At 40.2% G+C, this 54,880-nt stretch overlaps 1 protein-coding gene across 1 annotated transcript; it reads left to right on the top strand.

The window, feature by feature from the left end:
• Nucleotides 1–19,846: 19,846 nt before the first annotated feature.
• hdac11 (histone deacetylase 11) lies at nucleotides 19,847–46,563 on the top strand. Its single transcript, XM_084543055.1, has 11 exons — nucleotides 19,847–20,322; nucleotides 20,715–20,774; nucleotides 20,882–21,030; nucleotides 22,429–22,529; nucleotides 22,936–23,052; nucleotides 27,684–27,726; nucleotides 31,929–32,005; nucleotides 33,431–33,493; nucleotides 39,414–39,510; nucleotides 40,574–40,752; nucleotides 42,859–46,563. The coding sequence occupies exons 2-11, from the start codon at nucleotides 20,740–20,742 to the stop codon at nucleotides 43,096–43,098; spliced, it is 1,101 nt and encodes a 366-aa protein (XP_084399181.1). The 5' UTR covers nucleotides 19,847–20,322; nucleotides 20,715–20,739; the 3' UTR covers nucleotides 43,099–46,563.
• The last annotated feature ends 8,317 nt before the right edge of the window (nucleotides 46,564–54,880 follow it).

Genomic DNA, 54,880 nt, shown 5'->3' with positions numbered 1-54,880 from the left:
TGGTTGGAAAATGATTTATTTATATCTTTTTTAATATGTGTTTTGTGCCATTTGTCGCTTTTTATATTTAACATAAAGTAATATATCTCAGAGGCTGATGTGAAAATTGAGGACATGGAATTCCCTATACTGTCATCCTCTGTACTTTAGGATCAGGATAATTACAACCCAAAACCCTCAGCTCATATTTCACTCAGCCTAAAGACCACCACAGGCTGCTGCACAGTGCAACATTACATTAAGTGAGCAGCAAGACTGATTGGCCAAATCTTACATTTTCACTAGAACACTTTAATGATTGCTGGCTGTGCAAAGCAACAGGACAAACATTTAAAAGCATGCCAGTTGAGTTAAGAAGTTTCATCTTCCCTGTCTGATTTAATAGCAAGATATCAGAGAGGATAAATTGTCATCCAGGTTCACACTAAAGCTAATCATTTAATGCTTATCTGTTGTTATGCGCCATAGGCAACCTGGGACTATATTTTCATATTCACCCAATTTAACCCCTCTATAAATTATTGAGAGATATAGATTTTCAGCTGAGGGATATGCTAATCGTCATTTTTACTTATCATCCACCCCTTCCATTGATAGGTGACGCTCACCTGTATACAGCCAGCTCTTTAGAAGGAGTGTACTCTTGTGTAGAAGTCCTAACATCTTCAGTTCATCTTTTCCTGTTGGTTGCAAGCAATGTTGAGATCATGTTTTTGCAAGTGCAGTTTACAGAATTATTATTTTTTTTTATTGGCTCTAACGTCCAGTTGACACTGAAAGAATTGCCTCTGAGAGCATAACAATAAACGTCTCTTACATGTGGAAATAATACATCCAGTACACATATTCATTTAATGGAATATATGATTATAGTCCGTCATAGTTATGGTCAGACACAGTGGTGTGCAGTCAGGTGAGGCAGGGTAGGCAGTGCCTCACCTAGGCTAATGAGGAAAAAGAAAAAGAAATAAAAAATAATATATTTTTTTTTAAATATTTTTATAATTTTGTTTTGATTGTTGATTTATTGTTTTAAAATTAAAAAATAAAAACGTGAAATGTGTTGTTTTAACGGTATAAGGAATGCCACTACTCAGGAGAGCTTGTTTCAAAGCTGGCGTATGTGAATACAGGAGGCTGAGGCAGACTCAACCTCTGCCTCTCTGCCGTGTGTGAAATGAGCGCAAACAGTTTAGGAGGTTCGTGCATGCGTAGTCTGTTCTCACGCTGTCTTCAATGGGCTTCATTGAGGCACAACGCTTCTCTGCCTCCACAGTCCGAGTCGGGACATGTCGGGAATCTCAGCGGGAATCCCGACATGTCCCGAACCCCCCCAAGGTCTCGCGATGCTGTTGTCACCGCTGTGCAGTGTTTTCGGCTAGCGAAGATGGAGATTTCTGAGCTAAGAAAAATTTCAACCTTGACTTTTGAGGGGGGAAAAAAAACGTAATTTTAGCTGGGAAACCAACCCCTGAACTAAAGGATTTAATCCAAAAGGAAGGGACAAAAAATTTTGAGGACTTTCCAAACAGACTGGTATAAAAAGAAAGACTGGTTGAGCGAGCAGTGTTTATAATGTTGGTCTTATAGATGCGCCGGAGCTGTAAATCCTGTGTTGTTGAGATACAGGTGATTTCTTGTTGTGCTCTTGTCTTTGGGTGCTCCTGTGTTCAGCTGTAAATCCTGTAGAAATGCAGGTGAATATACGTCCCTGAAAATTAATTGGCAGTAATTGTGTGTATAATCCGCTGATGTCAGTAATTAGCTAAATTTCTGACAGCGGCATTTGACTGACTTTGCAGTGGTTTTAATATTCAGTTCTACATAATATATATTTTTGTATGCGATTTAAGCTCTGGCTGATCCTGCCTACCCAGCCATTGACCTCACTGCACGTTACTGGTCAGACATATATTACATAGCCATTAAGTGTGAGTGCCCCCTGGTGATATCATTCCCGATGTCCCCCTTGCATGTGTCAGCTGCAGCTGTGTTGCCTTTAGTCAGGATTATGTGTATTAGCATCAATTTTGGTTTGCTTTAGTCTAATAGTAAAGTTTCCTCTTTGTGAAATATGCTGCTCTGCTCCCAGTAAACTTATTTGTGTTTGTCATAGGCTGCCATCGACTCACGGCCACATTTGGAAAACCTTGACTTGCAGAGTTCATAACCACTTCACATGCACATATCTGAGCTTTGTGTTCCACGTATGGCATGATAGTAGTTTTAGCTCAGTATACAGACGGTCCACTTTTTGATATTATGTGAAAGAGATATGGAGACGGTAGTTTGAAGTGCTGCAATGAATGGATGCAAGATTATGGATTCCCAAAAGGTTTTCTTTGAATCAGTTGAAAAGTTAGAGGACCACTTGAAGAAAAATGAAGTGAATGTAGGGAAACAAAGCTACTGCAGAAATACTACTGCATGTGATAAGACTCAAGGACGAATGTTACAGAAGCATGGTTTTACAGACAATGTGAAATTTGCGGCACCATACTCTTAGCCTTTTTCTCAGTATTCTCAGGCAGAACCAGCTCTGATGGCACTGAAACTTGATCCTGATCTCCACCGCTGTCCACCCACGATAAAGTACAGCTGAAACTTAGACACCACGCACAGGACACTGTGTTAATGAAGAAACAGACCAAAGATGAAAAGATCCAGAAAGACCTTCATATGGCAGCTGTGACAATGTTCCAGCACATTCCTAGTGTCAGAAGGAGTGACAGAGGGCGGGGTAAAGGACACAATAGAAGAATGCCTAGAGGGTCCCTGTCCTGATGATGCATGTCACCTCTGTGGTCAACAAGGACATTGGGTTTGTTATTGCTTTAATGACAGATGCAAGATTTGCAATCCGACTGGACATTGGGCTCGCGATTGCTCACAAAAGAAGCAAACATCAGATTGAGGGCAACAGCGGGAGGGTGATGGACTGGTGAGGCCTGATGAGTTGACATTTGAACCTGAGGTTACGTATGATACACAAAAACATACCACTCTTCGCAATGAAGATCTGCTTGCTTGCAATGAAAAACAGCTTACAAGGATACACATACACCATAACACCATGAATCAAGAAATCCTCACGTTGTGATTTCTACGTATGCTAGCTATGTAGATGTCTCCCACTAAACACTTCCCTCAGTATACGCTTTTAGTAAAGGGACAAATAACACACTCTGTCTGAGGTACACAAAGTTGTCTCACCACGTGCTACTGATTTTATGAAACTTGATGGTTTATGTATCTCGCATATTTCTTTGGGTGCGAATTATGAAAAAATGCTTTCATGCTTTTCATCATGCTGATGTTCCACCACAGACTCTGCTGTTGTTTTTTCTCCTTCTCTCCAGTGCTAGAAGAAACAGTTTTCTTTTGTGTTTGCTGTTTGTACTGTGTAGCTTACACCGGTTACACGTCATTCAACAGCTCATTACATTTCAGTAACAGAAGCATTAAACACTGTGAACTTGTTGTTATTACTTCTGACCCTGATCATAGACCTTGCCGACAACAATATTCACTGCAACAAGAAGCCATTGATAGTATTACTCCTGCCTTGAAGTCACTGAAAGTAATGGAAGTAATTATCCCATGTGACAATTCTCCTGTGGGCAGTCCTATTTTTCCTGTTGAGAACATAAGAGAAAATGAGCAACCTACAGAATTCAGATTTAAACAAAACCTGCAGGCAGTAAATAGTGGTGTACAGCCAAGAGCTCCAAATGTGCCAAATCCATACACTATTTTATCTCAGGTGCCTCCAAATGCGTAATATTTTTCAGTTATTGATTTGCTGAATGTTTTCTTTTGTGTTCCTGTTCAGCCAGATTTGCCTTTAACTTCAAATGGAAAGATTACAAGGCTACTGCAAGAGAAGAAGAAGAAGGAGTAGAAAATCTGTTACCATTGAACTCGCAATATACCTTTAGTGTTGACACACCGTTTGGACCATGTGTCACAAAGGGGGGGGGTGGGGGGGGGGGGGGTTTAAGGGCTGTCATGGATACAGGTATTGCCTGTGGTACTGATGTGCATGAGAATGAAGAAAAGGTTCAAAGTAGATCTCAGCTCATTTGAGATACTGTTTGGACATCCACCAGCCTAGGGAGTGGTTCCCGTAACTAGTCCTCTCCCCTCTACTGACCTGTGTGAGAATGACATGTAGCATTACTGCAATCCAATCCAATCCAATCCACTTTATTTGTATAGCACATTTTTAAAACAACGAGGTTACCAAAGTGCTGCACAACAGATACACAACAGTAAAATAAAGAAAGTAAAAGTTAATACAATAAATTAAAACATATGAAAACAATAAGAAAACCATAAGATCTAAATAAAACACTGAAAAACACAAAAATTACAGTAAAAAGACAGACAGAGGCCGCACAATTCTCATGCTATATTAAAAGCCAGGGAATAAAAATGAGTTTTTAGGTGAGATTTAAAAGTATCCAGGGTGGGGGCCATTTTGACATGGGTGGGTAGCTCATTCCATAACTTAGGAGCTACCACTGAAAAAGCACGGTCCCCCCTGGCCTTTTGCCTACTTTTTGGCACAACAAGACGCAGTTTATCAGCAGATCTCAATGCTCTCGGTGGGGTATAGACATGTATAAGGTCGGCGATAAACTGAGGTGCCAAACCATTTAGTGACTTAAAAACAAATAATAAAATTTTAAAATTTATTCTAAAATACTTTATACTGCAAGAACTTTTCTGCTGCTGTCTTCTCAGATTTCTCAACAGGTAAAAACGGCACTCCCGTCTCCTGCTGCAGCAACCCTCTACTCTTTGAATCCAGGTGATAAAGGAGTTCCGAAAGAAACACTAGAAATGTAGGCGGTGTCAAGGACCCTCACAAGTTCTTCTAACCACCTACACAGTGGTCAAAGTGGCAGAAAGGGCATCTTGGATTTATGCCAGCCACTGTAAAAAGGTGCCAGAACCAATCAGCCGCATCCCACCAGAAGTGCATCAACTTGATCAACAAGAGTAGACGGTGGAGTTAAAAGAGAATGAGGTAGAATCACGCATGGAGACAAAGCTTCTGCAGTGAGGGAGGACGGCTGATTGTGCATGCTTGCCCTTCAAGGTCCAGCTGCTGCCCAGCACTAGGGTGGTCTGAGTGTTTTGGTCTTTCTAGCTGATGTGCAACAGCATTGTTGATCCACTGATTAGGAGGAGACCACGATGCTGTTCTATGCGGAAGGACAGACATTTCTCCGTCATGAACTGACTGAAAATTCTGGTATTAACACTTCTCTTACAGGATGGTTTGTTTCTATGTTTGGATGTTGGAAGACTGTGATTTTGCTTGTCTTAACAGGGCTCATTTTTGCCGTAGCTATTCTTGCATTATGTGGTTGCAGTTTCATACATTGTGTTAGAGGACTTATTGTTACAACGATAGATAGATCTATTTCACATCAAATGACAACTGTCTGAAATGCAGCTGATTTGTTACCTCTGATGGGAATATTAATACCAGTTGACTTACCAACTACCTCATTTGACTACAGAGTCTGACTGTTGATGATGATGATATGTAACTCCACTTTTTCTTATCTGTTGTCCATCTTACAAAACCCGACATTAGCCATATCTATGCTATTCTATTATGACCTGTTTTGAGTCCAAGTGAATTGAGTGAGTTGCACGATCAATATATAATCAAAAGGGGGGAAATGTAATATAAATGTAATGTAATTACAAAATGTAAATATAGCCTTTGTATTTTCTATTTTAGATTATAGTTCTGTGGGAACATACAGAGAAGGGTACGCTTGGAATGTGTGATTCCATGCACGCTGCATAACTGTCAAGATAGACGAGATAGGAGGACTTGATTAACACCTAGTAACCATCTCTAGTGAAAAACAACTCCATACAGTATACAGCACTGTTGAACCTTGCTCTTCCTCTGTTTAAATGAACCTATTTACTAAGGCCACGTCCACACGATCTTTTCCCTCTCCGTTTTCCCTGGCATCGTTTCAAGAATATCCGCGTCTACACGGATCCGTCTCAAAACGCTTTCATATTCCAGGCCTATAGGTGGCGCTGTTTCAGTTTCAGAAATTCACCAAAAACGGAGAGGAAGAGGCGGAGCGTGCGCATAAAGCTTGAGCGCTGTTTACAAATCGGCTTTAGAAGAAACCAAACTCAAGGAGAAATGATATTTTGCCCTGGTAACCCTAATAGGCTCAATATCTTCTCCAGCAGGAACACGAGCATGTAGTCCGCCATTGTTGATGTTGTTATGAGACGTCTCGCGGAATAGAAGAGGTGGAAGGCTGCTCGAGGGGTGTGGCGATGGTGGCGATGACATCATCGTATGCGTTTCTCTCCGTTTTTCGTTGTCCACACAAAAACGCAAGAGGTGCGTTTTCGAATTTTTCCACCCTGGGACCCGGTTTCAAAAAAGTGCGTTTTAGGGCTATGCGTTTACAGGATTCGTGTGGACGAAAGGCCAAAACGATGCAAAACATCTGCGTTTACACCAAAAAGCGTTTCTGTGTGGACGGCCCCTTAGTATTGCTAATTCTCTGTAGAAGTCAAAGACACAGCAGGCTCTGAGTCTCTCCCCAATCTCTCACCTTCTCTCTTCCTGGAATAAAACCGTAAAAGATACTGAATGCATCCAGTCTCTGTGTTTCTCACCAGAATCTATCTCTGTACTGAAGGAGGCTGAAGACTTAAACTTCTACAACAGAAGGCAGATCTTGAAAAGACATCCTGGGTATGCTGAGCTCTTGGCACAGTACAGGTCCTTAGTTCTGAGACAAAAATATTATCGATGGGTGTTTTGAGTCTCTTTGTAGTTGGTTTGTATTGATCTGTAATAATTTTGTGTCTCTTTGAAATGATGACTTCGCTTGTCTTTGTGGCAGGGTTGAGTCTCTCTTTAGTCTTGTTTGTGCTGGTTTTGGATATCTTTGTGGTCATTCTGTGTCAGTTTAAGACATTTACATTGAAGGCATACACCGAGATGATATTTAAAATCGTTTTATGCAGTCATAGTGTGTCTATTTGTGGTGGGTTTACAATTTTCGTCTTCCCAACCAACATTCATTTCAGTCACTTGCAGCAGACAGAAGCTACTTGTGTGATGATCTGTTTGTTTTTGTTTTTTTTTGTTTTTTTATTGTTTATCATCTTGCATCTTGCTTCACTTCCTGTCTGTGTTTTCCCTCCTCAGTTATTATGTAATAGGTTTCTCCTTATGTGTGCTCATCCTTCAGTAGTCTTACCTGTCCAATATCTCCCTTTATCAGTTTGTCTGTCGTGCTTACCTGATGTATGTGTATCTGGGTGTCCCCTCCCACCTGTTGCCCTTGTGTCTTCATTGTGCCTTGTTCGTGGGATTTTTGGCTTTCAATTTTTAATTTATCTTTTGTTGAATTGAATTACCTTTGCCTTATAATTGCGGCAAATTTTGTTACAAACCCTTGAGTTTCATTAAACAGATTTTTTTATGATTTCATTCTGCCTCATTCCTTCTGAGTCTTGCATTTGGCTCCTCCCTTTCCCTGCTACATTCTGGCGCCCTGACCTCTTGGCCTGGTCGGCGCCGGCACTGATCGATTCTTGATTGTACCTGCCAGCTGTTTACACGAAATATCGATGGTGAGCATATTCAGTGTAGCAGTCCCAACTGAAAATATCTCTGTGCGCTTGATTGTGACTTCTTACTTCCTGTGGACAGGGTAGTGAAACCAGATTCAATTGTGTGAATTGGATAAAAGTGAAGTCTTTATATTAAATGAGCAGGAGTGCCTTTTTTCCCTTTTTGTGCTTTAGGCTGATCTGGCTGATTCTGGCTTTATGCAGCTCCATCTGCACAGCTCATTCTGCGTGCAGCACGCATTGAGTAAACACAACATTTGTCCACAGAATGGTGCACACGCATCTCACTTCATCAGTCACACAGTGGGAGCAAAACATAAACACAATCAATCACGGCGCGGCCCCGCTGCAAAATGGTCAGTGAGAGATGAATGAAGGAGTGGCTGTGAGCAGGGAGCTGAGCCACGTTATGGATTATTTTGAGCAACATGAACACCTCATAGTAGACTTTGGCCATGTTGATTATTGTTTCTGATTGATTTTCATTGTGGAACGTCCTTCAATTTTATGTCACACTGAAAGCGCAGTCGATTCTCAGTACATAAGTCTATACGGACATCCTCTCTGACCCTGTCCAGATTACACACACACACACACACACACCACGTCAAACACACAATGTACCTTTTCATTAACACCTCCCCGCTGCTGTAACATCAGGCATGGCAGCATGACTCACGGGTCCCAGACTGATCACTTGCCACAGTTTTTATCTCAAATGTACTTTGAAAGGATTAGAGAGGATTCAGCTTTGCTATATTTAGCTTTATGATCAGCCCTTTGGCACTTGTTGTTCTGAAGTAACATTGAAAGAACATATAAGTGAATGTTTATATTGTAAACCACGGGAGTGTTAGAATGCTGATCTAAGAAATTATTTGAGAATGAATTATTTGCATTATATTAACTACATTTTAAATATCTGAATCTTCTAGTGCCTATAATTGAATGACCAAATATTAATTTCACAGATGTCATGCTTAATTCTTATCCATTTTAAAACATGGGGTAAAATTCATAAACATACTCTAGACATCATATGATTTCCACATTTACCTGCTAAGGTAAATGGAGTGTTTTGGACTTTTTGAGATCTTGAGTCATATCATACCGTGGATCTTAATTAACATTCATTTAAAAAGCATATCTTATACGTGTTTCTTCAGTTTATGATATTTTTTGTTACTGTTACTGTGGCTTCTTCTTCTGGCTCCTCCAGAAGAACTGCATTTGCTTCATGTTGAATCAGAAACATTGAACTGCAACAGTTATGATTATGTTATGACTAATTCATTCATTATGACTTGTGCAGTAATTACTTTACATGCCTTTATCTGAGCTTTCTATTCAATGTATTTAGTTGTGATTGGTCTTTGCAACAATGCAGAACACTAGGACTTAAAAATACCTGCTCCATGATGTGTTCAGAACCCTGTGGCTCACATTTATTTATATACATTTATACATTTTATATATACTGTGCTGAAAAAATGAACTGCTGAGCAAAATTTACCGCTTTAGTCATACTAGTACCAGGCTGCCTCTGTGCCACGCTTGACATCCTTTTACAAATGACAACTGGTTGTGTTATAATAACTGGCATTTCATAATCACTCAGTCCATAACTTCTCCAATCTACTACTTTAACAAACCATTTAAGCTGTTTTATGCACTACTTTAGATGTTCAGAATGTTTATGTAATAATTTCCACCAGTTATACAACACATGTAACCTACGGTTGGGAGGATTTTGTGTTATGCCATCACCTATACCTTATATCTGACTCAGTACAGACTTTTTAAATCAATCTTGGCCCTTGTTTTTCTTCTTTCTTTTCTTTCATATTTACTTAAAAGTCATCTACTGGTTGGAAACCATTGGTTTAACTGACTCTAATACAGGTTAGAGGTTTTGACCAAGAAACCAAGAGAAATTACATTCACCATTTCTAAAATGTATCAATAATTCACATCAGTCATCGTGAAAAACACTTCCCGAACCCCTTTCTCGAGAAAAGGATACAGAGAGGTGTCTTTCCACTTTCAAATACTATGTTGACGCTATGAGTGTTGTGGTGGTGAGGTGGGAATGTCTGTGAAATGTATGGATAGATAAGAGAATATGGGGTGCAAGCTGTGATCAATCATTGTCCTGCTCATCGATGTCCATGCTGTGGGCCTTACCACTCCTTCACGGGTCTCCACAGCATAGTCTATGGCAGGGCCATGGTGCTGTGACTGGCACTGTTCCCACAGGAAGCACAGGAGCATGCTGGGCACACAATTTAAACCCCAGGATTTTAACAGTGTGCCATACTGAACAGCATGTGAGACTATAGATCAGTTTTACATTTACATTGACATTCAGTCTCAGTTTTTTTCTTACAGTTGTACAAGCATATTAGAACATGGGTAAGACCAAAGTGTGACACGTGCCTTGAGCTCATTCATGTTTGAGTAAGGCACTCAATAACAGTTTAAAGGTTTGTACAGCTTCTTGTTGTGGAGAGATGTAGCTAAAGTCTAACTCACTAAACAGCACCGTGAAATGATATTTGAAGTGTCAGGTTTACTATTCTGTGGAAAGAGGGTTTTTGTTTTGCAGCATCAAATACAAAACTCTATTAGATGTACAACATCAAATCTGGGGGTGTTTAACATACTCATAGCTATACTGAATCTATTCTGTCCTCATAGGGAGAAGTAGGACTTCATTCTTCAGTGACGTTCTCCATCATCTGGTTTGAACCTTTGTAGTGAAGGATTCACACTGCAGCAGAATAATGCCAAAACACACCTCAAAGCTCTTGAGAACTGCTTGAAGATCAAAGACCAAGGAGTGCTAACTGTCATCATGCCTGTTTCCACAGCAGGAATTTGTAGACTACATGTTTGAATGTGTTCCAACCATAGGAACCAGCCTTGTACTACCTCTGCTGAGGTGACTACGTAGGCGCTTCTTTCTCTATCAAAACCAGCACTAACTAGAGAATGACAACAGTCTTCAAGATGGCCAAACTGGAACTGTGAGGACACCGAGTGGACAGGAGCATATCTGCCACCACTACCAACAATAGCTCAGATTTTGGTAGAGACCAAGAATGGATTGTTCTTGTCCCAGCTGGTAGGAAGGAACATGAATTGTTCATGTCAGTGTAAATACATGAACTCCTCCAGTGCCGGGTGGCTGAAAGGTATGTATTCCATAATAACTTGTATATTCTTGATTAAAGAAAGGCTGAATAACCTGAGATATCCACAATGAACGAGTCTCTGCAAATTGTGACTACTGACACTATATAAACCTTTCAACGAGTTGCACAGAACATATCAATACAATCAACCAGAATCCACATTAAATCTACTGTTTCTATATTTAGTCTTATAATTCAGTTCAATTTTATTTATATAGCCTCAATTACAGTTTAAATTGTCTCAAGCTGCTTTTTTGCAGAACACGGAGCCTGAAACCCCTGCACTAAGAAAAGAAAAACTGCCTTTCAACAGGAGCCCAGCTCTTGGGGGGGGGGGGACACATGCATACATCTGACTAAAGCGTACATGTAGAATCTAATCACAATGCCAGCAAGAGTACAAGATAGAGCTACTGCAGGTTACATGAGAGATTGATACTGGACAAAAAAAAATGGATAGAGTTGGCACTCCAAATATTAGGTGGAAAAAGTGGTGCTGATAGAGTTATAATGAGTCTACAAATTACCTGATTTACACTGCTTGAGATTTGGTTTGGCAAATAAAAGAACCACAAAAGAGGGCTGTCAGGAGGGAGTGTTTCATGAGATCACTGCCTGGCTCTGGAAATCACATGATGTTTACATCTGTCCAAATGGATAGGAAACTGAGAGTCATTGTGTGAGGGGAAATAAATTGCATTCTGTCTCTCCAGAATCCTTCAGCCAGCAGCCCAAAAATCCACAAGGCAGCACTGCTTAATTGTCAGTCAAAACAACACTAAGTTTATTTGACTGACAATAAGTGTAAGCCTATTATCTCCTTTATAATTTAACATGTGAGTGAGATATAGTCTGCTGCTGTTACATTTGCAACAGATGAAGGAAGCACACCAAAGAGAAAAAGAAAGAAACAGTACACACAAAAACCCAGTGTTATATCTGACAATCATCATCATCCTCCTGTGAAATATTAATGTGAAATACATTAAAACCCAGTTAATTAACACATGCAGTAGTGTTAGGTACAAAACAAATGATGCTGAATGATAGGGTGCTCATAAATGGTTCTGACTGCATGATGATGGCTGAGGCAACTGGTTGATTTGTCTCTTGTGGTAGTGCATACTAATTATATGCAAGTGTGGTGACCCCATTAGCATGATAAGTAACAATCTGTCAGACCTATAACTGAAACAGTAAGAGTTTCAAGCAAGCTTTTATTTCTATTTTGAGAAAACCAGGCTTAAGTGGGGTAGACATCCAAACTGGTTTTATAATTGATTCTAAGGTTGGTTATCGTTTGACCTTCAGCCTCAAGGGAGTTGTGATGCTTGATGCTATTGTGTGGTTCTCAGGTAATCAGTTGTATTTTGAGCAGCTTCAACATCCAATTTCCCCCAAGGCTGCTGTCAACAGTTCCATTCTAAACTGCTTGAAATAAATTCAAATACTGCTGTTTTTAGTCATATTACGAATGTGGACGTCTAGTTCGCTCAACATTTAGTCCTGACTGTCTTCCGTGCAGAATGTTGCTTATACTGCTGCTAGTCTTTGTTGCATGTTCAGTTCAGTACAAAACCAGCGGATACAAGAATATACATTTAACAAGGAAGTCAAGTTCTAGGGATCACAGTTAGGCTGGGAATGGTGCTCCTGGTGTAGCTGCAGGGAGAAAGGTGGAATAGATTAGTTCAGAGCTCAGTGCCAGGGAAGGCTATTTGGCACAGCTGTTGTGCATGCTCTGACTAGCTTCTCTCTGTTTTATGCAGTAGCGATCCTGGATCCACGGACTCAGTCAGACAGCTCTCTACACCTGGGGGACACTTACATACCAGCCGAGCTGCATTTTAGGGAAAATAGAGCCTTTTGTATTATGTTAGTGAATGTGCCCTCCTTGGCACCGACTTTCAAACACAAAGGTATCTCTGCTAAGAAGAGCTCTCGGGTATTACACAACTTGCTTTTAAAAATGAATTGATAGAGATTTGTCCTTTTATATACTTAAATTTCCATTCTACATCTTATTTTTGGAATTGTCACTGGGCAAAAATTGAGTAGGTGCCATGCTAAAGTTCAGTTCAATTCAGTTTTATTTATGTAGCATCAGTCTACATACAATCTACATTGTCTCAAGATGCTTCACAGAACCCAGAGCAGGCACTAAGGTTCCAGTGGCAAATTAAAACTCCCATTTAATAGGAAGAAACCTTAAGCACATCTGCTTGTGGCCACCCTAGACTCAGGGCAAGCTACCTACATCAGGGCCGGTCATTTAATCCATGTAGCATGCCAAAATTCTGGCCTCTCAGAAAAGCTGATTATACTGTGTTGTGTGCATTAATGCAACGTGCAAATTTACTAAAAGTCACCTCAGCTTTTACACTGTCAGTGAGCAATAGCTTTGCCAGCCAGAATAAAAACTTGTTAGAGGATCGACCAAATGCATTGGACTAATACTGGCCAAGTCTAAATGACTTGTCCACTGTAGCAAAAAGCGGACAGCAGACAAGACGTAACCATTGTGCACACTTCCATAGCAGGGGAACAACAGAACATCACAAGCGTCTTATCAGAAAAACCCACTATGGCCACTCTGCCACAGTCTTGGCATGTTGTGATTTTTCCATGTAATAAACAGCTAAAGGTTAATGGCATTTGGAAATACAATATGACCATAAAAACCTAGAAACCATGGATGTAAGCAGAACATCTACAGTATAAAAGAAAGCTAAACTAATTCTAAGCACGTTTTGAAGTAAATAAAACTATAATGTCTTGCTGCATTCCTAAAAACAGTATCTTCTCTAATAATGTAGAATGTGCAAAGCCTGAAGTATTTGCCAGCGCACTTGATTGCTTAAACAATTGCATCAGTCTTGGTGAGAAATTATCCCATGAATCAGTGTTAAGGAAATATTCATTCCCTGTGTGAGATAATTGTTCCTTCTGGCTTTCGCTGTGCAGATGGAAAACAGTTTGTTTGGATCTCTGAATACCTCCCTGAAGACTCTTGAGAGGCTGCTTTCTCATCCAGCTAGAAAACAGCCCTGAGTGATTGGTTTGCCCATATGGACTCATCAAAACCACGCCACATAAATCATGTCATAGATGATGGTGTGACTTTAGTGGTTTCACCTAAAGTCTATTCATACCATCGGCCTCCCCTGTCACATCGGCAAGAATGGGTGGTTGTCATATCTACTTTGACAGTCACCATGGCAACAGATGCTCAGTATTGTTGTCAAGGTGTTTATTGCCCAAAGCAGACTATCTAATTCATGTCAGATCTGGACTTCACAGTGTCAATCACGTCTACTGAAGTAGAAAAACAAAGGCACAACGGGCAGGTCTAGAGAATATTTATGCAGCTGAAAACAGGAAATCAGTCATTTAAAAGTAGAACACAGTGTGTTTCATTTGTAGTAATACGATGGGGATGTCTCAACCACACTATACATATACTGTATATTCTAACATCACATTGATACAGTCCCTTAATTGAACAGTTGTTTTTAAAACTACACTTTCTTTTGTCATTACGTTCTGCACTATATAAAGCCCAGTTTAAATCGCACAACTAATATTGCACTTCCCATATTTACTAGGATGCCCTTGTGAATGTGAATTTCAAACCTGGTGTGCTGTTGAACTCTGTGTAGCAACATTAAAGAAGTCCTACATAACATTATATACATTATAAACTCAGAAAAACCTGCAAACCCTCTAGCGGCTAGCCGCTAGAGTCTAGCCTATACGGTTAATGTTGGCAGTTGTTAAAACTGGCAATTAGTTCTTGCTGTTGACTGTGTCTCCCCAACTACCCCTATCAGCCACAACATTAAAACCAGTTCACAGGAAAAAATAATCAACATTGACCATCTTGTGACAATCCAATGTTCTGCTGGGAAACTTTTGGACTTGCCATTCATGGGTATGTTACTTACACTTGTAGCACCCACCTAGACCAGACCAGACCAGACCCCCCCACCCCATAGCAATGGCACTCCTTGATGGCAGCAGCCATCCCCAGCAGGATGCAGCCTGACACGGACACACACACACAAAAACAATTTGGGAAAAACTCAAAAAACATGAAGAACAGCACAAGGTGTTGACCTGGCCTCCAAATTCACTAGATCCCAAACTGATCACCTGACCTCCCCTCAACCCATAGGACCCAAAGGCCCCCACTAACAACATTCTGTTGCCAGACACCACAGGACACCCTCAGAAGGCCCATATCCATTCTCTGATGAGTCACAATTGTTCTGGAGGCACAAGGGATAATAATGTTATAATGTTTTGCCTGATCAGAGTAGTTTTTTTTTTTTTATTAGGTTTCCTTATTTTTCCTCTCCTGCTTTTGGTTTGATAATAATAACAATATATACTGTATTGATACCCCATGGCGAAATTCTTTCTCTTCATTTAACCTATCCATTTGTTCACATAGCACTGTGTACCCTTGGAGCAATGGGCTGCTGGGAGTTAGGAGCTTGCTGAGGCACCTCGGCCATGGACATGAGGGGATGCGAAGCTGTGACCCTACAGTCCCAGAGCTGCTTCTCTAACCATGCGAATTTTCCTAGATCACGTGCCCCCTGTGTAACTGTATTAAGTACAATGAACTTCACAATTAATCCAATCCAATCCAATCCAAAGTAGGCCTATATCCTTGATAGTTGAATAGGTCTGGAATTAATTGAGAAAGAAAATACCTGCCTCCAAACTACTGCATAAAGATTTTCACTTTATATAATAATTTTATACATAACAATAAAATAAGTGAATTGGTTCTATCATAAAACACAAAACAACAGCAATAAAACTCAGAAAAAAAAACACTTAGATCAAATACTAACTTACAATTTTGCCTAGATCAGCATGATAAAACTACACAACAGAAATGTCTTCTCAGCACTGTAAAGTACTACCACGCAACAGGAATGTTTAGTCACATTCTGTGGTTCTGTGTGGTTCTACTTTGTGTGGGCTTCACTGTGCTCTCAAACCAATCTAATCATTGTAAAAATGCCTTGGAACAACCCAGATACCCATCTCGTGACACTGACTGGGACATCACTTTGCCATATTTACAGGTTTAAATTCAGACATATTGTGTGTGTATATATATATATAGTATCAAGGACAATTTGGAGCGCCCCAAAGTCTAGGATTAACACTGTCCAGTGTCATCATCGGACATTGTTCTGAACAGCTTCCTGTGAACCACAGCCAATCTCAATATTCAGACTCACTGCTGCAAGATAATGAAGCAATGCAATAGAAATCATTAGTGAGAGCATAGAGACTTCTCATAGTCTAAATGTGAAGTGTATGAGGGCTCTTTCACAGATATTTTTGAGTACTCTATGTGCACTTTCCAAAAGTCTGTATTTATGCAGACTTTGCCTGAGGGAAGTGCCAACAATTCGTAGCGTTGTGACTCTAAACCTGCCTTTACCAGGGGTAGCATGGAAGTGTAACACAAACACAACCAGTAAACTTACAATCTCATACAATGAGAGGAACAAAGGCATATGCTAAATTACACAGCTAGTTTATCCATCAAAAAAAAACTAAATAAATAAAATAAATTGGTTATTTGACAACCACCTATTGTCCTTGTCACGTCTGCCGATATAATTCGGACACAAGTCTCAAACACAAACCCTAAGCCAGTTGTAGTTGTGATAAAACCGGTTTATTGAGGAAACAAAAGCAGGCTGGTCAGAAGCAGGTTGTGAGGTTTTCCGGAGAGAACAGGGGAGGAGGTGCAGGGAATAAGGCTGGCAGACTGGTGGAGCTGGTGAGGATCCCAAGGAGACGACAAAAGAACTGATGCGTGGATTGGTCCGGGAGCTGAAGACAAAGAGACAAGAAATGAGTATACAACGCTAGACAGAATTATTAGAGCAAAAACCAAGCCACTGTACCACTATGGTAAGCAGACGATCTGGCAACGAGTGGAGGACTGAACCAGGATTATATTGACGACGTGAGTAGGTGGCTGATGAGGCTCCATTGCTTGCAGGTGTGTTAGCAGGTGGCTCCAGCTCCGCCCAGCTCCAGACCAACCTCCAGAGAGAGACAGGCAGAACAAATCCACACAGAAACATAGATCCTGACAGTCCTCTCTGTGAGACAAGAGCCTGGAAGACTCAATCAAGTCAAATACAAGGAAAATACACTTAGAAATGTGGACAAAAATAGGTTCAATCTTTCATGTTAAGTTAAATCTTATGTGCACAGATAATTAGAAATTATAATTAGAAAGTGTTGGTATGTATTAATAACTTGCTACTGCTTAGTTTTGTCCTCTAGTCTTGGTAAGGACATGTTCATAAAAACAGATAAAAACAACAGCACACTATATGCAGTATCTACTCAAGGGAATAAATATGAGCTAAAAATACCCCACAAGCCTCACTAAGGTCACTGTAATTCCACAATCACTGTCCACAGACTGCTGGCACAGAGGAGGCTTCTCCTCTCTTCAGGGGAGTTTTGATGGAGTGGCAGAAGAACACATATTCAAGGTTGGAACTGTATTTTGATCATGTGCAACATTCGTTTTTAGAATTAGATACATATGAGGGGAAGTATTGTATTTTTCACTACTTATTACATGTATGTGACCCTTGTATGCAGTATATACATAATATTATTTATATAATAAGTATTTTACAGAGCAGAACTACTTTTAATGGTCGTTCACAGCCATTGTCCATCCACACTATGTTACAAAACCTGCCTAACTGCTCTATTCCCTTTGCTGCTGCAGCTTTTCCATGCTTTCAGAATCACTTAATTCTCAATTTCAACATCACTACACTTGTCCAATGATCGGTTTGCCCCCATTCTCTGAAACAATAAGTTGCCCGTTTTTTTTAAGATCCAAATCCATCTGCAAATTCATAACAATCCCATCACTGTGACTTTCAGACTGTCTATTGCATAGTCCTCCTCTTCCTCCTCATCTTCACCTTACTCCAGTTATCCAGGGAGTCTCAACCAAAGTTTCCTTCAGTCCAGCTCTCCCACCAGCGTCAGCGACTCTAAGGATCTTACTTTCGCCAATGGATGAAATTAAGTTAATTGTGAAACCTATATTAATTATATCAGCATGAACAAGTGGACCGTACAACAATAACATTACATCATTGTAAATGATTTAACACTGATTCTTAAATAAGTCAAAAAATAGAAAAATAAAAATACAGATAGATAGATGCTTTATTAATCACAAACTGCGAAATTTCACAGTTGCAGCAGCAACATAAACAATAATAAAAAAATAGAAAAACAAAAAATCTATAAACACAATATTTAAAAGAATTATAAAATAAGTGAATATTAAAATAAGTAAAAAAATAAATAAATATATATATATATATATATATAAAAAACAGTTGAATTGCAATGGAATGAAATTAATTTAAAACCAATAACCAATCAGCAATGTGAAAATGTGCAAAAAACAATAGTCCAGAGTGTCATCTGTCACACACTGATGAGGAGTTGCACAGGCAGATGACTTGAGGCAGGAAAGATTTCCTGTAGCGTTCTTTGAGACAACGGAGTTGTCTGAGCCTTCTGGAGGAGGTGCTCCGTTGTCTGTCTATTGTGTGGTGGAGAGGGTGGTCAGGGTTATCTGTGATTGATTGCTGACAGTTTGTTTAGTGTCCTCCTCTCCACCACCACTTCAAAATTTTCCTGACTGCAGCCAATGACGACGCCAGCCTTTCTGATCAGTTTGTTCAGTTTGTTGGCATCACTGGCTTCAATGCTGCTCCCCCAGCAGACCACAGCGGAGAAAAAGGTGCTGGCTACAACAGACTGGTAAAAGATCTCCAGCATCTTGCTGAACACATTGAAGGACCTGCAGACCTGCAGACCTTCTTGTACACAGCTGTCCTGTGTCTTCCAGTTCAGTCTGTTATCGATGGTCACTCCCAGGTATCTGTAATCTTCCACCACCTCCACATCCCTACCAAATATGCTGAGGGGCAGAGGAGCTGTTCCCTTCCTCCTGAAGTCAATCACCATCTCCTTGGTCATGTCCACATTAAGCAGCAGGTGATTCCTTCCAGCCCACCCCACAAATGTGTCCACCAGCCCTTTATAGTCCCCCTTGTCCCGTCCACCACTTATACACCCTATAACTGCAGAGTCATCAGAAAATTTCTGTATGTGACATGACTCTGAGTTGTGCTGGAAGTCAGTGGTGTATAAGGTGAACAGGAACGGAGAAAGCACGGTGCCCTGTGGGGTTCCCACACCACTCACCACCACATCAGGCAGGACATGACCCAAACGCACGAACTGTGGCCTGTCTGTCAGGTAGTCAGTGATCCAGGAGACAGTGGACGCACCAGCACCCATTGACCGCAGCTTCCCACCCAGCAACAAAGGCTGGATGGTGTTGAAGGCACTGGAGAAATTAAAGAATGTGATTCTCACCAAGCCTCCACCACCATCCATGTGTGAGTGTGTGAGCTGCAGCAGATAGATGACAGCGTCATCCACCCCCAGACACCCCCATAACCCGAGATCACTACATAATCAACAAATAGGAAGATTAACTAAACATTTCACATAATTACAGAAATAATATCAAAAATATCATCAAGACACGAGGTAAATTAAAGGCCTATGTCTGATTTTGAAAGGAAATCTGAACGATAATAATAATCAGACTTGTACATATTTATTATCTGTTTCTTGCTGTTTGACTAGAATACGTAAGGTAGCCTGAGGAACATCTCAGTCTCAATGTTTTTTGTAATCTTTGTGCAGACTATTTTTTTTTTTTTTTTTCATTGAGAGAAAATGACTTACTTTGTCCCTTTATGATTTCAACAAAGCACCAGGCCTAGATGGCCAACATGAGGCAGAGAGGATTTAGGATTAGGATGTGAAATGGGGAAAAATAATAATAATGTATTTAAACAGGACATTTTAAGAAAAAATATAATAATTTGTGGAGTCTGATTTACATATGGAAGCTATAATCTTAAATTTAATGTGAACTGAAATAAAGTCTACGCTTTGCAGCATAAAAAAAAAAAAAAATGACCTTGTACTTCAGTGTTTTTAATGCTTCTAACTGAGCCATGTGTTCAGAGTCAGACACAGCCTATGTTGTAGAGTGAGTAGTGAGAGCAGTCTTGTTGAGGTCGAGCTGCAGATGGCTTCTTCTTCTTTAAATCTCAGTGTACGCTAACGGCGTAGCTGACGTACCTCGTGAGACTGCATCTCTCGCGCGTCCGGCGTACGTATTCTACGTACGAAACGTCGAAGAAGGACTGAATAAGCGACGCTTTGACTGTCAAAGAAACACAAGAAAACACCCTTTTGCTCATGTGAACTAGCTACTGACACACCGCCCATTTCAAACGCCGTTGTGAAGGACACAGACTGACAGCCAAGGCCAGTGACTGTTTAGCAGCTGTTCGTTGACCTGCGATATTCCACATAAGAGTAGCAGGTGAGTCACATCGGCTATTGCTAGTTTCTGCAGCACAGTTCAAGGCTGTTTCATGCGGCGACTGTTACTGTGTTCTGTCACTGTTAAAGAAAGACTGTGACGTTAATCGTGAAAAGCCTTTTGGCGGCTCCGTGTTTTCACTAGAACGTTTCCTTATGCTGTTGCGTCTTTGGAAATGTATACACGTGACTGCGCATGCGCGAGGAATCGGTCCCTTTTATTTATGTATCTTGTTATCCTCCATTCTTGCTTGTGTAATAACCTGGACAGTGCCATATTTATATACGCTAGGATTTTTAAAAATCACAATTTCTCGTCATATTTTCATCTCAATCATTTATCAGACTGTGTACTTCACCGTCAGCTCATAATTTCTCCTCTTTTTTCCCCAGACGAAAGAAGCAATGCCTGAAAAATATGTCTCAAAAAGAAGATAATGAAGGGAAGAGGAGGTAAGGCATGCACACAAACAGCATGACACTTCCAACAGTGCTCATGAAGCCACTGGGGAAATTACTTAATGCAAATGAAATGCACCTTTTTGACTTTCTTCTTTCAGCTCTCACTGCTCTGATTTGTACACCAACATTCCTCGAACATGCCTGCCCATTGTGTACCACCCTGACTACAACATCACCTTTATGGGCCTTGAAAAGCTCCATCCGTTTGATGCCGGAAAGTGGGGGAAAGTCATTCACTTTTTGAAAGGTATGAAAGTGCAGAGCAGAGTGACAGATAGGGAGGACATCCCCCCGAGCTGATGTGTACTTGGAATCGCTCAAAAGTGCATCGTGGAGGCAAAGAAATGTTGAGAACAAAGACGAGAGTGCAAAAGTGGACATGAAGTTGCTGGAGAGGTGACAGGCAGAGCAACAGAGCACAGATAATTAGAGAAAGCTCCCAGTGGATGCCTGTGCAGGTACAGTAGATGAGGGTCATGGGAAAACAGTCACCGGCTAACTGGCACAACTTCACACCACGCTGTTTTCAGATTGGACCGTGGCTCGTCTTTCCTGCACAAAGTGTCACGGACAGCTTAATGACTTCACAAAACATTCAGAACCTAAGATTACAAATAAAGAACTGAGACTCTGCTGACAGAGAAAAACCTTGGATATTTAAATTTATACACGCAATAATTGGAAAAAAAGTGGATTATATTGCAGATTCAGCCAGGATGTCTATAGAACCATACTCCAAAACCATGGTAAAGTGCTTAAATTATACTATTAGATTTAAAAGCATAAATACTCTTATGGACATAAAATTGTAGGACAGAAATTACCCAATTTCCTGAAAAAGAAATTGTGACCTGTGCTTATTTGATAATAATGAGTCACTCGCGTATCTTTGCAGAAATCAGTGAATAATGATGTGGATATGGATGTACTGCAAATGTTTAAACATAAGTGCACTGTGAGAAGTTCATTTATGGGGATTCAAATAGTAAAACCCTTTCTTTTAAAATTGTGCCCCAAAACAGAGCAAAATTTAGGCATGCTGTTGGTAGGAGCTGACATATGGTCCGAATCAATATGATAACTGCATTCAAAATAGCATGATGTCCAACGATTCTTGTGGTTCTGCTGGGTTGTATTCAAACAAAATACATTTTTACATTACTGTCTGAATACATTTATTCTCTATTATGAGAGTTTAGAGATATTCAACTCATTATCATTCTTTTAGACAAGGTATTTTAAACCACAATATCTCATTGTTTGCTGGACGGGTAGACAGTGCTTCAGTGGTCAGTGGTTGGTGCTAGAGCTCAACAAGTACTGCTGCTTTTACCAATTTGATCATTTGGCGTCCATATGTGAGGAAACAAAACAGTTGTAGATGGGTTTATGAGCAACTTCATCTCCAGGAGTAGGGGGCAGAGAGTAAAACTCACTGTGGAAGATCTAGGAGAGCATCTGTCATATGGGCTTAACAGTACAAGGCATTTCACTTGTACTGAAACCCTAAACTGTGTTCAGGAACATCAGTGTTTCCTGATTTATTTGTGACAGCCCACCACACAATTTCCTATTTGTTGTAGTATATATAATGGTTAAATGCAGACAACAAAGTGTGCGGTTTACCTATTTGAATGTGTCTCAGAGGAGCAGTTCATCACCGATGGGAATATTGTGGAAGCCCATGAAGCCACTGAGGAGGATCTGCTGGTGGTTCACACCAAACGCTACCTCAACAGATTGAAGGTAGCTTTGTTTGCCTTCACTACTGCCAATCAATTACAGCTCTCATTATGACAGCTTGGCATTGTCGCTTCAGTTCGTCATCTCTTCATCTCTTCATATCCCTTTCCTCTGTTTCTCATCTGTGTTTCACATGCACAAGAACTGAGAAGCTGAGGGATTATTCGGTATTTAAATCGATTTAACTTGTATTAAAGTAGAAAGTTACTGAATGTTCATGTTTGTTAATAGCATAATCCAAAACAAATTATTTAGGCTCAAGCCTAAGCCCACTGGTACCATTATTGCCCCCCATTACTTTGCTTTTCTGCACATTTAAACACATTTAAAATTGTTTTCGGTTTGTTTATCTTGTTATAAAGTCATATCACAGAAACACTACTGCTTCTAATTTTGTTTTTCAATGTAGTGGTCTCTGGTGGTGGCAACAATCACAGAAATCCCACCTCTCCTGTTTCTGCCTAATTTCCTGGTGCAGCGGAAGGTTTTGAGGCCTCTGCGGACCCAGACGGGAGGAACAATAATGGTAGGTATCTGACGGCCTCATTATCTCTTCGTGTGTTGGTAGCTCATAATACTCACACATCTTACTAACCACGCTCATTTGTAAGAGGAACAAGTAGTGATGATTTCCTTTGTACTATTATCAAATAATGACACCCACTATGGTCTCTGTTACTATTATTAAATAATACAATCTGTGCATTCAGATTAAGCTCATAGCCCCTTGCATCCAGCCAGCATAACAGATGGGATAATTCGATGAGCTCATCAGTATTTTAAAAGCGACGTACCTTAGTAGATATTAGACACATTTCTCTTGATATTTTGCTATAAAAACAGAAATAAATAGTATGACCTACATTCAACCCCCTAGATCTGTATTGTGTGGAGCAGTACTGTCTACAAATCTGCCTCAGTTCAACACATGGATCACTTTGCTGGTAATGAAGTGTTGAGCGCCACATAATTTACATTTGCTGGGCTGTTGCCCATGATACACTGCTTTATCTCTCATGAAAACTGTGCTTAGAGAGGCACTATTTATTATGTTGCCTGTGTTATATGTGGCATTTAATAGTAAACACAGTACCGGGGACTTTCACATTTTTAGATAACTTTTAGAAATTTTGCACTACATTCAGACTCTCTGTTTAAATTTGCAAGCATTAACAACAGGTTTTGAAGAATTTAATATCATTTGATTTAGCATGCAAATGCATCATCTAATCGTTTAGTCTTTGTGGTGGAGAAGCTCACCTCCATCTGAGAAAAATGGATTTCCATTTTGTCTCAAATTTTGAGCCCTGATGTTGATTTTTAATAACGTAGAGCTTGTTCTTGGTTTAAAGAGATGCCAAGGTCTGAACGGGGGCTGTGGACGAGATTTTAGTTAATATCCGACAGCTATGGCAGACGGTAACCTAATTAGGAACCACCAAGTATCTATAGAGATGCAGACATTTCTACTACTCCTGTTAGGAAAGAAGTGTAATTGCACAATTACTGGATTGTATCCTTTTAATTCCTTTCTGTCAAATGAAAACAATAATAACGTGCACAACACAGTGGCTTGAGTTTATTTTTATCTTTTGCGTTACAGGGTGTCTGCAGGTCTTGAAAGCTATAAGGGATCAGACAACGATTTAATGTGACAACATGGTCACTGTGTCAGATTAGGCAAATCTAGACTCACAGATACATGCATGACTCCTCACTGCGTTAGGTAGTAGTGTTCATTTTAATATGTTTCAGTTTCTGACTGCAGCTTGTCAGGGGACATTTTACATTAAGCTAGTGGGATTTCTATTGTGGTGGATTGTGCTGCAAGAGGTGTTTGGTTCTTTACTGTGGTGTATCAATCAGCACCATCTGGTTCTACATCACATTCATTTCATTTATAATACTTATTCTGTAATTATAAGTGATGTTGCTGGAAAGTGCCTACAAACATTATGCTTTCATATTTTGGCTTGTATGATTATGAAGCACTTATTAACTTGTAGCCATAATGTTTCACAAGGTAGCCTGAGGAACACCAAGATTTGCTGCTGCATCTCTGGCTCGGTTTTGGTGCATTCTTGCTTATTTTTTCATAATATTCGTGTAGACTATGTGTAGACTATCTACTAGAGAAAATTACTTACTTTTTCCCTTCATGATTTGAGTAGCAAGGTAGTAAAAAAAAGTAAATAATGAAAGAAAAAAATAGAATTATCAAACCTTTTGGACTTTCTTTTATTGTTCTTGTCACGCATGAACTGTAAGCTACACTACATGATATGAATTAGATGGTCCTGAGATGTTTGATCCAAAGAAGCAGTCCATAATTGTAGCTGTAAACTCTATAAGCTGTCTCTATTGTAATTGCAAATTATATCAGATCTAGCAGAAGAGATTCATTCTGGGTCTGGTCATGCAGATGTAATTAGAGGGCTGTAGTAAAATATGCCTGGTACTCTCTGTCCTTGTTTTCCCCTGACAGAGTGGAGTGTTAGGGACATGGCCAGAGTGTGTGCATACATTCTAATGTGTGTTATTACCCATCCATCAGAGAGCCATATTGACATTTACACACAATCTCCCCAGCTCACATCTCCTCTCCTCCACTTTCCACACTGGGCTCCATGAATACATTGCAGAGAAGCCCTCTTTGGCCCACAGTCCTTGAGACAATGTAGTGGTTTTGGGGTTGTGCTTCGCAAGAATGTGCCTCCCAGATCTGAACCAGGGCATCACTGAGCTCCTGGACAGTGTCATGTGCAAACTGTTGGTGTTGGATGGACCGAGACAGGGCCTGTTCAGATCTTGCATTAAGATCTGATCTGGACAATCCGATCTCAAGTGGCCAGCGTAAAAGACAGGTGTAAACACTCCCAAGACGCATTGAGATCACAATTGAGAGAGCCGATCGCTGACCACATTCGGAGGTGGGTCGCATGTGTCTGCATTTGTCCGCATTCTTTTGGTAGTGTGAACACAATGCATCCTGAGTCTACCTACTCAACAGTGGTGCTCCTGTGTCAAAAGAGTTTGAACACACTACTAATATTGGTCAAGGAGCCGTGTGTGGTTAAGTTGCGTATTTCCTCAATCACCAATGCTTTCATATAACTTTATTACCCGAGATCATGGTGCATATGGAAACTTCCAGGGTTGGAGTTATATTCTGTGTTTTATGCTGGTCTAACTAATGTCAGGGCAGAGATCAATAAATAATAACGTGTTCCAAAGTCACAGATGATGTTGGTGTTTATTTTCATACAGGGCAAAAAACAGAGATCAGATCTGGAGAGCTGGCTGGAGAGGCATTTGCAGACGCATGTTTATGCCAGGTCTGAACACACATACCTAAAGCTGATCACTTGCAGTCAGATTGACCGGATTGGATCTTAATGCAAGGTTTAAACAGGCCCATAATGTCCCAGAGGTGTTCTATTGGATTTAGATCAGGTCATCTGCAAATAACTGGCAGCATACCTGCCACATGAGGCTAGGCAATGTCGTACACCAGGAGGAACCCAGGACCCACTGCACCAGCGTAGGGTCTGACAGTCGGTCCATGGAGTTCATTCTGATACCTAATGACAGTCAGGGTGCCATTGTCTAGCCTGTAGAAATCTGTGTGTCCCTCTATGGATATGCTTCCACAGACCATCACTGACCCACCACCAAACCTGTCATGCTGAATGATGTTACAGGCAGCATAACGTTCTCCACAGCTTCTCCAAACCTGAGGGTGAACCTGCTCTTATCTGTCAAAAACACAGGGTCATTTTTAGGGCTCAGGTAGTGCTCACCCTGTTCCTTCTAGCACAAAGGAGCCAGTCCTGCTGATGGGTTGAGGAACCTACTGTGGCCCTGTCCAGTTTTCCTAGAGTAACTGCCTGTCTCCTGGAATCTCCTCCATGCTCTTGAGACTGTGCGGGGGGACACAGCAAAACTTCTGGCAATGGCACTTATTGATGTGCCGTCCTGGATGGTCCTCTGTAGGGTCCAGGTATCACCTCATGCTGCCAGTAGTGGCACTGACCCTAGACAAATGCAAAATTAGTGAAAAAATGTCAGAGAAGATAAGGAGGAGAAAATGTAAGTGGCCTCCACCTGTAAAGCTATTCCCGGTTTTTGGGTCATCTCATTGTAGCCCCTTTAGTTCACCTGTTGTTAATTTCATTAACACCAAAGCTGCTGAAACAGATTAACAACAAAGTTTAATTGACTTGATGCTATACTATATTTTTTTTTGAGCTTGAGTCTATTTAAAGGTGCAGTTTAGCATTTTGTGTCATACACTTGTTTGCTTCCTTTCCTCCTTGTGAAATGAGAAATGCCCTCTAGAATTACACTACGGGCAGCATTAGTGAATTTGAGCAAAGCATGAAGTGAATAGTGTATTTTTACATGAACCCTCTCTGCTTCTTGGTCAAACCATTACCCTTTAGAAAGGATTAGCCTAGGTATTTCCCTGTCCCTAGGGGTTTTGCTAAGCCATGATAGTCACATCTAGACTTCGGCTTTGTAGTTAATTTTAGTCTATGGAAGAAAGCCACTGTATTTCCTCAGACATTAAACATTTTCTTCAAGCATTTATATAACTTACACCTTGACCTATATCATCTACAAATAAATAATTGCTAAAAGATGGTGAGGTAGTGGTTCGTGCAAAATAAGGCAGTGCAAAAAAAAAAGCAGATTTATTTGTGCAAAAATGACTGTAAAAACCAAAGCGAAGCCAAGTCTAACATGTGGGTTATTGTTGACTCAGGCTGGTGTTGTACAGCCTGATGGCAGTCGGAATGAAAGACCTGCAGTTGGGGTTCCTTCTTGCAGTGTGGATGTAGCAGTCTGCTGCTGAAGGAGCTGCTTAGGTCCCCTACAGTCTGATGCAGTGGGTTAGAGAGGTTGTCCATGATTGATGTCAACTTCGCTAACATCCTCCTCTCACCCACCTCCTCAGTGAAGTCCAGAGAGCAGTCCAGGACAGAGCCGGCCCATCTGACCAGCTTGTTGAATCTTTTCCTTAAATGCATCACTTCGGTGTATTTTCTTGTTTTCTGTTCATGGAAATGACTAAAGCTTGTTGATGACTGTGATGAACACACTTTTTGTGTTTATTCAGATACTGGATGCTGAACTGGAATTTTGTGTCTTCCACAGGCAGGTAAACTGGCTGTGGACAGAGGATGGGCCATAAACGTAGGTATGTGAGTTTCCAGCATTTCCAGCATCTCAACCCATAAATAGACAATGATGTACAGTACATCTGCTCTTTGCTGGTACAGATTTTTATTTCAATACGGGCAAGTGGTTTACCTCATACAGTGAATGGAAGTCTGCAGGAGGATGATGGGTTGGATGATTTGGCACAAAATCATTGACATAACAATTCATTAACATCTGTCAGCCTTTTAGTTTATCAGTCCAATCCACAGACTCAGTATGGTCAGTTCTATATTGACATCATCCAATGATATATTAAATACAGTTTCTTGTAGCTATTACACACATGAAATGAGAGAAAAATAAAGCAGTGACATCCAGAATCCATTTACAACCTTATTTTATGTATTCAGGTGCACTACGAAGATACAGTAGGTATTCAGAATTAATACTGGGGCATATAAAGTCAGATCTGTGCATACTGTGATGCACATCAACCTTCAATGCTCAGCTTTACATTTGGGAATTTAGTTAATCAACTAAGACACAGAGAACAATAGAGAACATTTTTAGGACTTTACATGAAGGATCTGAGACTGTAAAAGAAATATTGGTCACAGTTTCTTGAATTTTTTGTTGTAAGATGGTAAATATTTTGTTTGATGGAGTGAAGGCCAGGTAATTAGATTAAACATCACTTCAGTCATTTTTTATATGTGATATGTTTGTTTTTGCATACAATGTCACCTTAAGGTTTATTTTATTGCATAAGACATGTACTACTCGACAGTTGTTTGTGTAAGCCTGGGGCAACAGATATTGCAAGGCATCACCACCATTTTTCTAGAAGTATTTCAAACTAAGCGGTTCTAAATCTGGACAATATTTTTGATAATTAAATAGCGTTTGAAGGTTGTGTCACCCATTTCTACAGCTGTGGCTGGAGCACAGCATTTTCCAGGGGACTGCCCATGTGTCAGTTCAGGCAATCACACTCCTTTACACTCCTTTACACTTTTGTCTTGAACACTAATTGGGCATATTTCAGTCATTGTGTAACAGACTAGAAACACTGTGAAGACTTTTTTAATTTGTATATTCTAGTTGTTCTTCATAGATGGCACAAAAAGTAATTTGTCATCATGGTGTGTCTATATTTATTCATTGGTACAGTGAGACCTGCTATCATTTTCAACCATTAAACATGGGTTTTATGGTGTTGTAAGTGTTGTGGGTGTAGAGTATACTCTTAAGGAAGATGCAGACACTGGAGCTCCTTCTCATAAGTTTTAGTAAGGAGCCATGCACAACAACACTCCTGCTCCTGGTCTCCGGCCGGTGGGTTTCCGGATCCCACTCTTGCTCTCATCCCAAACCAAAAAAAACCCCCAAAAATATCTTCCCTGGACTTTATCAACATATGTGAACATGAATGCCTGATCACTAATTAGAACAAAATATATTAACCAATTATCAAGGTACTGCAAATTACACAAATGAATTGTTACATAATAATGTCTTACACCAATTCCCTCCTCACAAAATGAAGCATCCTCGCTTCGAAATAGTGAACACCAACAGTGTAATGGCAAAGCATACAGAGAACAACAACTACATAAAACACAAACATTCAACTTTCTTCACTTGTGTGGTGGTGTCAAGTCCATCACGAAACCACGGAAAACTTCACATTGAATGAATGGATATACAAATGAGTTTGGTTTCAGATCCTATTTAACATCATCGTGACTAAAATTAGCAATAAATAAATTTCAAAGTTGTCAAAAACAATGTAGTATGAATCAAGAATTAAACAGCCAAAAAAAACTTAATAGACCTGTGTGTGTGTGTATGCGCACTCAAGCGTGCAAGTGTGTGGTTTGGTTGGTTACCAAGCAACCCACCAAAACCTTATTGAAATATATGACCACACTTTTTTTTTTCAACACGTTCCTCGTTGACTTAAAACCAGTGATTGAGCCAATTGGGATTTTATATTTTATAGACATTTCACAGAATTATCTTAATTGGAAATAGGCTCCTCTGGATTCCTCTTTTTATTTGCTCTTTCTTAATCTTTTTTCACACTGAAGCCTTTGTTGACTTTGTTGGGTGATTTTCTTCTGGATCCGCAGTCTCTTCTAGGAGCTCATGGATCTGCGAATCAGGTTCAGGTTCCATTTCCTGCTCCTATCAGCTCCTGCTGGAAGTTCTGTAGGCCTAGGTCATTTTCCTCAGTCACGATGTAAGCCTTGATTGCAAGGTTGGTTGGGGTCAACTCTTGGCTTGGTGATCATAGATCTTGCAGTTCTTTAATAAGTGATCTCTCCCTTGCACTGGGGAGAATAAATTGTTGTCTTGTTTGGTGAGCAGGTGCTGTATCTAACAGGGCTTTGTCTGATGTTTGTTTACGTAGGATTAGCCTCCAGGGAAAGTGCCGAGAATGGAACTATTTCAGTTTGATGGAACAGGAGGAACAAATACAACACAACATCTGCATTTCTGTATATACTTTTGAATCACTGGAGTTTGTTACCATGACAACAGTTAACATGTTGCAGAAAATTACACTATTCCTCTCTTATTTACTACTCCCTATACAGTAGACACACCACAGTGAGTAGTGAAACAATGACATCTTCAATACAAATTTCCCACTGTTTTCCTCATTCCTGCCAGCTGTAATGCAATGACCATGTTGTATATCACCTACTTCCAAGGTGGTGGTCAAACTGACAAAACTCCAGCAACACTTGTAGTATATAGAACAACATTATTAGTCCAAAGCATTTCTAAGTTTTTATACACTCTTTATATACGTCACATTTTTATATGCACATTTGTATATACTATCCCCTAAAATCTTTTCTGACGCAGTTCAGCTGTCTAATAAACTTATTTTATATACTACAAGTTACTGAAGTGTTGACCTTTCCTCTGAGGTATTGTGAATGGACTTCTTAATTCAGACACTCAAACTTAATGGTTGACTATACCGTTTAGAGGGTGGTTTTGTGCAGAGCTAAAAACAATTTTTAATTATTTTCCTATTTTTTAATTATTAAACTTTGGATAATATCATGTTAAAATATAATTTAACCAAGAGCCCCACCATATTGATTATGGCCTATCAACCATTAGGTTCAGCAAGTACTTTTCATTGGTCATGTTTAGCTTTCTAACTCTATATCTAGCAGTGGTCATTTAATGTTTGCAAAATCGTGTCTAAACTTCTTCAAGAAAGACTCGATACAGTATCCCTTGTGCTCCAAGGCACCAGTGGGCACAGTATACCCTGCAAATATCCTCATTCTGAACGCTTGCTGTCAGTTTGTTTATACATTCATTAGAAATTTTTGGTGTTGTCTGAATCAAAAGTGTCATCCAGCAGTCCAACATTTCTTATTTTATGCACAGCAAACAAAAGGGTCAGTTTCCACCAGAGCACATTTGTCATGTATAATTTTAGTGCTTCAGCTTTTCCATGAAAGAATTGGAAGAGCATACTAATAATAATATTTCTAAATGTTGATGCCATCTTTGCTGTGGGGCTGGGTTGTTGCTGTAGCATCTCTTCTGTGACTCGCTGCCATCAGTAGCTAGGCTGATTGAATAGGAGGTCTTTGGCTCAAACAGCCAGCTCATCATTTATTTTTGTGCCAAGCGAGAAAAAAGCTGCATCAGACAGCTACTTACTCACTGTACTTCCTGCTTACTCAGCTACTTCAGACCTTCTGTTGGTGAATTGGGGGGGGGGGGGTGTTGTTCTGCATCAATAAAGATGATTTTAATAAAGACTATTCAAATGCTTCTGACATGGGAATGCTGTTTGCCTGAACAATATGAGGCCGTAGAAGAAGTATTTTAAAAGAACCAGGCATTACGGTCATCAGATTTCACCCTTTTCCTTATTGGCCTTTATTAATATTCTGCTCTACTCTGTAGTTTAATGAGCAGGGCAGAGGAGGCTATAACTATTAACCTGAATGAATGGTTATTGTCCCAAATGTAAAAATAAAACAAAAAGCAGTCATTGAACAGTCCCATTTGGGCATCAATATAGACATTGTTGTACCACAGGGGAAAATAAGTAATTTTTATAAGCAGCAATGAACTCAATAACAGGCTAGTTTAAATCTCCAATTACGTCCATTTTGAATAATAGAGTTCTCAGATGAGTAGATATGTGCTGGGCTTGTCTAATGGCCCTGACACTGAGCAAGTCGATTTTCTGTTTCCCAGGAGGTGGCTTCCACCACTGCTCCAGCGACAGGGGAGGGGGCTTCTGTGCCTATGCCGATATCACGTTGGCCATCAAGGTAAGACTGTCTCAAGCACTGGTTGTTTTCACATGCAAAGAGGAACCTAACTATTAGTCACATTGAAACTGGGTGTCATTATATGATTTAAGTGAGAATATGTAATCCTTCTCTCAGTGACTTCCTACTGACTCTTCATGCATATGGATGAGAAATCATTTACTAACACTGTTCTTTGAGATGCTCAAACTATTGTGATACAAAGAGTCATCAATAAGACAATTTCCTCAATTTCCTCAGTCAATAGTTAAATGTGTTAACAATCATTCATCCATTCATCTTCTGTAACCGCTGTAACCGTCCTGTGAAGGGTCGCGGTGGGGGTTGGAGCCTATCCCAGCTGAGAGGCGGGGTACACCCTGGACAGGTCGCCAGTCTATCACAGGGCTAACACAGAGAGACAGACAACCATTCACACTCACATTCACACCTACGGCCAATTTAGAATCACCAATGAACCTAACCAGCATGTCTTTTGACGGTGGGAGGAAGCCCAATTGCCAATTGCTGGAGTGTAGACACAGCTTCCACGACGAGTGCATCAGGTCGTGGCTGAAGGAGCAGAGCACCTGTCCCACCTGCAGAAATCACGCCCTGCTGCCCGAGGACTTCCCCGCGCTGCCTGGCAGGAGACGCCCAGCCCTGTGAAGTCTTAATATCCAGTTTTATCTTTTAAAAGAAACCTGACTGAGGCTTTTTTTTTTTTGGCTATCATGAAAATGTTAAGGTGTCTAGGGAGTTCACTCTGAGGAGATAAAATAGTCTCATGTTGGAGTTCGTCTCCTGGTCATTTACATACTCTCACTCTGCTCATAATTACATTTATAACTTTGGGGTTTCACACTCATTTACAGTCACTTCCTGTAGTTTGAACTTTTTTGGCCGTAGGTGTGAGTGTGAGTATGAATGGTTGTCTGTCTCTCTGTGTTAGCCCTGTGATAGACTGGCGACCTGTCCAGGGTGTACCCCGCCTCTCGCCTGATGACAGCTGGAATAGGCTCCAGCAGACCCCGCGACCCTTAACAGGAACAAGCGGTTACAGAAGATGAATGAATGAATGAATAATTTAAGTTTCGCCTTTGAAAGGATCTTCAACGTCCTGCAGCTGATGAAGATTTCACATGTTGCTGGTTTGACTTTATGCAGACACAGAGAATCACAGACACACAGACGGGCACACAGGCAAATGACTAAAATGTTCCCATGCAGACGTCACCTGTTTTTAATGTTGTGTAAGAAAAGACATCCAACTGTATTTGTTCACAGATAAGTTATTTGCTTAACCCGGTTATTGTGAATATATATGGGTTTCAATTTACATCCATCTCAGAAGTGAAAGTGTTTCTTTGGGATGTGTCTGAAAAAAGTCACACTGTGAACGTGTCTTCAAAGAAAAAGCAAATATTTTTCCCTTCATCTTTACAGTTTCTGTTTGAGAGAGTAGAAGGCATCTCCAAGGCTACCATCATCGATCTGGATGCTCATCAGGTAAACTGATACCATTACCTCTCTACGTGTCAATGTGCAACGCTTCTGAGGAGCTGACATTGATGACGAGACATCCCACATTTTACCACCGCATCAATCAATGAGGCTCCCTGGGGGCAAAATTGGCCCTTGCCATCATCTTTACTGGAATGCATCTAAAAACACCTCTACTGACTGAGTGTGTATGTGCTTTGAATAATATTGGGCTATCACCAGGGTATCTGCAGTAATGTCAGCTATTTCGTGTGTTTGGGCAGGTAGATACTGTGTGTTTTTTTCTTCTATTATTTAAAACAGACTGACATGAATACGTTCTATTGCTGTTCTGTCTCCCTGTATCCACTTGGAAAATATAGTTGATTGTCAGTTTGATATACCTTTGACGGGTTACTTATTTAGAGCTGAACATTATGATTTGGTTAATTAAATCACTAATTAGAGGCAAACCAGCTACAATCTACAACATTATCTCATACTTGCTACATTTGTATTGTGCTGTAGATGCTTTCTCTGCACTAGGTCTTGTTTATTTGGTCCCCCTTAGCAGACTGAGCCCACCCCAGCAATAGATAACAATGACTCAACATTTCTGAGATATTCATTATCATATTTTAGTCTTAGGTTGTGTTTTCAGCCTAATGACTTGTATCCTCCGCCAATTAGCCTTGAGAACTGTGTTAACATTGATGATGTCTTAAGATCCCCCAGGCCCATGGCTGTATTCTAGAAATGGAGCTTTATTAATTTTTTCAGCTATGGTTTATTAGTAATGATGTGCCTTTACCTATTGACACAAGAAAGGAATTAATAAAGATGCCGGGTGAATAATTCATGAAGATGAACAAAAGAGCAAATCTGCATGAAGGTCCTCGGATAATTGGACAGCTAGAAAATATTGGGGAAATGCAGTAAAATCCTAATCACAACTCTATGGCTCATGAAGTGCCATTGTCCTCACATAAATTGAAATTATGGTCAGCACAGCTGTGTTGTTTGTTCACCCAGTCAGCAACAAACAATAATAGTTTTAGGTTTCATTTACAATGGTCTTTACTGGAGTCCTGCTGTGAAGATATATTCCGATCTCTCTATTAAGAGCTGTTCTCACAGTGTGAGCTGTGTGTGTGTAATAGGCAACCACGAAAATGACTTTCAGCTTAGGTGCATTTTAAGACCATTCACCTTTGTGTTTAACACGTGATAAAAGACAAACAATGATTCCTGACTTTCTAATTGAACAGTCCAAACACTAGTACTTCTTCAAATGTTTGTGTACTTTGTGTTGATGTACTGCGTTGCATTATAGTGCAAAGGGTTTTGTAGAGTAGAATGATTAACTTTGGGCACACCTACTCGCTCAAATCTTTTTCTTTATTTGTTCTATTTTTCTAACCTGCCGTTACAAGACTCAAGTCTTATTAGAATTAAAGTCTATCAACATGCCATTTGGATTTCATTATGGGGCTTGTTTCAACGAATACACTGGAAAAACAGCTCTGCATTTTCTACAACTAATCAGAGCCATTTTAAACAAATTCAATTAATTAATAGCACCCATGTATGACTATTTTACTGTTACTCTTCTGTCCATCACCACATAAAGCCCACCCAAATGTTTGCATTGACCTGACAGATCTTTGCCGGAGCATCAGTTCTCAATGGAGCGACTCCAACCCAACTTTCCAAAATTCAAAAAACTGAACAGGGTGGAGGAAGTCAGTCCAATGAAATATTAGAGTGTGTGACCTTTTTTTGGTGGCAACTTTTTATTTTGGCCAGGCAGTGTATATGGAAAACTACAAAAACACTTTGCCAGAACAACAAAATGATGGTTGCTGACACATTAAGAAGGCAGGAAGTTCCAAGAGTTTTTATCACGGCTCAGCTGTTAATTAAAACATAATCCAATTGATTATTTGATGAAGCTGGAAAAGATATAGACAATCCTGTGGATTTGTCATAAAGGGCAAAAAGTGACTTTGAAACATACACCGATCAGGCATAACATTACGACCACCTTCCTAATATTGTGTAGGTCTCCCTTGTGCCTCCAAAACAGTTGTGACTCATCAGAGAATGGACATGGGCCTTCTGAGGGTGTCCTGTGGTGTCTGGCAACAGAATGTTGTTAGTGGGGGCCTGTGGGTCCTGTGGGTTGAGAAGAGGGGCCTCTGTGGATCATCCCACAGATACTTGATCAGTTTGGGATCTAGTGAATTTGGAGGCCATGTCAACACTTCATGTTGTTTGAGTTGTTCCTAAGGGTTTTGTGTGTGTGTCTGTGTCAGGCTGCATCCTGCTGGGGATGGCTGCTGCCATCAAGGAGTGTCGTTGCTATGGGGTGGGGGTGCCTGGTCTGGTCTAGGTGGGTGCTACATGTCTAAGTAACATCTATTTACGCTATAATTCCATATGTTATTTTCTAGTTTTAAATTGTTCCACTTCGTCAGTGTGATACAGTTCAGTAGAAAATCCAAATGGATTAAGCCAAGACAACAGGCTAGTTAGGAGTAATTCCTCCCTTTCCATCTCCTCCCTCTCTTCTCTCCGTTATAGTTGGTTTTGTTGTTAGATTAGATGTTCCGACAAAATTTAAGACAGAAATTGTGGTAATATGAATGACCAAATTAAATTTGTCTCTTCTCGATGTCTGGACGTCATTTTTAAATTACTATGAACACAGTGTATGTAGGTCCTATGTACACTGTATTCATAGTAATTTATTATATATGACTAAGTTCTTTGCCTTCTGTTAAAAACTCAAATGTTATTCAAAAAAAAAGTTCCATAACTGTTCCCCTAATTATGTTTTGTTTAGTAGTGATAGATGGTTCTAATATTTGATTCACATGCCTGAACTTGGTAAGGGAGGTTATCTGTTTTAAAGAACTGAAGGGAAAAGGTTTTTTTGAAGGCGTTCTGCTGACACTAACAAATGACAGTGATACGGGAGCCATTTGTTGTACAGTACAGGATGTGGGGGAGAGGATAAGACTAATAAGACTGCAGGAGCTGGGGCAGCATATGAGCTGATTTATAGTCTCAGGCTGTCTTTTAGAGGTGGAGGACAGAGTGTTCACTCATGCTGATTTAGTTATTGTCTGAAATAAGACAGTATGAGCCCTCACTGCAACATGATTTTGTTTATCCATAGAGTACCAGCTACAATCAAACCAAAACTCACAGTGATGTCTACCCCTTTTATGAAATACGAAAGATACCGCTATATCATATTTTTTTATTTTGCTACATCTGCCACCCTTCATTGTCATGGCCCACAACACGTTCCCTCCGGATACATAGAGTTGTCAAGTTTTGGACATTACAGTTAAGCTTTGCCTAAAAGTAACTCGTGGTGCAAGCTTGAATGTAATCCTTATCTGAAGGGTGTTGAGAAACATATCAAACTCCTCTGTTGTTCTAAAATCAAAAGGATAACATTTGAAAAAATAAAAATGAATTACAGAAAGTGTTAAATACTGGTAGCAGTGATGAAACAGAACACTTTCAACATGAAACATTTTCAAAAACTGCTGTGCTAACATAAACACAAATGACGGTAACATTCTAATATTATGAGCTTTCACTACATAAGAGTGAATACAACAGTGTTGGTCTTTCTGAGCGTTTTATGTGGAGCATCTCTACAGCAGATGCAGCTGTCACAATTTGCAAACAATGATGGTAACATTTCATGGTGATTTCACAATTATAGTTTTCTCAGCTTAAAGTCTTTAAGCTGCTTAGATAATTTTGTGATGTTTCCTTCTTCTTGCAATGCACAATCTGCATACTGGCTTTTTACTTCTCAAATGTATTTTCAAAATTTTGCCGTCAGTCAGTAAATGTGGATTCTAAATTTAGTAGTAACAATGTTAACATGTTCTGTTGCCACCATTACTGGAATTACAGCACATCACAGTTCTCCTGTCTTGAAAGCAGTCACACCACAACCTATGAATGGGGCTCCTTCTCATCTTGTTCTACCCTATCTGGCCCAAACATGACGTGACCTACTGGAGCACAGTTGATCTGTGGAGTTTATGAGTGCTAAATTATAATGTTCATAGACAGCAAACATGCATTTCAAGTCTGACAAAGAAGAAACTCTACATCGGCTTCAACTCTGCCGTTTGTTAGTAGTAATGTGAAGACAGTGTTCAAACACAAGCATGCAGGTGTGGTCTCAACATGATGTGTTATTACTTACCCACAGAGCTAAACACAAATGTTTCTTTAGTCACTTTTCTTGTTGAAACCCCAGCCAGTAGAGCAGCACTCTGTGTGAATGAAGCTCCTGTCATTTGTGGCCCAACAATAAACCCTCTTTGGATCTTTTCCTCTTGCCTTGATAAAAAAAAAAAAATAAATAAATAAAAATCAGATTCAACTCTGCCTGCTCAGCAGTTTTAAACATGCCGCGGCGCATGATTGGATGCTAATTTCTTTAATCGTACCATACAGTGCTTGTGCGGAGGCATCGGCTTTCTCCCTTTATTTATTCTGGGGTTTCCTTTAATTTGTCACCTGTGTTGCTTTGATACATTGCAAGAAAAACTACTTGACAACTTGAGACCGCTTCACAACAACTCCTAAATGGTTAATCCTATCGTAAATTGCCTAAAATAAGACTCACTCCCCAACATACAGACCGATGGGGATATGTGTGATTTAAGGGGAGATAGTGCTCCATTATACAATTCAGTTCATTTCAAATACATTTTATTTATATATAACGTTAATAATAATACAAATTGTCTCAAGGTGCATTATAGAACCCAGAGCCTGAAACCTCCAGAGCAAGCACTACGGTGACAGTGGCAAGGAAAAACTCCCTTTTAACAGGAAGAACCCTTGAGCAGGACCCAGCTCATATGAGGGGACCCATCTGCTTGAGGGGAAAATAAATCAGCAGGAGGAATGAGATTAATTTAATGAATAAAGCATACATGCAGCGTATAAACGTGGTGCATAAATGAGTACAAGGTATAGGTGATGTATGTTCCATGAGAGCTCGATAATGACTAAAATGAATGGATATAGCTAGCATTCAAATATTTTACATTGTAGTAAGGTTTAGTGTGTATACAGAGAGCTGTAGGTTACTGTTATGGGATAAACAAGAGAACAGGAGCATAAACTGTAGCAGTTCTGTTATAGGGTGAGTTGTGGAAAGTATGCATAGCATTCAGGTAGGAATGAATAACTTTAATCCGTGAACTCTGGGCAGGTAATTGTCACTCTGTGTTTTGACAAATGCAGCTAGGTAGAAGGGATGCCTACGTTAAGAATGGCAACCATTTTTTTCCTCGCTATTCCTGTAATATCCGGGTTCAACATCTTTACTTCACTTGATTTTTACTTCTGATTTGTAGTTGAACCAGTAATGCTCACATTAGTTAGAAAAACCTATTAAGCAACTTCACGTTTTGTCGTTCAACATTGGATACACAGTCACTTCAGCTTAATGTACAGCTGGCAGCAAATTGTCCAGCTTGTCCCATACATCTTGCCTTTCATCCTGTAATACTAGACTTGGCACAAAGCCTAATCTCCTCTTGACAGCAGCCAGGCACTTTGGGTGACAAATGGGGGGAAGGCAATGAAAAGTGATGGAGCGGCCATGACTTTTTTATGAGTATTTTTAACATTTAATGCCGTCAGACGACAAGACTATTTATTCCTCATCGGGTGCTGTCAGTCAGCCCAGCGTGTTCTGGGTAAACAAATGGGTCTAGGAGACACCTGTGTGGACCTTGAAACTGTTAAATGATTAACTGGACTGTCAAAAACATCGTTGTGAGTGAAAAAGCAGTTATTTGATTCAGTTTGTCAGTGTTGGATGATGTTAAACGGAGCAGTGACAGCATCAAAGTGACTGTGTATTTGAAATTAAAATTGTGGTTACACTGTTTTATAGGGAAATGGACATGAGCGTGACTTTTTGGATGACAGCCGAGTGTTCATCATGGATATGTATAATCGCTACATCTATCCTGGGGATGGATATGCCAAAAGTGAGTGAAAGCACAACCGCTTCATTCCCTATAAAGTGGCTTTTTTATTCATAGTAATTTTGAATTGATTGACTGTATTCAAACAGGTTTGTGGAGTTGCTGTGTTACACCTAAATGTCATGCATTCTGCTGACAAAAATAAGCCCATCAGTACTCCAAATTCCTTCCTGGAAGTTGAGGTTAGAGCAGAGGGAGCTGCCTCCTCCACTTCCATCCCCTAGATGTCACTCAGTGCCATTTTAATTATCCTGTGATTTCCCAAAGCATTTCTTCTCACTCTCTAAGCACTTTGCAGGAATCTATTCTGCAGCAACCCATGCAACATCCAAAATAACCATTCCCACAAATGAATCTGTCGATACATTAAAGTTGATTTGACAGGGGCCGCATGCCACTGTTCGACCTTGATTCCAATGATGCAGTCTGCAGTCCTTCCTTAAAGGACTCCATCCCTCAGTTATCCTTTTCTCTGCTATGAATTGAATGTAAGACATTTTATAATTGTCTCTTAATGACCTGAAATAAATGTATATTCTGGCTTGTTTAAGATAAGTCTTATTCCTCTTTATGTATTTTCTCCTAGAAACATTTATTCCCCACCACTTTCAAAGACCAGTCTGCTTCTTTTTTTTTCTTTAAGTCTTTTTGGAAAACTACTATGAATTCTGATTTTACATACTATTGCACTGTTCTTTCCTGCTTTTGCAGCTTAATTCTGTTTGAGCTTTAAACATAAAGGTTTCCTAATTAACCTTTTTCATCATTTCCATTAATTATTGTAAATGTACATAGTAATTAATTAAAGCACTGCCACAGAGGTGAACATTATTTCATAGGAAAGGAAACATAATTGCCTACCTGAATGATGTATAAGTGTTTATTAAAAATTCTTACTTACTCTGTCAGAGTTGGAATAATTTGTGTTGCATGAAATACTGCCATCATTGCTAAGCTATGTATGTGCTGCCTGTAGATTATTGTTGATGTATTGTTGGCAGCTTTGTTCTTTGGCATCGCGCCGACCTTGACGCATCCTATTTGTATTGTTCTTCTGTATCTCCAGGAGCCATAAAAAGGAAGGTGGAGCTGGACTGGGGCACTGAGGACTCAGAGTACCTTCAGAAAGTAGAGCTCCACTCTGAGGGAGCTCTGAACGAGGTGCGACCCGACATCATTGTTTATAACGCAGGGACAGACATCTTGGATGGGGACCCCCTCGGAGGACTCTCCATATCTCCACAGGTACTCTACCATCTCTGTCAGATCAGTCACTTTTTCCATATACCGCAGTTTCAAAATAGCGGTGAGTCTGGGTTATGCAGGTTTTTAAATCAGAGGAGCAGCGCTAACAAAACTAAAAGGGCCATTAAAGGGGATGAGTGCAGAAGCTGGCTCTGCTCTGTAAGAAAGAATTAAAAGAAAAACAAAAAAGTCCATAATTAATCAGATGGGGTCCTCATTTGCTACTCAAAAAAACCCAACTATTAATACAGTGATTGGGTTGTAATGTGAATGATAAAAGGAAAGAAACTGCTCTGAAGTCTTGTGGTACTGCAGTGGATATGGAGGTTGGGTATTGTCTTTCAGTATAATTCGGGCTCTGTGCAGACCCCATCTCATCATTATCACTAATGCTCAGTGGACAGGAACCGATGATGTTTTGGGCGATTTGTGATGTTTCCTGTGAGGCTACAAAGGAGTGTACTTTTCTCTCTTTTTGTCAGCACTGAGTAGGCTACACCACCATTACGCCTGAATAAACATCATAAATGTGAGTGGACAAATGTGAGGTTTGCTGTTTACATTCAGTGTGAGTTCCACATGGTGGCAGGTTGATAGACCCCGACAGTGTGAACAAAGAATTGGCAAGTTCTGGGTGGAGGAAGGACAATTAAAACGTCTAAGTGTGAGTTTACACATGATTTATATTAATCGCACACTGTGTTGCACTGGGTGGAATTTATGGTCTAGACGTCTTTTTAGAAGAGGTACAAGTACATTGGTCTAAACAGACTTGTGACTATGACTGTTTGGATGACTGAGTAGAAAACCCAACAAATTTCTTCCTGAACTAAATACCCTGTTTGGTACAAATGCACTGATACACCCCTAGTTTATCAATGGAAAAGAAAAACATAGCACCTTAATATAATGTAGCCCCCCCCCCATTATAAATAATACCTCAGCGGTTGCCATGGAGAAGAGGCCCCAGCAGGTCCAAACCTTGTAGCTGTTGTAAATCTAGAACACATTACAGTTACAGTATTTTACTAGTTATCAAGTGCTGCTTTTGTGCCGTGTTCCCTGATCACTGTGGTAACAGCGGTTCCATTGCAGCTTATCAGAGCTCCCTGGGACATGTTTGATGATGTCCTGTGGCTCTCACTAACACAAACACAAGCTTGTCTTGGACAAGCTCAGATGTTTTGTTGGTTTTATTTAATTCCTCTATTATGAACAAATATGTAACCAGCATTAGTTGCATAGAATTTGCACTCACCGAATCCAACATGTTGTACACGTACACATATTAAAACATAGGTTCTCATTTTCCTAAAACTAGCCAATGACTGCACCTCTGTGAGTGTGTGGCATAGTAGGACATGAGGAATTGAGGAAAATGTTTTCAATGTATTGAAAATAGTGGTAAATGTAGCTAACGAGCTATCTAATGCTAATGTAGCCTTCTTTCTCCTTTAATGGCAGAGAAAAATGTCTCATTGTGGAACCAGCAGGCCCAGCTGGGTCAAGTTATATATCCACTTCTTGTAGCTAATTTGTCTGGAAATATAAAATTGCACTGAGACGTGATCCAAATGAGCCAAATTTGGATTTATTGCTTCCTGTGTGCAGAGATTTCCTGCCAGTGATCCTCCAAATTCCGGCAAATAATTGGAACAAATAAGGTGAATCTGCAGAATGTGTTTGTAGGGGTGGTACAGTGATGTGTGTTGCAGAACTAATTTGTGATCTGGGCTGGTAAATGGCCTGGAAAAAAAAAAGTGCAGCGCAGCTTTAATAAGTGTTGTTTAAATGTTTTGCAGAACATGTGTCTCTGCCATACCTAATAATGTTTAAAATCACTCCTTGTATTACAAAATGCTCTGTAATAAATTAGATTTTTGACTCAAGCTGTTCCCCGTCTGAAGCCCTTGGCAAATGGTGGTGTGTTTATTTTAAATACCCTCCCATGTGTGTCAATCAGGTCACTTCCCGACCTCCCCTCTGTCCTCAGGGGAAAGAGTGAGTGTAGACAAAAACATCAGCCAACAGCTTCACAGAATTTAGACAAGTTACTATCTGAACATGTGGACAGGCTGACAGCTTCTCTCTCCTTTTCTCTGCCAGGGCATTATAAAGAGAGATGAGATCGTGTTCAGGGCTGCGAAGCGGCGGAGCATCCCCATACTGATGGTGACATCTGGAGGATACCAGAAGAAAACAGCTCGCATCATCGCCGACTCCATCCTCAACTTACACCGGCAGGGCCTGATTGGAGCTGAGGCCGCGGAGGGGGATGGATCGTCGCTGGTGACACACATGATATGCAGCTCTGGGTCTGCTGGATCAACATCCACCGCTGTCTGAGGAGCATTAATCCCGGCGCTAACACTCACAAGTATGACATTTAAAGGCACTGAAGTAACTTTATATCTTGCATTGTGTTACTGTGTGACAGCAGTGTTGATATACTACAGCTACTGCTGTCACACAGAACTGTGTTAATCCAAATTTACAAGGGTGAATAGGGTTATTTACAGAATGCTGGTTTGCACATAATCAACACTTTAATTTGCTGGACTAATAGCATTCTAATGGCTCCAGCTGAAGTCACAAAAAGAGTTGTTGAAATTTTCTCATCTTTAATACATAATACATAAAGTAAAGGTTTTATGTTTCGCGGATGTTTGGGGGAAGCATTTTAGAGAGGTATTTTGTCATCTCAGGAAATGCAACAATAACGTGTGAAGCATATGATATGTTAAGATTTGACGTACTTAAAAAATACACTCAGTTTATGATTATGGAAGTGAAAAATGAAGATAATTGCACATGAAACTTGTACCCATAAAGCATAATGAAATGACGATATTTAACCTTCTAATTTCAAGTTGTGCCTAAGTGTCTTTTGTTTAATTACGCCTGTTCCATTTAAACAAGATGTTTTTTTTGTAGTTAATGCTTTCAATGCACTCCTCTATGTACAGTTAATGTTTACAAAGGGACCCCGTGTGATTTAATTAATGGTACTAAAGTAATCTGTCTCGGTGCTGGAACGGATTTAAAACGCCAAAATGTGCGAGCACTTTAATCGTTGTGTGGTGAAAGATGCACCCCCATTCTCAGACTCCTTAAAATCAAAGTCATTTTTTTCTCTTCATGCAGATCAAAGTCTAAACCCCAAAGTGGTCAGTGATTAATGAGAACGTCTTTACAGCGTACCTTCTTTAGGTTTAACTTCTTATGGGTTTAACGCGGCTGTATTCAGACACACAGAGCTCCACTAATGATGTTTACACACACACACAGCAGCTGAGTCAAAATATATAGATCAGGATGATTAATGCATCAGCTGGAACAACATCACAGCTTCAAAAAAAACTTCATCCCACAGAGTTAACCTATATTACTATATACAGAATACTATATCAGTATTTTGTTTAGTAGTTCGACCTTCAAGATGGGAAGCCATTTGATGGTGTTGATTGTTTACTGATAGGCAGGTGAAGGTTATACTTCATATACTTTTTAGAAAGCACTGTACCAAACACTATTTGTCATGTTAATATAATTGGCATTTTCCTCTTTGCACAAGCAGAACAGGTTCAGTGCCCTCGTGCACACGCACACGCACACACTGTCTTGTAAGTGCACCTTGTTTTTGTTTTTAAATTAGCATTAAAAGTTAAGAAAAACAGCCAAAATGAGCCTAAACCAGCTCAAAACTGTAAGTAAAACCCGTTTTGTTTTTAAGATTTGAAACATTTAATGAAATATTACTTTGGTTTATTACATGTTGGTTTTTGATATAATTATTTTTTTATTTTTTGGTCATGATATCCTGTTGTGGGTGGAACAGTGGCGAGGTGGTTAGCACTGATGCCTCACAGCGAGAAGGTTCCGGGTTTGAATCCATGGGCCGACTGGGCCTTTCTGTGTGGAGTTTGCATGTTCTCCCTGTGTCTGCATGGGTTCTCTCCGGGTACTCCGGCTTCCTCCCACCATCCAAAGACATGCTGGTTAGGTTAATTGGTGATTCTAAATTGGCCGTAGGTGTGAGTGTGAATGGTTGTGTGTCTCTCTGTGTTAGCCCTGTCCAGGGTGTACCCCGTCTCTCGCCTGATGACAGCTGGGATAGGCTCCATCAGACCCCCGCAACCCTTAACAGGAACAAGCGGGTACAGAAGATGAATGATATCCTGTTGTCCTTGTGGATTTTTGAGATCTGAGAATGTGGATCAATACTGCAGCAAGGCGATCCAAATACTCTGTGGACTTTTTCTGCTGTTGCATTTGATTCCCTTGGCAGCTGTCAGTTGCTGCTGTAATGATTTTCTAATGTATTACCACAATGATTATCTTCCACTGCTCTGAATTCACTCAACAGCGAAAAAGTGAGAAACATTATGACTGGAGTGCAGACTTGTGATCATTTAGGGGATTATGTAGTTTGTCTTTGAACAGCCTATAAAGCTGTGTTGAGGTGCTTACCCAGGAAGCTGTTTGGACACAGTCATAATGAAACTGTGAAAGGCGTCCGTACTAGCAGCGCTAATTAGCTAGAGCCTTTGATCTGGGTGCTGCATTTGAATGCATCCAAAAGGTTTAGTGCAATCTACCTTTAATTAGGACTCAGAATATATCACTCATTGTGTACAGGTTCATCCTTAATGCACAATATGATCCCATATTACAGCTCATGGGCTCCTCTCTGTGTTGGCCAGGATCTTAGCTGTCTGAGTTGACCGAATGATGTGTGCCAAAAATAACACTTCAAAGCAATGTATAAACTGTGGGAGTATATTTTGGGGGTGTTTTTGCTGACATTGAAAATTACTCCTATGCATTCATAATGACATTGAATAAATCGTTAACAACCAAAAGCTCTGTTTTCCTTTTTCTTTGAATTATTTATCCTGCCAATTTTAAAACTATGCCGTGTTTGGAAAATGCCAACTCGGATGTCAGCGTAGGGTTCTGCATTTAACTTACTATTACTCCTTGTCCCTTTAGGCTGTTTCTACAGCTGATATGATGTAATGGAGATCGCACAATTGTACTTTACTAGTAACTGAACTTCTATATACGGCCTCTATGTCATTTTGTTTTACTGTGCGCATACAGTTTGGTGAAAGTACTACTCAGCATATAAAAACATCTGTATAGTGTCTTCCTCAGACCTATATAAGTTTGAGAAAGAAAAAAAAGAAACTTCCTGAACAACACCTGGATTTAGTGTTGTGAAAACTGGAAGGAAGTGTGGAAAGGGAAACGTATGCATCAGCATAGGGCTAACAAATACTTAGCTTTGCTACTACCTCCACACCGTAGCACACAATCATATCCACTGCCCCCTACCCAATTTCCCCTTTATAAAACAATGTAAAATTCTATCAGCAACAAACAATGTAGGTTTTACCTCTTGGTGTAATGAATTTAGAATCCATCCAGTTTTAATATGTGTAATACCTCCCCAGCGTCTAGAAGAGTCTGTTTTATTTTCCTGAAATTATCACAATGCAACAGTCGCACAAGTAGGGATAATAGGGAAATGCTGGAGAAGATCAAAGAAACATATCCAGAAAGCAGCACTTTTCATTCAAGTAAGCTGGTGCCATATTTCAGTTTTTTCAAAAAGTCAAACAGAGGAACATGGGCAGTGTGTAAACCCAGAGCACTGCTGGAGACAGAAACTGGCAACTAACCCCTTAGTATCTACCAGTGAGTTACCAGACTATTTGAATTAGTCTCCCATTTTGAAAGTGGTATTTCTAACAAAAAAGAAATAAGAACCAATCAACAGGAGGGCAAACTGTAGAAATTAGTATCTTATAATATTGTGCTGATAATATTGCAATATCAAGCTAATATCATCTGCTCCTCTAGCTTCTGTAACACTGTGCAATCCCTCATCCAACATTTCCTTTATTAGTCTTTGCAGAAAAAGATGAAGCTTGTTCCTGCAGTTTACTTTAAGACAAACCAGCACATACAGTTCTTGCTGTAAGAAACGGAAACCTTGGTGATGTTAACAAAATTAAACAACAATTACTGTCTGAGCAAAGACGAATCTACAGTTTCCGTGAAAAGAACTACTTTCTAATATGGTTTCTTTCATATCTCACCAGTGCTCTGTTCTAAAGAAATATTTCTAGTTGTAATTCATTTAACAAGTTCTCCAACTTCCAGCTCTCTCTGTCCTGCTGTTATTACAGACGTGTCCGAACCACTGAACTTGTGCTGAGTTGTAATGTATAGCCTGTGAACATCTAAGGGTCATAAAAACTGGTTTTCATTAGAGGCTGCTAAAAACGTTAGTATTGAGCAATGTTGGGTAATGTCAGAGAGATGGGACTGTGGTTTTGTCTCACGACTAACCTGTACAGCATGAACAAAGCAGTGTTTAGATTTTTGATTAAAAAAAAAAAAGTGCTTTGAAAGCTTAAAACACAGGTGTCAAACATACGGCCCACGGGCTAAAAGCAGTGGGATGAATTTGCAAGATATTAACTGCAATTTTTCACACAGTTTTAATAAGAGTTGTGGACATAACACAACACTGAGACCTAGAACTATACCCAAATTGCACTTCTTTTTCTTAAGAAATGTCCAGTTGCTCATTACATGTGTTTGTAATAATGCAGTTCATTAAGTGTAAACACTTTCATAATGTACTTCTTTGCCCTAAAACAAAGAGAAACATTTGGAGTTGTCGTTATTTATAGGTTAATACGCTATTGTGAAACTGGTCCGGCCCCCTTGAGATCAAATTGGGCTGTATGTGGCCCCTGAACTAATATGAGTTTGACACTTGTTGGAGGTCCAATATGTAATCAGTGGAGATTACATTTTAGATCAGTCTGCGGTGTAAGCATGAAGTTGTTATCTTGGATTATTAGAGTTTTTGTTTTCCAAAACTGTCTACTTACAGACAGACATTATTTAATGCAGGCCATGTACTGGTGTGTTGAGACAATGAAACCTTGCAGTAAGCTTCATTAAACCTGATTCTCTGGCAGTCTGCCTGGCCCCTGGACACGGTCTTACCTCAGATGAACTGCTTCGGGGGGGGGGGGGGGTTCAAATGGACGCCGGCCGAGACTGTCGCGTCCTTTTCGTCTGTGCTGGATTCATCCTCCAGATGAACTCACCCAAGTGAGGCATAAACAGCACCCAATCAGCAGGCCTGAAATAGTTTAGGCTGAAAAGAAGCATTACAAAAGTTAATGGAAGCTCTGCTCAGTGTGTTCCACTTTCACACTAGGCTGTGGTAATGAGAGTTTTATGGTCTTGACAGGATTAAAAGGGTTCATCTCAGATTTTACAGATGGAGCTCAGTTTACTTGTCTTCAGGAGCACCATCCAGTCATCTGACACACTGGAGAGAGCTTTGTACAGTAAAGATTGGAAAAAAATTCACCCAGGTGATGTCATTATGTCTGCAGGAAGTTAGCATTGTAAATGAGTGCTTTAGGGCTTGAAAGAGGTGGGAAGCTTGACCTATGCTCAGTTTCTGCTGCTTTCAGAACTTTTCTAGCAGCCAGCTGATCGGACATTGAAAGATCTTGAAAGTGTCCTGTATTTATTTAGTGCTTTTTGGTACTCAAAGCACTTTACAGTCACAGTGACACATCTACCCACTTGTTCACACAAACACACACATTCACACACCAGTACCAAGCTCTGGGAGCATCTCAGGGTTCAGTGTCTTGGTCAAGAACCCTTTTTGCAAGTAATCCATGTGCCTGAGATCAAACCACTAACCCTGTGGTTTGTGGACAACCTTCTCTACCTACTGAGCCAGAGTCGTTGTAGTTCCTCCTGCCAGGTCCCTAGCACGACATCTGTGTAACACTGAACTCACATGTGAATAGAGCAGGTAATTGTCTGCAGATTTACCACTGAGAGAATGGGCGTACAGAGGTGGATTTAAGTATGGGTGACATGGGCCAATTACACAACCACTCTGAAAAAAAAAATATCCAAACATTTGTTGCATTTGTGTGATCGGTTTTCTGTTGCCCTGCACAGCTCAGTCATAGAAATAGAGATGTGGACAGGACAGGGTAGACTTCAGCTTTCCCCACTTGAGTGGAGGGCTCTATCAAATAGCAGACCTCTACAGTAGATTACTAAATACAGAGCTGCTAGCATGGATTGTGAGTTCTCTAGCATTATAGAAGTGGATCACTAAATTGCTCATTTAACATTTAGTTTGGTAGTTTTTCCATAGATCCATCCCTTGAGACCTAGATGGATTCTGCACACGCTGTGTGGAGTAGAGACATCTCTCCTTATACAACCATCACTGATCTCTCACACATTAAAAGCTAAGATCTCCTATGGTTCTGAGTTATAGAGCTAAATGTCCCCTTGATACAAGCAACAGACAAAAGGCTTTACAATTCAGTGGAACCTGCCAGCTCAAAGATGCCTGCAACATCATTAAAAAAGACCATCATCGAACAACATGTGACTCCATGGACTCCTGAGTAAACTGGCAGAGGAAATTGACAAACCTGCAGAACAGGGAGTCGATGTAATCTAGATGGAAATTTGATCAGACAATCATATTAGAATTTGCTCAGGTGTTTAAATTAAGTCAGCAATTACAGGCATGCTTTGCATAAAATGAAGTCTGGATTTGCATCTGATCCAAACCTATAGGGGAAATGTATTCATTGGCAAAAAGAATCAAAGTGGTGCTTCTTCTACCTATCCATCATGATGAAATTCACAAGACATCATTCCTCACTATTGGTTTCTAAACCACATGTGCTGACCTTGCCAGTCCCAAAGAAGCAGTTGTTAAGTAAAAGCCCAGAGCTATTGACTCAATGCCTGATTTCTAAAGTGTTACGCTTTAGGGCTCTTATAACAGATTGAACTTCTGCAAAGATAGCTGTAATGACTGTTTATAAGGAGAGATCAAAGAGGTGTCTTGCAAGGGCACAAAATAACTAGGAACTAATTTTGCATGAAAGAAAGTGCCTCATTTTCTGAGTCATTGGCCAGACATAGACTAAATGTTAGTAGTGCTCTTGGTCTTTGGTCAAGCTGAATGTGTCAAAGTGATGTTGGTCGATGTTGTGGTTGTAGAGCGTGTTTTTTTGTCCTTGATGTCAGTTAATGCACCATGCGAGAGACGGAAGTTATGGTAGAGATGAGAGTTTGCCGAGTGATGACAATAACAATTGCCATCTTAATGATCAAGCGATAGAGCTGTCTTTGGGGCTCTACTCCATACCATCCATCCATTTCAACCAGAAAGATGCTGAAGTTCTTATTTTCATTGAAAGTAAACACAGCCATTAGCTTTCCTAAATAGCTATTTTGCTAACTGCATTGTGGATCTCTGGGGATACTGGTCTTCTGATCGTTATCATCGGGCACACTTGTTTACATGAGGTTGACCTTCTGGAAACTCAACATCTTAATGCAATGGTGAGTTACTAACAAAAAGACAGATCAAATGAAAGATGAACTACAATCTAGGCTAGTCAAATCTTGGTTCGGACCTAGTTCCTGATCCTGCCAAACCCAAAACTGTTGAAATAAATAAATGAAAAAAGGAAAACTCTTAAGTAACAGCAGATCAGTTTGTTAGATGAAGAGCTGTGTGTGTGACCAATTAGTATAGGTAGTTGTCCGACAACGCCTCCTAGGTTTGTAAGAGGTCTTAACTCTTAAGGCTTGAACTCTATAATTACATTTCTATTGTAGTTCAACAAGGGAGAGCAACACATGGTAACCCGAGAGTGGAGACTGGAACTAAGTAGGGGTTGAAGGACTTCGGATTTTTTAACGTCGACTAAAATGTGGTGAAAGTCGAGTCGACGTCGACTAGCTGATGACACCAAACATAAAAACACAGTAGAAAGTAATGCTTTGCAAACAATGATATCTATTTTCTTGACCTGAATACATGTTTTAGTGTGTTACACAAAGGAAGCTAATGAGCCTTTTCTGCAAGTTTCTTGAAGCTTGAACACGGACTACTGTCAGCTGTAGACTACATCAACACCATAAACTCTAGTATGCGGCTCTCGCTCAGCAAACTCTCATCTCTACCATAACGTCCGTCTCTCGCATAGTGCATTAACTGATATCAAGAACAGAAAACATGCTCTACAACCACAGCAACAGTGTCAACTAATGGAACACTACGGAATTGAACATAAACACAATCATATCAATACTGTGCACTGCAGATATGTATAGCCTATATCAGTGGTTCCCAAACTTTTCACAGCCCGTACTCCTTCAGACATTTGACCTCCAGCCATGTACCCCCTACTCTCACGCACTTGTAGCAGCTAGAAAAAGAAATGTCTGTGAGCCTGCCGCCACCCCCACCACCCACATTTAGCATGCATAACATTAAAATAAAATCTCTTAAAGTGAATTATTTCTCACAAATTATATTTATTTACCAGCATTTTCAGTGAGCAACAGCAGTTCACTTTTGAAAAAAGAAGTCTACCAAACATTTCTACATTTGTGGGCTGCCTGGTGGTAGCAGTTGAGGTCTCTCTGAAAGGGCAATCTATCCGTTTTAGCCATTTATCCATTTTTGGCGGTTAGCCGGGTGACCTAGTTTACCTCAGACTGATGACTTGACAGCTCAAATAACAGAAAGTTATTAGAATTGTTGACGACAGAATAGAAATAGAAATAGAATAGAATAGAAAAATAGCGCTGTCTCTTTAAGAAAAACGTAGTCTTGAGTTGTTGTTGAAGTTATGCGTGGCTGTGGATGTGTGCGGCTGAACTGAAGGTATGTTGCAAATATAAAGTAAAAATAAATAAAGCTGAACGTTTGTCTTGCTGTTTGATTTGGAGGTTTTAGACAAACATCTAAAAAAATTTTTAATGGCACGCGATCTACCCACACTACCTCCACTACTCGCAATCGAGGTAATGGGCACCCCTGATCTAGCTATTAACATAATTGACTCACATGAAAAACAGTCTTTTGATTTTTCATTTAGGTGGAGAATCAGAAAATGAGAAAACAACCCGTTATTCGTTTTGTTTCAGTTTCAAAATGTAATCAGGATGAGTTCAGAATCAACTCTTTCGCGTACCCCCTACGTCACTTTGCGTACCCCCAGGGGTATGCGCACCCCAGATTGGGAATCATTTTTTTTAAACAGTTTACTCAGAGGGAAGTTGACGCCATTCCATATCTCCAAGAATACAAACCTGACTGAGACCCTGAATGTGAAGAATTGGTTATTGAGTGATTTGTTCCCATTGTGACATTGGTGAAGGTGCAATGGTGACAGGCTGTGTTTTCACTGCTCTTAGATAACATGTCTGACAACAAAACCCACCCAAAATCTAGACAAAACATGTTTTCCATCATACCCCCTCCCCTCCTTAGTCTCTGGGCCTGTTCAGACCTTGCATTAAGATCCAATATGGCAAGCTATCACTTACAAGACAGGCAGGTGTGAACAGCCCCAGGATGCATTGAGATCGCATTTGAGAGATCTCTGACCACATTTTCCGAGTCTTGTCTTTGATCCCAGTGACGTTAAGATATTTGTGGAAGAAAGACCTCCTGGGGTGACCAACAGGGACTTCTCATCATTTCCCATCAGTTAAGTGAATGCCTCACAACTGAATTTACTTGCAACCTAATGTATGATAGATTATGCCATTTCTCCCCTGCAATGCAGCAGGAATATTAAGTTGTAGCACTCTCCTTATAGCATTACTGGCAGAAGAAGAGTGGCAGAAGCTGATTGGCTTAATTATAAACAAAAGGCCTCAGCATCCCAAAGACAATAAGTGGCTCATATCGTACCAGAGAACAGGTCGTCTATCAGTTGGTAGTTTAAGAACTGATTTGTTGAGGCTGGTCCTCCTACAAAACAAAGGCCTCCAGCACATAAGCTTTATTGATAGTCATGCATCACTTCATGGGTACAACGTGGCACAGACCTTTTGCTCTACACCGTAAACTGACATGCACCTTGCTGGAAATGTAACCATGCGTCGTAGCGATAGCGGATGCGTTTTAGAAAGTTCTCCCTTGCTCAGCCCCCTACAAACTCAGACATCTTCTTTATGTTCAAAGCTGCAGTGATTTCAGTGAACATTAATCCACATTTATTAATTCAACTCACCATTGTGTGAAGTACAGAGTGAAACTCACCAGTAGAAATGCTTTCTACGGCATCCCCCCCTGCTGTGTAGGCTCCGGTCGCAGGAGTATACACAGAGCTTTAGAGTTACATGCAGATGTACAGCTATCACACAATAAATTCACACCTTTAGAATTCTGTTTTATTGAATTAGAGACCATTTTCTTTGGTGACTAAATTCCCATATAAAAACCAGAATTCTGTTCCAGAATTCACTAGGCAAACTAAAAATATGATAAACCTTATATACCTGTACATTTCCACAGCACAGTACTCAATATTTTGTCCGTACATCTGTCCAACGGATTATTAAAAACTGGAAGGATAGCGAGGAACCATCGTCTTCAAGGAAGAAATGTGGTCGAAAAAAAAATCGTGATTAATCGAGATCGGCGATCACTTAAAAGTTTGGTGAAATCAAATCGAAGAAAAACAACAGTGGAACTCATGGCTATGTTTAATAGTGAAAGTAAGAACATTTCCACATGTACAATGTGAAGGGAACTCAAGGGATTGGGACTGAACAGCTGTGTAGCCTTAAGAAAACCACTAATCAGTGAGGCTAACTGGAAAAAAAGGCTTCAATTTGCTAGGGAGCATAAAGATTGGACTCTGGAGCAATGGAAGAAGGTCATGTGGTCTGATGAGTCCAGATTTACCCTGTTCCAGAGTGATGGGGGCATCAGGGTAAGAAGAGAGGTAGATAAAGTGATGCACCCATCATACCTAGTGGCTACTGTACAAGCCTGTGGGGGCAGTGCTATGATCTGGGGTTGCTGCAGTTGGTTGATTTTTTCTTCCCTGATGACACGGGCATATTCCAAGATGACAATGCCAGGATTCATGGAGCTCAAATTGTGAAAGAGCGGTTCAGGGAGCATGAGACATCATTTAAGACCTTAACCCCATTGAGAATCTTTGGGATGTGCTAGAGAAGGCTTTGTGCAGTGGTCAGACTCTCCCATCATCAATACAAGATCTTGGTGAAAAATGAATGCAACACTGGATGTGGATCATCTCACAGATACTTGATCAGTTTGGGATCTAGTGAATTTGGAGGCCAGGTCAACACCTTGTGTTGTTCTTCATGTTTTTTTGAGTTGTTCCTAAAGCGTTTTTGTGTGTGTGTCTGTGTCAGGCTGCATCCTGCTGGGGATGGCTGCTGCCATCAAGGAGTGTCAATGCTATGGGTTGGGGGTGCCTGGTCTGGTCTAGGTGGGTGCTATATGTCTAAGTAACATCCACACCAATGAATGCCAGGTCTAAAAGTTTCCCAGCAGAACACTGAATTGTCTCAAGATGGTCAATGTTATTTACTTCTCCTGTCAGTGGTCATAATATGATATATAAAACTTATAATCCTTGTTCGACAGGGTTTATTTTTGTAATGTGACAGATAGGATAAAAGGAAAGTATTCATATTGTAGGAAGCAAGTAGATAATTGAAAAAGAGTGAAAACAAATCTATTCAAGAGAACGTTTTCCTTTCAAATCCAGTTCATTGCTGGATGTGTAAAAAATAAGGAATTATATCCAAACATTCTTCGATCCCTTAGTGTGATTATTGGCACTGGTGCACAGTAAGTGTCCTACGTTCCAAGGCTGCAAGTTAACAAAAATCCTTGACTGTCTGCAGTCCAACCCATTTCCAAAATCTATGCTTTGTGTCATGTTAATGTTGCAAAATTCTGTACTTCTACTTCCTTTGTCTCATAAGATGTATGTATGTAGGTGTGTTCAGAGCTGCAGGAGGCTGCCAAAGCAGAGGCCTCTAGAGCTGCAGGACCACACAGGGCTCCAGAATGAACTTTCATTCTTCAGTCCACCAACAGCCGCAGAGACATGGCCCTCTGCCTAGACGCAAACCGAAGAACAATCAATCAAGCTGTTGACGTATCACGGCAAGAAACACTGCAGTCTTACAATATCTAGAATAAGTGATGAGTTTGTATCTTTACTGAAACAATGTTATCTGGGAATCTGTTTTTATCTGTGTT

Source organism: Chelon labrosus (assembly GCF_963514085.1).
Source record: "Chelon labrosus genome assembly, chromosome: 4".
In the NCBI taxonomy this organism is placed as follows: domain Eukaryota; kingdom Metazoa; phylum Chordata; class Actinopteri; order Mugiliformes; family Mugilidae; genus Chelon; species Chelon labrosus.
The sequence above is the reverse complement of the archived record's forward strand: the minus strand, read 5'-3'. Positions and strand labels throughout refer to the sequence as shown.

Excerpts from the sequence above, each read along its gene's own strand:
- hdac11 (XM_084543055.1), top strand. The coding sequence starts at position 20,740 with ATGTCTCAAAAAGAAGATAATGAAGGGAAGAGGAG. Across the intron at positions 22,530-22,935 it reads GCTACCTCAACAGATTGAAG|TGGTCTCTGGTGGTGGCAAC; the intron begins GTAGCTTTGTTT and ends TTTTCAATGTAG. Across the intron at positions 33,494-39,413 it reads TCGATCTGGATGCTCATCAG|GGAAATGGACATGAGCGTGA; the intron begins GTAAACTGATAC and ends ACTGTTTTATAG.